Source organism: Salvia hispanica, chromosome 3, assembly GCF_023119035.1.
Source record: "Salvia hispanica cultivar TCC Black 2014 chromosome 3, UniMelb_Shisp_WGS_1.0, whole genome shotgun sequence".
Lineage (NCBI taxonomy): Eukaryota > Viridiplantae > Streptophyta > Magnoliopsida > Lamiales > Lamiaceae > Salvia > Salvia hispanica.
In genome coordinates, this window is record NC_062967.1 from 52,110,355 (window position 1) to 52,168,254 (window position 57,900).

Below are 57,900 nucleotides of genomic sequence, written 5' to 3' on the forward strand. Positions count from 1 at the left end.
TTTCTCAGCGACATAATTTTTAAGAAATATTAAGAAAAGTGGGTGAAAAAAGTTAATAAAATATGGATCTTATATGTACATATTAGTTTTAAATGGAATGTGAGTTAAATAAGTTAATGAACGTTTTTATTATTTATAGTAAAAATGAACTGAAACTCTTATTTACAACGGATCAAAATGAAAAACGAAAGTAAGAAGGAAAATCCAAAAATCAGACTCCTCCAAAGCTGTATTCAAATTTAGCTGTATTCCAATTTTCTCTCTCTTTCCACACAAACAGAGCACCTGTTTCTCTCACACACACTTGGAATATTATTTTTTCCGACATTAATTTAGAGAGAGAATTTAATTGTCAGTGTACGTGAGTTTTTATAACAAAGGTCCACCCAAATCTGTACTCTCTCTTCCACAGAGACACACTCACACACACACACCTATTTTTTCCACCAAAATCAATCCTTTATTACACACACACACACTACTGCCTCATCCGCACACAACAGAGTGACACACGCTCTCACTCTCTCTCTATCAATTCAAGACTCAATCGGTCCTATCCAGCTAAATTGCAGTTCAGCATTAGCTTGTAAAGATGTTTAATTAATCAATTCTTTTATATCATCACTAACCTTTTGGTTTTCATGACTTTCCAGAATATTGTATGTTAGTTTTCCATCTTTTTCAATTGATTCGCTCTCTATTCTTCTTTCTCCAATTGGGTTTTTTTTATGTGTGCTTTTCCGATTGTGGTTATTATTTGGCAAGACTCGATTTTGAGCCCAAAATCCCTCCTTTTTCCACAGACATTGCTCGCCAAGGATTGGATTAGGTGCATCTGATTGAGAGTTTGGGCTCAGAAAAGCAAGAATCTGCAGCTGCATTAAGGCATTTGGAGCTAAATCGCCAGGGGTTTTAATTGTGATTTTTGCACAGATTTTGATTTTGGGGAAAAAAGGAAAATTGCTGGCGGTTTGGAGAAATCCCAGCTGTTTTCCCCGCCACAGGGGATTAAATATCTGAAGTGGCTTTAAAAAAGTTGGGATTTTTGTTTGTGGGAATGGCGATGAACACAGGAGGAAGGCTTGTTGCTGGTTCTCACAATAGAAATGAGTTTGTACTGATTAATGCTGATGAAATTGGGAGAGTGAGTATATGGATAAACCCTCATTTTGTTTTTTTGTTGTTATTGTTTCATATCCGTTTATGCCCATTCCCTTCTTTGTGCTTCTTGAGATTCTTGTTAAGATTGAAGTGTGTGTTTGTGTGGATTTTGTTTGTGAAATTAGGGATTGGGACTAGAGATTATCTTTTAATTTCAAATGTTTAGATGTTTGCATTGAGATAGATGTATCTTTGAGGGTTGTTGGAGTTTACATTTTTTTCCTTACTTATTTGCAATTATATTGCTGTGTGCTACTTCTCCTATAGAAACAATAAGAATATGAGTTTCAGATTATGTTATGAGTTTCAGATTATGTTGTGTTTCTTTCAGCCTGCCACTATGATGCTATTTGTTTTTATTTTAGAGTGATGGTCATCCAAATTTCTTTCATTATATGAGTATTTTGTTATACTGCAAAATCGAAGAATGAGACCCTGATAGTTTATCGAATGCTGACTAATCTTAGAGGAGAATGCAGAAACCTGATAGTTTATCGAATGCTGACTAATCTTAGAGGAGAATGCAGAAAAAAAGGAAATAAATTGGTCATAAATGATAGAATAACTAGTAACCGTAAGAAAATTTAGGAACTTCAACTGAAAAAATGTTTGAGTGGGAGTTCCACTGTGCAGTAATTGGCCTTAGGAGCTATATACTTTGCAAGTTGCTAGTTGAGGAATGTTTCCATGATGGGTTCTTGTGCTGTATAGAGGTCAAGGGAAGCCATTTATGTTGCTCTACTAAGGATGAGAGACTAATTGAATTACATTGATTTTATAGATTAAGGCTGTTCACGAACTAAGTGGGCAAACATGCCAAATTTGTGCGGATGAACTGGAGATAATAAATGAGGAACCTTTTGTTGCATGCAATGAATGCGCTTTCCCCGTTTGTAGAATTTGCTATGAGTATGAGAGGAAAGAGGGCACACAGGCCTGTCCTCAATGCAAGACCAGATATAAGCGCATCAAAGGTGAGTATATCGAGGTTCATTTTACTGCAAATGTTTGTTGTTTAGCAGCTGAAACCTTGCTAATTTTGTTAATGTCTAATTTTCTAATGCATTTGTGCCATAGGTTTTGCTAGAGTCGAGGGTGATGAGGATGAAGATGGTATTGATGATTTGGAAAACGAATTTGATTATGTAAAGAGTGAGCCTGTGGGCTTTACCCAAAATGGTGGTGCGGTAGGATCCGTCTATGGTGGTTTATCTGGATCAGCCACTATGCCAGGACATGATTCATCTCAGGGTATCGATATCCCACTTTTGACAAATGGTGAAGAGGTAATGGGTAATCAAGACTAGACCATCTCTCTCTCTTATGTCTTGTGAGTATCTGTCTATTGAATTAGTTTGTCCTTAATGTCTTCTTACTATGTTTAGTGTGCCGAGATTGCACATGATCAGAGTGCTATAATAGTACCCCTGTTTGCCAGTAACGTGAATGGAATTCATGCAACTCCTCCTGGTACAACAGCACCTCGTAAGTCAATTCTTTTGATTTAATTTCTGCAGTTTGAAGCTTATTTAGTTTGTGCTGGATTATTCATTTATTATTTCTGATTTAGCAGTGCATCCCCGTCCTATGGTCCCCGAAAAAGATCTTGCGGTATATGGCTATGGAAGTGTTGCGTGGAAGGATCGTATGGAGGAATGGAGGAGAAGGCAAAATGAAAAACTTCAAGTGGTGAAACATCAAGGGACCAATGACGATGACTTTGATGGGGGTGATTTTGGTGCAGATTTGCCTATGTGAGTACCGAGTCGTAGCTGTGATTTCATGGAAGTGGCTTGTCTCTCCTTTGCTTACTGTCATAATCTTTAACATGCATCTTTCTTTGATTATTTATGAGATTATAAGTATAACTAAGCACTACTTGTATTTTCACGCATTGAAGTGTGAGATTAATGGTGATTACATTTGTATCTTCTTATAATGAACTCCATTTAGGATGGATGAAGGGAGGCAGCCACTTTCGAGGAAACTGCCCATTGCTTCAAGCAGGATAAATCCATACCGGATGGTAATTATTCTGCGTCTTGCGGTTCTTGCCTTGTTTTTTCACTATAGGATTCTCCATCCCGTTCCTGGCGCATATAGCTTGTGGATGACATCAGTAATCTGTGAGATATGGTTTGCTACATCATGGATACTTGATCAGTTCCCCAAGTGGTATCCCATTGAGCGAGAAACGTACCTTGATCGACTATCTCTTAGGTAAGCACCATCTCTCTCTCCCTCGCTTGCACATAATGCATTCATCTTTCGCTTCTTGTTTTTAGCATATACTCTTATTATTAAAGTAGTAATTTCAACTTGAAACCATTAACGTTATATAGGTATGAAAAAGAAGGAAAGCCCTCGGAATTAGCAGACGTCGACGTCTTTGTCAGCACAGTAGATCCCATGAAAGAACCTCCTTTAATCACGGCAAACACAGTTCTCTCCATCCTTGCTTCGGATTATCCAGTTGACAAAGTATCATGCTACGTGTCAGACGATGGTGCTGCCATGCTTACTTTTGAAGCACTTTCCGAGACATCTGAGTTTGCTCGAAAATGGGTTCCCTTCAGCAAGAAATTCAATATTGAACCGCGTGCCCCTGAATGGTATTTCTCTCAGAAGATAGACTATTTGAAGAATAAAGTCCATCCTTCGTTTGTTAGAGAAAGGCGTGCAATGAAGGTTAGTATTATCTATATTACACGACTTGTTGAGATGCACAAAAAAAAAGGAAGGAAAAAAAATGCCGCTGTTCTCTTTGTGCATGGGTTCACCGATGCATATCTTTGTCTTGTGCAGAGAGAATATGAGGAGTTCAAAGTTCGGATTAACCGTTTGGTGGCCATGGCTGAGAAGGTTCCTGATGATGGTTGGACTATGCAGGATGGGACACCCTGGCCGGGCAATAATGTCCGGGACCATCCTGGTATGATTCAGGTTGGTGATATTCTCGAGTCACAACAACTAATCTCCTTGGATTTTATTATATTATAGTACAAGTGGTAGTTGGCTCGAAGCTGAGGGCACGTGATCTAAAATTTAGTACTGTAGTAGACCAACTGAGTGAGATCTCGGCGGGGTTATGATGTTATTTCTTCTTGTGACAAGCAAAATTGTGATGCATATATATGTATATGTTGCATGTAGGTGCAACAGAGTCATACCTTGTAGCTAACTCTTTCTTACTACTATTATTCTTTAATTTCTTACATCGATTTTGATTATTACTTGCTTTCTCAACAGGTATTCCTTGGTCATGAAGGCCTTCATGATAATGAAGGGAATGTGCTTCCTCGTCTGGTATATGTTTCACGTGAGAAGAGACCCGGCTTTGAGCATCACAAGAAAGCTGGTGCTATGAATTCACTGGTGAATACCTATTGCGCATATTTATATAAATTCAGAACTTGAAAAGGAAGAAAAAAGGTTTAATTTGTTACTGAACTTAATACTCTGTGAATTATATTATACAGATACGGGTTTCAGCAGTTCTGTCGAATGCTCCTTATCTTCTAAATGTGGACTGCGATCACTACATTAACAATAGCAAGGCGTTGAGAGAAGCTATGTGTTTCCTGATGGATCCCACCTCCGGAAAGAAAGTATGCTATGTGCAGTTTCCACAAAGATTTGACGGGATCGATCGCCATGACAGATATTCCAATCGCAATGTCGTGTTTTTTGATGTATGTATGCCTCACTTAGTGCTGTATTACTTCACTTACCATCGTGCAGGATATAATTCAATGCTATGCAGATCAATATGAAAGGATTGGATGGTCTTCAAGGACCTATATACGTTGGAACCGGGTGTGTCTTCAGAAGGCAAGCGTTATATGGATTCGATGCTCCTACTAAAAAGAAGGCACCTAGCAAGACGTGTAACTGCTGGCCCAAGTGGTGTTGTTTGTGCTGTGGTTCGAGGAAGAGCAAGAAGGGGAAATCGAGGAAAGCGAAGAGAGGTAAGAAGTCGAAGCACAAAGAGGCATCGAAACAAGTACATGCTCTTGAAACCATCGAAGAAGGAATTGAAGGTAGAATTTTTTCGTTGTAGCTTTAATCAGTTAGGAAATAGTACTTTCTGCTAACATAGATACTGTTGATTCCGAGTAGAAATAAATACTATTGATCGACCTTTCATCTCCCAAGAGAAACTTGAGAAGAAGTTTGGTCAATCACCTGTTTTTGTGGCTTCAACGCTTCTTGAAAACGGTGGGATGCCGAATTCCATTAGTTCAACATCTCTCTTGAAGGAAGCTATCCATGTTATCAGCTGCGGTTATGAAGATAAAACGGAATGGGGAAAAGAGGTATGTAGTGTAGTGTTCGTTATGTGTGCAGCCTTCGTTTTTCTAAATTTTCATACTTCTTCCAACTAGGTGGGCTGGATATACGGGTCAGTCACCGAAGATATCTTGACGGGGTTCAAGATGCATTGCCATGGCTGGCGTTCCGTTTACTGTATGCCAAAGAGGCCTGCATTCAAGGGATCTGCTCCTATCAACCTTTCGGATCGTCTTCACCAGGTTCTTCGATGGGCTCTTGGTTCAGTTGAGATTTTCCTAAGCAAACACTGCCCGATTTGGTATGGATATGGCGGAGGATTGAAGTGGTTGGAACGATTTTCGTACATAAATTCCGTTGTGTATCCGTGGACTTCTATTCCTTTGCTCGTTTACTGCACATTGCCAGCTATCTGCCTTCTTACCGGGAAATTCATCGTCCCTGAGGTATGTCATTTTTTGCCGTCTTTCTTGGTATTGTTCGTTTTACTAATGGTGGTTCGAATTTTACAGATCAGTAACTATGCCGGCATCATATTCATTGCCCTTTTCATCACCATTGCTGTGACCGGTATCCTCGAAATGCAATGGGGAGGTGTTGGCCTCGACGATTGGTGGAGAAACGAGCAGTTCTGGGTGATCGGAGGCGTTTCCTCCCATCTCTTCGCCCTCTTTCAAGGGCTCCTCAAGGTCTTGGCCGGCGTGAGCACGAACTTCACCGTCACCTCGAAAGGAGGCGACGAAGACGGAGGATTCGCGGAGCTCTACCTCTTCAAGTGGACGTCGCTGCTGATCCCGCCCACGACTCTCCTGATCATCAACATCGTCGGCGTCGTAGTGGGAGTCGCGGACGCCGTCAACAACGGGTATGACTCGTGGGGCCCGCTCTTCGGCCGTCTCTTCTTCGCCATATGGGTCATCATGCACCTCTATCCCTTCCTCAAAGGGTTGATGGGGAAGCAAGAGGGCGTCCCGACCGTGATCATCATATGGTCAATCCTGCTCTCGTCGATACTAACCCTCGTGTGGGTCCGGATAAACCCGTTTGTCTCGAGGGATGGCCCTGTCCTTGAGATCTGCGGGCTCAACTGTGACGACTGAGGGCCGTGGTGCCCAGCCCTCGACTCTTTGCAAGACGCAAGGACAGCTCTTCGTTGCTGAGAATCGATGTTTCCTTGTGCAGCCAGACGCATATCCTGGTACGTTTTTTGCCCCATCCCGATCGGTTTCCGATGTACCTGAGGTAGAATAAGGAGCGTACTCTCTTGCTCAGTGAGTTTTAGATTGTATAGATGTTAAGAAGTAGCAAATGATTGATTGATAGATACTTGTTTCTATGGTTTCATTCATTCTTTTGTGTTTTGTTCATCTGAGTAATGGCCCTTAAAGGGTTGTAGATGTAACTGACAAAATAGGATTATTTATGGATAAATATTATTCTTATTTTTTTATGTGGTTAAAAATATTTGTAAAGATTTGTATTGTCCAATTACATATTTATATGGCTAAATGTTGCATCTGTGTGTTTATATCTGCACATTAATACTTCTTATAGGTCTAGTTTTGCACAACTCTACTCTTTTGGTGTAAAATGAAGAACTGCAACACTCCTTTCCTAATAAAAAAAACCCTTTGTAGAATGTAACATATTTTCCCAAATCACAAGGATTTTTTTGTTGTCTCATTTGTTTTTTTCTTTTGTTTTTCAGATTCTGGTCTTTTGAATTTAATTAGAGAATGTGCGCATATCAATTTTATGGTGCATTAGATTTCAAAAGGGATAATAACTGCTTAAATTACAAGTTTTGGTCAAGTTTTAGAAATTGAAATATTAAATCACGAAATTTTAATTTTTCTCAATTGTACACAAAATAGTCTTTTAACAATATTCAAAACGACAATGTTATAATAAAATAAGGAGAAAAATGAGAAAATAAATGAAAGTAGCAAAATGTCATCGTATAACGATATTTAAAATGACAATGATCTAATTAAATAGGGAGAGAAAAGAGAAAATAAATGATATAAAAGAAAATTTCTCTGAATTGTTCACAAAATAGTCTTTTGACAATATTCAAAACGACAATGTTATGTAAAATAAGGAGAAAAATGAGAAAATAAAGGAAAGTAGCAACATATCATCGTATAACGATATTTAAAATGACAATGATCGAATTTAATACAAAAGAGAAAAGAGAAAATAAATGATATAAAAGAAATAAAATACTTATTTGAGAAAAAAAATTTGGACCATTTCTCGATTTATGCGTGTCATCCTTGCGCAGGGGCCATGCTAATCTTCTCTGTATCGTTCCAATTTTATCGGATGTCCCCGAAGGGACACTAGAAGATTAGTTCGTTTGCATATATATAGTGTGAGAAGCTTTCGTAAAGTTTCGATGTGGGACGAAACTTGAAATTCCATTAAATAATTTAATATATTATGGGCCTTACTTGTGGTAGAATCGCGGCCCAGTAATTTCAACCGACCAAAGAGTCCACGTCCAAATTTGGCTTCTAGTTCTTACTAGTTACTTTCCAATTAATATTGTTGTTTATGTTAATATAATCATTTATAGTTAATATTGTTGTTTTATTTCAGTTGAGCATTTTTGGTATGAGCGTGGGTAATTTGAGAAAACCAAAATTCCAAGTGAACAAGACATTTGTGATACTCCTATTATCGTTGGTAACAGAGAAAGATATCTACAGGCAAAGTCCATCATCAAGAAACCTAGCAAGATTTGATCCATCTTTATCAGAGAATTTTTTGGTTAAATGTATCAAAGATATCTCATTGTTAAGTGCAAAGGCATATTATCAATATCTTTCTATCATGTGTTATATTTAGAACAGGAATACAAAAATGTACAGACATAAATGTATCATTCACATGCCATTGTTCAGTCGATTAGATTCACAACAACATTCAGTTTCATCATCTTCAAAGGTTTACAATTCGAAAGCGTGGCATGAACTCTACGTTTGTCGCACACTTCTAGGATCGAAACACAGTAGACCACAATATGTAGTTTTTCTTATCCTCTACTTTGTACAAATGCTTGTTCATTCGACCACCCATCTCCATGTTCTTATAACTGCAAAATCAGTAGGCTGTTGCCTACACAAGTCTGGTGAGCGGAATCCGTTCTCCTGGTCGAGCAACTCTTTCAATTGACGAGATTGGCATGATCCTTTGTGGCATTGTCATTCCTCCAGAAACGATTATTTCTGCAGTATTTACAAAAGATACAAGGAAATTATTTAACACCAAATTTGAAATGGCAAAAGATATTCTGTAAGCAGCATGTGCAGAAAACACTTAACCGATGATTTAACTATTTGCTCATGCAACATTGAAAGCAGTAATCAGAATTCAAACCCAAGTATGGTATCATACCTATCCCTTCACGAATAGACAAATTGGGCCTAATAATCTCGCTGGAACTAACCAAGAATATATCACCAATGTACAAGTGATTTGTAGGGACAAAAACACTGCATAATTCTTCATCTCCGTCATCTCTCTGTTGAAGAAGACAAAATAAACATGTAAACATGGTTTCCATTTATCCTAAGTAAAGCATTTTCAAAATAACTCTCGCTTTATTTTATCTAAATTGCTAAACACCTGTTACTTCTTATTAGGAGAACACATATGACAATTTTGAAGTTCAGATTATTACACCAGAAAACTGGTTACTTATTGAAACATCAACTGCTCGATCTGTTTACATATATCCTCAATAAGAACACATTACTACCTGTAGGACGACTGAGGAAGTGATAAAGCCAAATGCATATTCACCCACACGTGGATGGCGTATAATTGCCACTTCCTTAAATGCAGTAGTATTTTGGTCTGCAATGAACATGAAGTATAAAACTCAAACAGCAGTAAACATGAACATAAACAGTATGAGACAGCCATCAGTTAAGTACAAAGCCCATGAAAGTTCCGTTAGCATTGCACGGTATGTTGTGAAATAGCAAGATTTGCATTTGAGTCACCTAAATTCAGAAAGTAAATAAGTATTTATTTTCTTTACCAGGAGAAATTGCGGAGCTAATCTGCTTGGAAGCTGAGTAAATGTGTCTAACAAATGGCATTCGCTTTATAAACCATTCTCCAAGCCATATCACTGAAGCCCCCAGCCATGATGAAACAAATACACCAACAAGGAATACAAAAAGTAATGATGTCACAAATCCAAGTCCTGCACACAAGAAAACTAATTGAGAAGCCTGTCCAAGAAAACTAAGAAAAAGGTTGTGTAAAACATTAGTAAAGTAACAAATAAAAGCACACTGATGTAAAAATTGATCTGAAATACCATATTTATGGAGAAATCTATCATCCTGAAACAGTAAGATAGCAATATATCTGATAGACTTCATACGTGAAACAAGAAGAGGAAATTGAACAACTTGATAAATTCCCAGTTGCTCGAGTTACATAAGTGTAACAAGAAACTGAGTAGAGTATTTGGAAACACAGAAACGGATACCTAGACCTACTTCCTTTCCGAAGTTAGGGACACCTTATTTAATTCAACAGGGTGCAAACTGTTAGCCTTTTCAGTTGGCTTGATAATGCTATAAAAAAAATCTAAATCGTCATATCCTCCAAGCCAAAAGAGTACACTTACCAAATATCTCAATGCCCAGCTGTTCATATAGAGGACTGAAGAAACCATCAACAAATTGAACGAACCACCAAGTCACAAAAAATGTAACAGCAGCTGGGAATAGAACTATGCTGCAAAAACAGTTCATCACAACGTTAAGCTTGACCTGACAAATTCAGATAAATTATGCATTTCTGGAGCAAGCTAACAGGCAAAAAAGTACCATCCGGTCATAAACTTTTTTGAAACCCAGCTTTGAAGAACAAAACAGCAAGCCTGGATAACAAAAAGTATAAGCCCTTAAAACATCAATTGAAAAAATTAACAATCTGCCTGCAGAAGAACATTTATAATTCTGACATAAGTCACATAACACAATCAACAATCCCCATATCCAACACTGAGTTCCTCTATGCCCAATTCAACGAGTCAGAAACATTTTTGGTACAGCTCTCACACTAGAAAAACCTTGCAAAACAAACTATTGAATACAACTGAGCTGGAAATGTAAAGCCATTCACAGGGTAGGGGAAGCCTACATTCCACCACAAGGAATGTCTATGACAAGCTGAGACAGCAAAGACAAAAAAATATGCAGACTAAAACACGTCATTCTCTTTTTGTTTAATGCTGTATTACTAGTACTATTACTACCAGTGATATCAGAAAATTAATTGTTGTTGGTACTGAAACTTCAAGATTATATCAATAAAAAGTCTGCAAATGATTTTAAAATTAGCAATTGTTCTTAATATCAGGAAGGCCAAAAAAGATAATCACAGCGGCCAGTCCAAATCGTATTGTTGAGGTACAACACCTAAAACAAATTACGTATATTCATGGCGCTTGCGACTGGAAGATTATTATAGATCAATTCCAACTATCATTGATTCAATCGGAATTTCAAATAAATTATCAAAATTAATAGATTATCACGCAAATTCTGTTATATGTTAAACCAACGCTTCAATTTGGAAATCTTTAACAACTATCACTACTTCACATATCGGCATCCTCAATTATCAAATTCTTATTCAAATCAGCTCAAATGTGTGATAAACCCAGCTAAAAACACTACTGCAGTAGTAACTCAGCCAGAAATAGAATGTCAGCTCGCATTTCAATAAATAAACGCACATTTCTATAAATAGAGAGTAAAACGAGCTCTAACACACACACACACACACACTAACACTACGAGTGGAAGAATCGGGAGAAGTAGAAGAAGATTTTAACGGATCTTCGGGATCTGGCCCTTCTTCATCTTCGCCAACGCTTTGACTCAGCGGCACCGACGTAGCGTCCTTCTCCTCTGCCATTGTAGCCAACAATAGGCACGAGCCGATATCGCAGGAGTTCTTGCAATCGGGAAATTAGGGATTTCAGTATTAGCAGTTGATAAAATTTGGGAATTTTGATGGATCGGAAAAATGGAGGAGAAAAAAAAAAGCGTGGTGTTGAGTGTTATTGAAGAGGTACGACTACTGAAGCGTGATGTACTGGCGAATGGCGATGACTAAATAGTCAACTCCATTATTGGTTTTGTTATTTCATGGGGTCAATACAAAACTATCTGAGCCAAAAATCATTTTTTTTTACGCGCAATTTTGTACATTAAATATTTTCCCTCAAAATAATTTCTCTATCATTTTCTTTAGTAGTATATTAATTAAAGGGCTAAGATAGAGATCAAACGGGTTTAATTTTGGACTTATTCGTGGAGCTCTCTATTAATCAAATTTGATCTTAATTTAATTGAATGGATAATTCATTTTTATCAGTGTGTAGATTAATATTGAACCTTCAATTCAATATCAAATTGAGCAACCTTTTATTTAATTATATATCGTGTTTTATGATGAATTAATGCCTTTCATTAATAATTTAACTTGCTGTTGGTTGATGTAATTAATTTATTTACTAAAATTGAATTTGAACTTACTACTTACTGTTACTAGAGTTTACATTATTACATACAATAAAATATTTGTCTTAGAAATCTTTAAGGAATATCATCAACCTGACATCAATTAGAAATTTAGAACCAAATTTTATTCAATAACAAAGAAATAAATAATTAATAATATACGCTCATTATTATATATAACTTGTAATAAAGAATTTATCGTTGATGTAATTTATTCTATATTATACTTATACCACACATCAATGTTATTTGTTATCCCGCGGCAGGAGTACTCCGTCCGTCTCTGAAAATTTGTCACTTATTTCTATTTTTATTCGTCCCTAAAAATTTGTCACCTTTCACTTTTACCATTTTATATAGTAGATTCCGCATTCCACTTACTCATTCGCACTCACATTTTATTATAAAACTAATATATAAAATTAAAACTTATATTTCACTAACTTTTTCGATCCACTTTCAATATTATATTTCTTAAAACCTGTGTCGGGTCAAATGATGACAAATTATAAGGGACAGAGGGAAGGGAGTATTTATTTCTTTCTTTCTTCAAAAAATTCTGAATATTAATTTAAGTGATTATGATGCATAATTGAATATTGATATTAGTAATATATACTACTACTTGCTTGGAATCCTCAATTTCCATAAAAATTTATGTCAATGAGGTTTTGCTCGTTATTTAGAATATGTAGGCAAACCATTCCAATTATGTTTAAATTACATTGATTTTATTTTTTCTCACACCAACACTGTAGTTTGAGGAAAGATATTTTCTTAAAAATACAATAAAGACCACCAACTATTCGTATATTCTAAAATCACCCCTCAACCTTTTGCATCCCTTACAACTTTGCCCATACAATAATTCGAAGTTTCGTGGCATCATTTACGTTCTTGGTAACTATCGGACGATCCAAAATCAATGGCGTAACTTTCTAGTTTAATGGTTTTTGAGGCTTACTCTCATTAGCTAAACAATCTTTAGGTATGCCTATAAGACCACAAACTTTCTAGTTTAATTCAATCAACGTTCTCGTCAATGTACAACCCTGAAAAGAACTATTTTTTTATTAGTCCGTCCCTGAAAAATATGAAGTTTATAGTTTTGAAATAGTTAAACAATATATTATCTTTATACATCATTTTATTTACAATGTATACCATTACACTACACAACTAATAATGTGGAACTCACTCACACTACTTACACTACATTTTATCTCTATCTCTTTTACTATTTACCATATACATTAAATTTGTGCCTGGCCAAATATTCATACTTTTCAATGACGGATAGAGTATAACCTTTTCTTATAAGTTAGGGATTTGATTCTCATAAGCTAATGGAGTACTTGAATTCAAAGATTTATTAAACTAAGACAATCTCCGATAGTACTCCTAAATCAATTTCATTACTATTTTTAGATTTACTTAAAAAAAATCTAAATCACTTTTTCAAATTTTATGAGTAAAAAGAGCTATAATATGAAGAATATTCTTTTAAGTCTAGTGACTGATTAAAGTGAAATCACTATTTGACGTGACATTTACACTAGAGTGAATTTGAATTTAATGTAAATGCTTATATATGTTCTAAACCTCTCGTGAATTTGAGAGCTGAGTTCGATTTCTTGACCATACAATACTTGATTTTTTAACGTTTTCTTGTCCTAATTTCTTTATATTTCTCTTCATTTTGTGTTATGTCATTTGGCACCCCCAATGTAAAATCTATGGGTCCGCCACTGGATGTAGTTCACCCACTTCATCTTCCCCACGGGGGCAGGCTTAGACGGTTCACCGCTTTCCTCCTCCCCCTACCCTTCCCCTTCCCCTTCGGTGGGGGAATGATTCTCCTTGGGGCGGGATAGATGCATTTCCGACAACTCGTACTCGTATGTGATTAAGTTTAGATAGATCCTTGGAACAACGTTGGATTCGCCCGAATCTAATGGGGTACCGACCATGCTCGGCCGATGAAGTTCGTCATCGCAGTGTAGGTCATTACCCCGTCCGTAGCAAAATTGGTAGTAGGCGTTTGCTGCCTTGGGCAAAAAGGCAAGCAATTTCAACGTGCAAAACTGCAGTTAACCTCAGGTCGGGTTTCTTGAACTTAGCCTTTGTCGTCAGCACCTCCACGGAGTCTTTGATCTTCGCTGTGCACGCCACGATATCGATTAGCAGTGATGCCGCTGTCGCCACCAAGACTACGTCGAGGAACTCGGGGTCGTGCCAAAGCCCGATCTTCAGCATGGCCTTAGGCGTCTCGGCCGCGGCCTTCACGTCCAAGATGTGTATCTCGCTCAACAAGGAGGACTTTATCGTCCGAAGTACGATCGCAACATCTGTTAGGGCTAAGCCGCATTCGGAGATGATCTCGGTGCATAAGGCTTGGATCTTCGTCCAAAAATCCAACTGCGTCTGTACGTCCGAGATGAGGTAGACGTTGAGTGCATCAATCTTGTACGCGTATTCCCGGGTAACCGACCCTATCTCGAGGTACTGGTTCCATGGGTGCCAGTGCTAGATCTTCTTGTGCCTAGGCTCCCACCACGCGAAATTGACTTACACGAGCAATTAATTATTCACAATCGAGTTAACAATAACACAAACGATATTGTCAAGCGGGCACTGTTAGAGTTTGTATACTAGAAATCACCTTTCGAGTGATTGAATACTGTTAAAACTCTTATTTTATTTTCCAAATGAATAAACAGATTATTTTTGTCATAATGTTGTTATGTTTTACATTTAATGGATGTTTATTACATATTTAAATGTATAAGTAACTTAACGAAGTCTAACTCTTTGTTTTAGTAGACCGGTTGTGAGCGTCGTTCACTTTAAGGTAACACGGTCAGTTCTGAACAAAGAAAAAGAAGAATTTCACAACCTAGATAGGCCTAGACTACCTATCGTGAAAGGTTGCAATGTCAGTCCGATTATTTCTAAGCCTTACTGAAATAAGATGATGTTGGTGTGGTATAGCACTGAATTGGATCTAACTTGAGACATGTCTTTATGCTATCTACTGAAAGACGAGGTCTTGTAAATTATTGTTTCTTAATCAATGTACGTTAGCATTGAGCATACGGTATTGATTATGCACTACTTTGACTTACCAAATGGTACGGGTTTTTCGCAACCTAATAAGCCTGGTATATTGGGTAGTGGTGATTAATATCTAGCGGTGCTAGGATTGCTATTATGTTGAATTGTACGCGAGGTGAGTTTCATTTGATAACATCCTCAAGAGGAGCTTGAAATAAGGTTTTATTAATCGGAACCTAGCTAGTTGGAATTTGATTACTCTATGAATAATAAATAAGAATTTCTTGTTGAGTCCACTCTTGGAATAAATAAGATATTAATTAATTAAGTCCATAGCAGACAATAATTAATTAATGGATGTTTCTATCTTAAGCGCGGGAAATAAATATCAAGTAATGGAAACCCGGAGTACTTATAATTTCGGATTTGGATGGGGAGTGCAATATTACTTCTAGTGGCTGCTGCTCGTAATATTCCAATTATAAGTTTATATTAAATTGGGTTTAATTTAATTAGTAAAAAACTAATTGGAGGAGCCCATATCCAAAACCTGCCATAGATCCCTGTCTGGGCCCAATATGTGACTTATTATAAATAGGAGAATAAATGAGACAGAAAAGAGATATTATTTTCTTCCAAAAATTTCGACCCCCTCTCTACTTAGATTAGGGGCGATTTTTCCTCTTCTTCGAGGGATTGGTTTTCTGTCTTCTTTATTTAAGTCCTAGTATACTGGTGAGATCAGCCCACCCTGATATCAGTTTACAGTCCGGGAACCAGACAGAAGATCCATGGTTTAGTACTAAAGATCTTCACGTGGAGAAGGCGTTAGCTATCTTCGATTTTTTGGAGAATCATCAAGGTAAAATAGCTAAACCGTAGAAAAACATGTTTTAGGTTTTGATTAATTTAAAGCATGATTTATTTGAGTTATGAGCATGATACATGTGATAATTGCGCGAATAAAATTTGTCTAAATAATCTGCTAAATAGATCAGGATTATTATGTAATCGATTTATGTGAACGCTTCCGCTGCCAACCCCTTCAAGCACATGGGAACGAATCAAATTTTTCGCACTATCTCTAAATAGATTACTCACCGACGAGTCCTCCGTGCATTTGGACGTGAGTACACTTTTGAAATCTTCGAGTGCCTCTAGATTATTGGCGTGTTATTCTTGGAAATAAACATGACCAAAAGCTAATACAAAGAGAAACAAATAATCACATCAATAACTCTTATTAGATCAACTCAATCTCCAACAAGAAAACATTAAATTTCATTAAAAATCTATTACCTTCTAGATAACATGCAAGTTTATCAATGTTGTTAGCGGTGTGTAGATGGGATCTTCGCTTGCCGTAACGAGGAGGATGAAAATGCATATAGCAACGGCGGTGCAGCCGACGACCAAGATGGTGATCAGACGCGCGCACTCCACTTTGAATGTGACGTCATCTGGATTCCAGGACACCACTATCACAATGAATGTCAGCATGAACACTGAAAATCCATCATCGTATCTCGCCTTATCACTGAAAGTTTATGATTATTCTGACCAATTTCCTTAAAAATATAGTATTTCCCACAACCTTTAAAAGTGGTTTAAAAATCACCAATTTTTTGAATTGTGCAAATTTACCACACTAAATTTTCCGGCATAATTTTTTGCCAACGTGGAATTCCAAAAAACCTACGTGTAATAGTCTGAGCTACATTCCATCTTGCAGGTAATATTGTTGGGAGAACTTTTTATAAATGTAAATGAGATATTTTTATAGGATGAACAAAAAAGAAAGTACCCTTATTTTTATGGACGGATGGAGTATCAGTTAGTTCAAGAAATATTGTTTCATTAACAATATAAGCACAATGTCAATATTAATTGGATACAATATCATTTTGTCACTATTATAAATCATTTTGTTAAACTGGTATAAATCATTTTGTTTCATTATGAAATATTGCATGTATTTTTCTATTTATATTAAACTGGTATAAACCAAAACATATTAAATATGTTAAAGAGCAAATGCATTTGAATAAGTAGTTAGTTTAGGTGCTAAAGTAGATGGTCTTTTTAATTTTCATTAAATTTTTCTTTACCTTTAATCAGTGGCGGAGCCAGACTTTTAACGATGGAGGCCCCAAACAATTACTCCCTCCGTCCACAAAAAATAGGCACATTTATGGACCAGAGTTTTAATGAGAAAATGGTAAAGTAAGAGAAATAATGTATAAAAATGTGGATAGAGTAAGAGAGATAAGAGAAAAAGAGGTAAAGTATGAGAGGAAAATTTTCCATTTTTATAAATGGTACTATATTTTGTGGACATTCCACAACGTCAAAATGGAACTTTTTTCTTGAATGGAGGGAGCATTTAAATTTATTGAGTATGTTCAATATTCGGAAACCACTCGAACATAAGCTATAGAAAAATTTGTGCGTGAGAAATAGATAATAAAAAAAATATGAATATATTTTTTAGGGCATTGCATTGATATTAATTTTAATAATATTATAGTGCAACATTATATATTTACATGTTTATAGAATTATGTTTATTCTTAGAGGAAATATCATTTTTTATGAATATAAATTTAAATTATTTATGCAAAATTACTAGAGAGAAAATCAAAAAATACTATAAATGAATATGATAAAATCATTACTACCGTAAACAATTATCTACTTTTTTTTAGAAAATCTCAAAAAACACATACTTCAGTTAAGAGAATGAAGGCAACAACAGGATTCGAATTTGGTACCACGCAAATGAAAGGCTGGAACTCACGCCAACTGAGCTAACAACTGATATTATTTATTTGGCATACATATAATATATATAATAAATGTTCAAACGGCTGGGGGCCCTTGGGCCCCCCGGCCCCACCGTAGCTCCGCCACTACCTTTAATACTCTGTCTTGTACAGTATTGAATTATGTACTTAACTCTATTTTCATTAAGTAATGTTTTAGACTTTAGGGAAATTAAAAGCTCTTTTTAATCTTATTATAAGTAGGACAATGTGAAAAGTTTTGCGAGGTAAGTGGGACAACCGGATAAGTGTAGGCCCTACTTGGTAGGATGGAATGGAATGAGGAGAGAATGAAATGAAGATGGGAATGGAATGACAATTCCATTCCATTCTTGTGCTTGGTAAGCACAAGGAATGCAAAAGGAATGGAATTGTTATTCCTTGACTGATTTCATTCCTATGTTTGATATCTACAAATTAATATAGAAATTGAATAGAATGAAATATGAATAATTAATATGTTGATTCTAATAGAAAAAAACACTACACACATTTCACACACAACACGCACTCCACACACTACACATATTTCACACACTTTACACACTACACATACTACACACATTTCACACACTACACACACTACATACATTTCAAACACTACACACAGTTCACAAACTACAAACACTACTCACATTTAACACATTTCAAGCATCCAATTTTTGAATTTGTGTACTGTGTGTAATGTGTGAAATGTGTGTAGTGTGTGTTTTGTGTGAAATGTGTGAAGTGTGTGATAATGTGTGTATTGCGTGAAGTGTGTGTAGTGTGTGAAATGTGTGAAGTGTGTGAAATGTGTGTAGTGTGTGCAGTGTGTGAACTTTGTGTAGTGTGTGAAGTGCGTGTGGTGTGTGAAATGTGTGTAGTGCGTGTAGTGTGTGAAATGCGTGAAATGCGTGAAGTGCGTGTAGTGTGTGAAATGTGCGTAGTGTGTGAAGTGTGTGAAATGTGCGTAGTGTGTGAAGTGTGTGAAAATGTGTGTAGTGTGTAAAGTGTGCGAAATGTGTGAAGTGTGTGTAGTGTGTGAAATGTGTGAAATGTGTGTGTGGATTTTTCAATTATTAAAAAAAATTTAATTTTAATTTTATTGTAAAATTGTGATGATATTAAATTTAAATGTAATATAAAATAATATTTATATAATTTTGTTAAATTTTAAAATAAGAAGAAAGGAAAATGGAATGGTCATTCCTTAGTTAAGTGGATGGAACGAGTATTCACATGTGAAATGGAATGGCCATTACAAAAGGAATGGTGATTCCTAACAAAAATATTTACCAAGTAAAGAAATAGAATAGAGGTAGGAATGTCATTTCATTCCTCCATTTCATTCCAATCGTACTAAGAAGGCGGACTAAGTGTTTAGAATGATCCTAATTATATTTTGGACTATAAATAGATGATATTCGGTAGCTATAAATTCACTCTGTATTATTTTCGATGGCTTGCTTCACTCAATTTCCAGTGAAACTTTGTCTACGGTTTTAGAATACATTAGTATGAGTTTGGAATCCACTGAGTTCAATAAGAATTAGTTTGGAATTCGATTAATTTTGAACGATTAGTTGATTTCATATAAATTGGTGTTTAGTGTGAATCAATTCTAATTTGAATTTTTCTTTCACACACTTTAGCATATTAGTCTATTTCTTGAGCATGATTTTTTTTTTGTCTAGAAGAGCAATAAATCTGGAAAATTGAAGGTTTAATTTTATACTAATATGTATTGAATGAGGCCCTGTTAGCTTAATTTATAATCATGTTTAATTTATTTAGTAGGCCCACGTAACCGAACTAATTTTAGGCACAAATTTTAATAATTTTGTATATTTTCAGTTCTTTAATTCAGTTTTAGTGTATTATTCTTTATTAGTACGTTTTAATTTAGTTGTAATCTAAGGATTTTAGTGATATTTTAAAAAAATAATGACCACAAATGATATTAGTACAATGTCAAAGGATTAATTCTCTATATACTCATATATCAGTAGTACTCCCTCCGTCCCAGATAATCCGTACCAATTTTTCATTTCGGTCTGTCCCACATAATTTGTCCCACTTCACTTTTATCATTTTTGGTAGTGGACCTCATATTCCACTAACTCATTCTTACTCACATTTTATTATAAAATTAATATATAAAGGTAGGACCCACATTCCACTAACTTTTTCAACCCACTTTTCATTACAATTCTTAAAACCCGTGCCCGGTCAAAGTGACCCGAATTATCCGGGACGGAGGGAGTATTAATTAATCAAATTATTCTACAATTTACTAAAAATTTGCACTACATTGAAATAAAATTATAAGCTTGCTATGAAAGCCAAAATACTACTTGTAGTATAAATATTGGATAGAGTTACAAGCTTGGTATGAAAGCCAACTAATCAGAAAATTTAAATTACATGCCGTTTTTGATGTAACGCTCCACATTCCCTGCTACCAATCCATCGTCAATTTGGCGGGAAAATCTCCAAATATCCCAATTTGACAGGGAAATTCCATATTCTCACACTAATAAAACCTCCCTTTTTTGTATCTACTCACCAATTGTTAGTGAAAAAGCGGATTTGCGAAACGATGTATATGGTGAAGAGGAACGGGAGGCAGGAGGCTGTGCGCTTCGACAAGATCACTACGAGCCTGAAGAAGCTTAGCTATGGCCTCAACTGTGATCCGGTTTTGGTGTCGCAGAAAGTGTGCGCGGGGGTGTACAAGGGCATCACCACTAGTCAGCTTGCCGAGTTAGCTGCGGAGACGGCTGCTGCTCTCACCACGAATCACCCTGATTATGCTTCTGTATGTTCTATTGCTAATTTGATCATAACGGTTTCCGTTCGTTGTGATCTGTTTTTTGAGTTCCGCTTCGCTGATCTTAAGTAACTGCTGTTTATATTGGATTGATGTTTCATTAGTCATTTCTGCTGATTGCTAATTCGATCGTAACGATTTCCGTTCGTTGTGATTTGTTTTTTGATTTCCGCCTCGCTGATCTCACTTAACTGCTGTTTATGTTGGATTGATGTTTCATTAGTCATTTCTGGAGCTGCTGATTGCTAATTTGATTGTAACGATTTCCGGTCTTTGTGATTTGCTTTTTTGATTTACGCTTTGCTGATCTTACTTAATTAATTGTTGTTTATGTTGGATTGATGTTTCATTAGTCATTTCTGGAGCTGCTGGTTGTTTCAATGCATACCTGATTAAGTAGTTCATGTTTAATTTACACATGCTGATATTTTATGGATGTTTTGTTTGATCTAGCACCTTCATTTGGAAAATATTGAATTGTTTATACCAATTTTTGTTTGTATATTCTGCACATTATTTTAATCTGAATTTACTTGCTCTGGTGTCTACAATTGTATCTTGTGTTTGCATGCTTGGATATGGAATTTTCATATTCTGAGAGATTGATTAACTAAATGAGTATTTGTGCATGCTTGGGTATGTGAATAATCATTTCGAAGACAAATACATTCATCTCTATGTACATTTGAAGGAATGTGATTTATATTGTACATCTGGTCAAGTACTTTTTTAATCTTGGAAATAATATGAATTGTTGTGCAATATGCAGTTGGCTGCAAGAGTTGCGGTTACAAATCTTCACAAGAACACTAATACGTCATTTTCTGAGACGTAGGTTAACTCTGCTGCTATAGTTGAATTATTAACAAATCTATTGGGTTGGTAACACTATGCATAACTGTTGCAGTGTTCAAGACATGTACAATCACGTCAATGAGAGGTCTGGGCTAGAGTCCCCTTTGATCGCTGATGATGTGTATGAGATTATAATGAAGGTATCTGTTCTTCCAGCATTTGCATTTTAAGTTATGTTATTTTTTTTTTGTATACATTATTGGTATGAACAGGATATAATTAAAAGATGCAGCAAAAAGTAACTTCCACTTAATTGATCAGTAGAAGACATTTTCCTTTGCAATTTTGCTAGTGTCTTTCTATTTTGTCATTACTTTCATTGTTTTTTCTGGGTTTGTTTGGAGTTTGTGCAAATGACATGGGTCATAAAGTTTGGAGGGTTAAATATATACTACTCCGTATAAGATTATTAAATAATACCTATGCTATTTCTCAATCTTGAAGTACTGACTTATTTTGCAATTTCTTTATTGTATTAACTATCATATTCCTTTTGCAGAACTCTGTTTGTCTTGACAGTGAGATCATATATGACAGAGACTTCGACTATGATTACTTTGGTTTTAAGACGCTTGAAAGGTCTTATCTGTTAAAGAACGAAGGCAAGGTTGTCGAAAGGCCACAGCACATGTTAATGAGGGTTGCTGTTGGCATCCATAAGGATGATATAGATTCTGTTATAAAAACATATCATCTTCTGTCCCAGCGATGGTTCACTCATGCCACTCCCACACTTTTTAATGCTGGAACACCAAGACCACAAGTACGATAGCTGAGATAACTGCCCAGTGATTTATCATTTTATATTACTATGAACGCTAACACTTTTCATGAAAGGAGTTTAGCTGTTACTTGGAAATTTCTTTATGTTTTCTCTACTAAATGTTCAATTTTATGTATTGCTTACAGTTAAGCAGCTGTTTCTTGATATGCATGAAAGATGACAGTATCGAGGGTATATATGATACCCTCAAGGAATGTGCTGTCATTAGCAAATCAGCTGGAGGAATTGGTGTGTCTGTCCATATTATCCGTGCTACCGGAAGTTATATACGTGGAACAAATGGAACATCCAATGGCATTGTCCCAATGCTTCGAGTTTTCAATGACACTGCCAGATGTGTGGATCAGGGTGGTGGCAGGAGGAAAGGTATACACATTTCTTCTTATGTTGTAATTGTGTAGTTTGCATTTTTATTGCATTTTGATGTTCGTCTTTCTGTGAATGATGTGGATAGGTTCTTTTGCTGTATATTTGGAGCCATGACACTCTGACATCTTTGAGTTTCTTGATTTGAGGAAAAACCATGGGAAGGTACTAGTTTGGTGCTGTTATGAAATTACATTTTATTTTTCTTTATTATTTATATGGCTGAAGTTAAGATTTGTAGATATTTTAGTTCTCTAGTTACTGCCCTATATTATATCAACTCTTCTTTATTTATTTTTTTCAGGAGGAGCATCGGGCAAGAGATTTGTTCTATGGTCTTTGGGTACCTGATCTCTTTATGCAAAGAGTTGAATCTGAAGGCCAGTGGTCATTGTTTTGTCCGAATGAGTCTCCTGGATTAGCTGATTGCTGGGGTGAAGAATTTGAAGCTTTGTACACTAAATATGAGAGAGAGGTAAACAAGACTTATATGAGATTAACATTTTTTTTGGCTTTGAATGAATGATTATTTCCGAAGTATTGTTTGTTTTGGACTCAGGGAAAGGCCAAGAAAGTTGTCCAGGCACGGAGTTTATGGTTTGAAATCTTGAAATCTCAGATTGAAACTGGAACTCCTTTTATGCTTTATAAAGTAGTGAATTGACAAGTCTCATTATTCAGATTTTACTTATGTGCTTTACTTGAACATCAATTCATCTGAATCTTCACCTTTTATTTGCAGGACACTTGTAATAGAAAGAGCAACCAGCAGAATCTGGGTACCATAAAATCATCTAACTTGTGTACTGAGATTATCGAGTATACGAGTCCCACTGAAACTGCTGTATGCAATCTTGCATCAATTGCTCTACCACGATATGTTAGAGAGAAGGTTTCTTTGGTTTAATATGAATTTATGTTTCACATGTAGTATGCCTACTTGGATATTTCTTAATTAGTTTCTCTATTTTCTTAAGGGTGTGCCTTTGGAGTCCCAACCAACAAAGCTTGTTGGCAGCATAGGATCTAAAAACCGATATTTTGACTTCGACAAACTGGCTGAGGTGTGTTAATTTTAGTTGCTGGTTAATCAGTTCAGCTTTGCTGATGTTCACGTAACTGTGGTGTTCTTTTAAATCTTTACCTGCTGCTTTATTTCTGCAGATTACTGAGCTTGTTACGACAAACCTTAACAAGATAATTGATGTGAATTATTATCCAGTTGAAACTGCTAAAAGGTCCAACATGCGTCACAGGCCAATAGGAATTGGTGTACAAGGTCTTGCTGATGCCTTCATCTTGCTTGGCATGGCATTTGAATCTCCAGAGGTATAAAGCTGATATTCTCTTTGACATGCTTTGCTGGAACTTCGCTAAGTTAGTCACTTCGATTACTGAGTGCAGGCTCAGCAGTTGAACAAGGATATATTTGAAACCATATACTATCATGCATTAAAGGCATCTTGTGAACTCGCTCAGAGAGAAGGCCCATACGAAACATATAGTGGCAGTCCTGTTAGCAAGGTATATTAGTAGTATTATTTTTGTGGCATGCTGATGCAGCCATGTATATGAACTTTTTATGAAGTCTCAATTACTGGTATCTCATGGTGCTCTGGAACAACTGATGACATCTTGCGCATATTTTGGGCATCCTTGTTCCTTGTTGCTGGTCATATGTGGGCGTCATTGTTTAGACCTGGCTGTATCTTTCAGGGAATCATCCAGCCAGATATGTGGGGAGTGAAGCCGTCTGATAGATGGGATTGGGGTGCTCTTCGGGCTAAGATTGCAGAACATGGGATTCGGAACTCACTTCTCGTAGCACCCATGCCAACTGCTTCAACAAGCCAGATTCTTGGGAACAATGAGTGCTTTGAACCATACACATCTAACATTTACAGCCGTAGAGTTCTAAGGTTTGGCTCATCAACACATTTTATTCAGCTTCCCTCATCTGCATTTTGTTCCATGATACTGATATTACCTCTCGACGGTTTTTTCAGTGGCGAGTTTGTTGTTGTGAATAAGCATCTTCTCCATGATTTGACTGAGATGGGGCTTTGGTCTCCTAATGTCAAGAACAGGATTATTCACGAGGACGGCTCTGTTCAAAACATCCCCGAGGTTCCTGAAGATCTTAAACGGATTTACAAGTATGCATTACACACAATTCAGAGATAGAAACCATTCCTTTGTTTTTATTTGTCACACTCTAATTTGTTTTGCATCTTCTCAGAACAGTATGGGAGATCAAACAACGGATATTGGTTGATATGGCTGTCGACCGTGGATGCTTCATAGACCAGAGTCAGAGCCTAAACATCCATATGGACCAACTTAGTTTCGAAAAGCTTACTTCTCTCCACTTCCATACCTGGACTAGGGTAAGCTAAATGGAAATAATACTACCCTGTCTAGCATATGTTTATTGTTGTGACTTTATTTTATCCTTTTTCGTGAAGGGTTTGAAGACGGGCTTGTACTATCTAAGAACGCATGCAGCAGCCGATGCCATCAAATTCACCGTTGACACTACCATGATAAAGGTAGGTGCTCTCCTCTCTACACAAGGAATGATTCCATCAAACCCCATTTCACTTCCCAATCGTTGCGCAGGATGATAAGGCTAAGGCAGCAGCAGCTGATGACGACAATTCTAAGATGGCGCAGATTGTATGCTCTTTAGCCAACCGCGATGAATGCCTGGCTTGTGGAAGTTGATAGCTTACATAACATAAGTGGGATTGTATTCCGTAGTTTCTTGTGATGCTTTGAACGGTTTGTGTTGTGTTCTCCATATTGCTGGGGATACCGATATCATGTATGTTCAAGGTTCCAGATTTCACTGAAAGGTTACATTCTCATCATATTTCTTGTAGTTCTAGTCACTTCCTAACTATTAATAGGCGCAGCGGCGGATCCAGGTGGGGTCGAGCGGGGTCAGCCGACCCCACCGCCGGCCAACTAAGACAGGGGGAGCTCCATGAGTTCCGGTCTTTGAAGTTGCCGCTGACCCCACGGTGTGCCGGAGCGGGAATGAGAGCAGTCACGAATCTTTGTGTCATGTGTGTGTTAGACAAAAAATTTATAGACAGAGAGGAGTAATTTGAATATTTGAGAAGAGGAATTGAAAAAATTGAGTTGCAGAGATTGAGAAGGGGGAAGAAGACGATGAAAAGTACAATACTCATCGTGGGACCCAGCTTTTTGTTTGTTACGAATATAGGACTTTTATCTCTTCTGTTAAATGCATATTATAATATTCAAAATTACCAAAATAGTTTTACTAATATTTATAATTCACTCAAATTAACTTTTTTATATGTAACGAATTAACTGAGATGGCCTCTAGAATCAAATTAATACCTAGAAATTTAATTACTACTATTTTTTCATATAATGGATTGATAATTATTTATACGTATCTATCTTATTTATTAAAATGAATAAAAACACATGATTTCATAATATTAAAAGGTCGTGTTTGATAATTCTATAAAATTTTAATTAGTTATAAAAGACAACATATTATTTTTGTCTAATTTAAACAAATCTCAAATATCAATTTTAAATGTCGATAGATTTGTCCGTCTTACTACTCTTTATTCAGAAGATTTCTTATCGAGTTTATAATTTTGTATTAACAATGAAGTAGAAAAAGGATGCAATGTTATTTAAGGCGAGTTGCTATTTCTAATCCATGTATCAAGACAAAGTATTAGGCATGAAAGAAAAGTTTAGACACTGATAATATTTGCGGATCTGATTAATTTAGTAAGATTTATGAAGACGACAATAAAGGAGAAAGCAACGAAAAAGGATGTCATCAGAGTTGAGAAATATTAAAAATATTTTTTACTACATCCGACCCCACGAATTTCATTTTCTGGATCCGCCATTGAATCCACCAAATTATCATCTGCTTTTGTAGAGTGCTACTACAAACTAATTTCACTCTTGCATGTCCGAATCATGTTTTTACCAATTTAAAACATAAAATCTAGTAGGAATAAAATATGAATTTCATTTTTATAAAATAGGGCAGCACTATTCATCAATCTCTTCGTTTGTGGATGTTGATTTTGCTACCGGTTCATTTAAAATGATTCCTATTTTCAGTTTTAAAATAACTATGATGAGTAATTGGACTCCTAGCTTTTTTTTGAATTTTTGACATAAATAAAATGCAGATTTTAGCAAAGTGGACTATATTAATCCATCAGCCAAGCAGTTTCTTAACGTTAAAGGGTTTTTGAAATAAAAAATAAGTCTGAATATATTTTATTAAAAACGTTGAAATTGAAGGCAAAAAATTTAATTAAATCCATTAATTCTCGAGAGCTGTGTTCTTGTAATTAGCGTGGTCTTGAGCGCACCCAATCCCGACTCCCTATAACATTGGCGTGGAGCGCATTGACCAAGGTTGTTTCATGTTAATCATTATAATTAAAATTGAAAAAATTGTCAATTTTTGTTTAGTCTAGTAGTAGTACAAGTAGTATATTAAATCAGTATAAAAGTAATGGATTTTGAATTTATTTACGTAGAATATTTTTTAGAAAAATCATACTCCACCTACATGAAAATCCTAATTATACTACTCTAATTCGAATTAAATACGATTTGAAATACTATGATATTGGATAAATTCAAATGTTTAAATGATAATTTCTCTCGAATTTCTACGCAACAGACATTTTAATGATCTACTAATAAACAACGTAGAAAAGGTACTTAGATTATCTTCGATGATATACTAAAACTTACAATTTTAGATGTAATTAGTTTCAATAGTACTTAAAAATCAATTTTATTTTTGATTTTTAAGAAAAAAATCTATTTTTAAGTTTACATTAAAATCATATTTGACGTGATATTTACACTGGAGGCTCAGATTGATTTTTGACATAAAAAACGGCGAAGCGCACCTGATCTGTGGCGGACGGAGCAGGAGAGAGGCCGGGGAGACTGGGGCCCGGAGCTCCGGTCGGCGGCGACGGAGGGCTCGACAGCAGCAGCGATGGAGCCAGAGATGTCGGCTTCGACGAGCCGCAACTGGTACCGAAGCCGGCGGGGAAGCAAGCGGAGCCGGCGGCGGCGGTGATGAGATTGACAATAGAATTGATTCTTCTCTTAATGTTGTATACAAAGAAGTCTTTCAAAATGTATGAATTACTTATGTTTAGAGAGATGTTTTTAACGTTTTTGTTAAGATGATGTTTGAATTCTCTGTGTTGTTCGAATTTATAAGTACTCCCTTCGTCCCGCTTTAGGAGTCCCGGTTGAGATAAATTAATAAAAAATACCTACAAAGTGTTAAAAGTGGATCCCAACATCCACTACAACTAATAAAAAAGTGTTAAAAATGGGTCCCAACATCCACTATAACATTTATTTATTGGACACTCAATTAAAAGTGGGTCTCAACATCCACTACAATATTTATTTATTACACACTCAAAACACTTTTTTCTTAAAACATGTGCCCGACTCAACCGGGACTCCTAAAGCGGGATGGAGGGAGTATTTAATTTACTTTAGTGTTTAGTAATTATCAGTCTTTTGTTCGTATATCTTATTCTATTTCTATTTCTTTCCATTATATCTTTTCATTATAGGAGATCGATAGATTAATAGATGTAGTAGCAAAAGTATGATTTCGAAATGTTAATAATCATATTTATACAATATTTCAATAGTTTTTATTAATGAATATCAAAAAATTCAACAATATTTTATTTTTAGAAAAACATACTATATTTTATTTTTTCTGAAAATAATTTGGCACGTGCATAGCACGGGTGGTAAAACTAGTTTTTAAAAAAAGGGTTACTCACTAAATTTTTCACAGATTTCGTAATTTAATGGTGTGACTCCATTTTATAAAGAGAATAAAATAGTTTTATTTTTATTTCAATATTAAAAAAAAGTTACTTACATAAGTTTTTGCCAATAATCCCATAAAATCCGTCGGGATATATCGATGGACTATTGAGTGATAAAGTTACCATGTGACATCGTTTTTTATTTTTATAATAATTATGTGTTTTTTTTTTGGATTTTAATTATGTGTTTTTTTTATTTTTTTAGAATTTTAATTATGTATATTTTTTTATTTTTTTTAGGATTTTAAATTGTAATTCTTTTTAGTGCGTTTTGATTAATTGAATTTGTTGGAAAAAATAAAAAATGAAATTGAATGAATAGTTAAAGGATGAGATGGTTAAGATGGAGGGATGCTAGTGTTGTCTCTTGGTTATGAAATAAGTGAAAAGTACAATGAAGTTCATGAATAGTGAAGGTATGAGACGGTTAAGAGGCGGATAAGAGATAGAGATAGAGATAGAGATGGCCTAATGACACTTTTATATGAAATTTTAATCCAACTAATATGATAACGATGATATCATAGTCACTAAATTTTATTATTGTTGCTGGGACTATAAGTTTAGTAAATGTAGGATCATCAATCGATACATTATTCGTTTGCAAATTCAAATAATGTTCTTCCTAATAAGTAAACTTAATAATGTAATTAATGAATTTTTTTTAATGTTTTTCTGATGTCATCCTGATTCGTTTTATAAAATTATGCATATCAAATTTTCAATTACATGCCAATAAATAGATAAAAGTACAATAATATATGAACATGGGCTACAATTTTTGCACACGACAGAAGGCCCAATATAAGTACAGCCCAAAATGTGCTGCCACACAATCTCCGCCTACAACAATGAAAGTGAATTTCTGAGAACTAATGTTATCACCCGTGCTATGTACGGGACAAAAAATTTTCAATTAACAAAAATATATTTACAGCTACATAGATTAAAATAATAAAAATAGAGGCAATAATATAAATATATATTCATGTATTAATTAAAAATAGTATTGATAAGATTATAAACAATTAAAGTAATTCTCTCGACTCATTGTAATGAAACATTTCATATTCAACTTACTATTTATTTTTTATGTTTAATTTTTGACCATAGCATAACTTGATATGCAAGGTCAAAGACTAAATACATTTTTAGTATAGAAAAAAGATAAATTTCATATTTCCCGCCATATACATGTATAAAAAGTAAATTATCACTTAAAATAAGTGATAACATTTTACCACTTAAAAATTTATAAGAAATTTAAGGATTCTTCTTCCTCTTCTAAACCTAGGTTTACTTTTTCCCGTAATTTGAAAATGCAGTTTCTTCCACTACTTATCAAATACGCCTCATTTCTCTCGCAAATAACTAATTTATTTCCGCTAAATTTAATTAATTTTGATAATCACAGTGCATATTTGATTATGTAGAAATGAATATTTTATATATATATAAAAAAAATCAATCATGCCTCCGTCAAATATTTGAAGATTCTTTTGATTAAGCTTGTTAGTATTTTAGTTTGTCGTAACCGATTATATAGATTATTTATTTTTATTTTGTATAATTTCTATTTTAAATTTAATGTAAAATAATAATTCAGTTAATGAGAGTATTTTATTATATGTTTTACATTTTTTTTATTCATCAAATTATTTTAATAGCTGAAATTATAATTTCAAAATCATGACATGTTTTCAAACACAGTAATCATATTTTTCATAAATCATATTCCATATAATCATTTCTATGCGGAATTACAAAACACAGAAATCATAATCCTAGAAATCACAATTCTAGAACTCAAAATTCTAGTAATCATTTTCCTTTAAAACTTTACTTTCCTTGCAAACAAACATACCCTTTTTAGGATGCATAGTCAAATGCCAAATGCTTATTATTAGGGAGTGCAAAATAATTATTTTACCAATTTACATCTTCGACACAAATTATCTACATTTATAAACTAACAATACGCCGTATCTAAATTGAGCATGCTTTGTTTCATTTATAATTTATGAGAACTGAATACTCGGAGATATACATTTTCAAACTATAGAAATTTAAATACATCTCATTTTTCCAGAAAGTAAATAGTAAGTATAATCCAATTTTACATGACCCATGATGTATATTAAAATCTTATATCACTATAATAGATAAAATATAGTATAATCCATTTAAGGTATACTTAGTAAATATTTTTATAGTATTTAAACTAATCAAACATAATTCATGTATTTAGCAATCTTTCATCTTTAAGAAAAATGACACATAAAATTCCATCTCCAAAAACATACCTATTATAAATTACGTTATTAAATACTTAAGTATAATTAAATTTGTAAATTGCACTGATAGAATATTAAAACATTACAAAAATATATCTATTCTTTTTATTAATAATTTGAAAAAATAAATTTAGTTGATTTCAGTTCATTCCAAATTTCCAATGTCTTTATTCCAAGTATTTTATGTTTATATTTAGTTATGGGTCTCACTCAACAAAATTCTTGAAATCAAAAGAATCAATTTATGAATTATGATTCTTAATTTTATTACGTCAATACAACAAATATAAAATGAAGTTTGTATTTAACTACATGTATAAAATTACGTATGTATTTGACGACATATCTAGAATAATAGTACTATATGAATTGTTTGATAAATCCCCATAGTAGCTAACACCATATAGTGCATACAATTACACATACACGTTTATAAAAAAAAAATATTGGTTCACATAGATAGTAGTACAAACGTAACATAACAAATTAATATTAAAAAAAACTACTAATATAAAGAATATTGATTAGGATGTTAACCCACCAGCTAACTAATAGCCTTATTTGAATTTTGGCCCATCAACTATAAATTAAATTAAGCCCAAGTCCACTCAATATGAATAGAAAACCCCTCGATCGTCTTCTTCCTCTTGAATTAGCCTTACCCTATATTCCAAGATCATGCAGATTCCATTGATGGTGTGTGTATATATATGAGTGTTTGCCCTGTAGATCTGCCCTTTTTTGGTCCCAATAGATGGTTTTCCCGCTCAAAAGTATGTCATATGGTAGTCCAAAAAACTGCTTCTTTATAGATTTAAGTCTTTTCTGACGACACTAGAGATCAACGCGGCTCTGTTTCAAAGCTTGAAATCTTTCATCCATCTCAAGAATGTGCATGCCCGTCTCTTTCGATACAACCTTCATCAGGACCGATTTATTATCAACATGCTTCTAAAATCGGCTTTTCATTTCAACCGCCCCGACTATGCCGTAACGCTATTCTGCGAGACGGAGCCCAATTTCCATTTATACCACACCATGATTCGTGGGCTTGTTTCAAGAGATCATTTTGACAACGCCATTAAATACTTTCACGTGATGTACCGCGAGGGATACTGGGCAAACAGTTTCATATTCACTTTTGTTTTGAAATGTTGCTGGAAGAATGAGGACATTAAACTTGGTATAAATGTTCATTCTTTGATTGTGAAACAGGGTTGTGAGTTTGATTCGCAGGCGAGTACTGGATTAGTAGGATTGTATTCAAAATTGGAGCGTCTGGTTGATGCACGGAAGGTGTTCGATGAAATGCCTGAGAAGAATGTTGTTTCGTGGGCTGTGGTTATGAACGGATATGTTAACGTTGGGAGGTTCAAGGAGGCTATTGACCTTTTTAGGGAGTCGCTGGAGCGGGTTTGAAGCCGGATAGCTATACACTTGTTAGAGCATTATCTGCTTGCAGTCAACTAGGAGATTTGGTGGTTGGAGAGTGGATTCATAAATATGTGGTGGATAGTGGGATGGGGCTGAATGTGTTTGTGAATACTGCGTTGGTGGATATGTTTGTCAAGTGTGGAAATATGGAGAAAGCGCGTGCCATATTTGATGGGATGTACGAGAGAGATGTTGTTACTTGGTGCACTATGGTGCAGGGTTACGCAGCCTATGGTTTTCCAATGGAGGCTTTGGAAGTATTTGGTATGATGATGAGAGAGAATTTAGGGTCGGATCACTATGTCATTGTCGGGGTCCTCTCTGCTTGCGCTAGGCTCGGGGCTTTGGAGCTCGGGAAACGGGCTTGCAGCATGATGGATAGGAACGTGTTTCTGTGCAATCTTGTTGTAGGGACTGCCTTGATTGACATGTATGCAAAATGTGGTGAAATGGCTCTAGCTAGGGAGGTTTTTGAAGGAATGAAAACCAAGGATCTTGTCGTTTTCAATGTCATCATTTCTGGTCTGGCTATGACTGGCCATACTAAAACGGCATTTAGTTGCTTTGGTTTGGTTCATAAATGTGGATGGAATGGTGACGGGAACACGTTTCTTGGTCTACTCTGTGGATGTGCTCATGCCGAACTTGTTGATGATGGGAATCGTTTCTTCAATGGAATGAGTGACTTATACTCTTTGGATCCTACTATTGAGCACTATGGAAGCATGGTAGATCTTCTTGCTCGTGCTGGTTTATTAAACGAAGATCATGATATGATCTTGAGTATGCTAATGAATGCCAACGCCATAGTATGGGGAACTCTGTTGGTTGGATATCAGATGCACACGAATACTCGATTGGTTGAGCATGTATTGCAGCATTTAATCAAATTGGAGCCGTGGAACTCAGGGAACTACGTCCTTTTATCAAATATTTACTCAGCTAATAAGAAATGGGATGAATCAGAGAGTATTAGATCAGTCATGCAAGAGCAAGGGATTCAGAAAGTGCGCGGCTGTAGTTGGATAGAGGTGGACAACATTGTGCACGAGTTCCTCGTGTCGTGTTCGTGTTTGTGTTTGGGATTTTCTTAACGGGTCGTGTTTGTGTTTGTTGTTATCGTGTTCGTGTCGTTATTGCGTGTCGTTATCGTGTTGACACGATAACGACCCGACACGCACGATTTTCCCTACTCCCCAAAAGCCCTCATACTAATGGAGTTGGGAAAGTCCATTTATATGCTTGCAACTCTTGTTCATTCTCCGATGTAGGAAATGGTTTGCTTTACCACAATTACTCACGTCGTCTTCAACCGTGAATGAATTTCTGAAAATTTGAGTCTTTCAATGACGACAATGGAGTCCAGCTTCTTCTATAAACCACCGTGTTTTCATGATAAAAAAAAAAGGAATGAATTACTTTTTGTAAATTTAAACCATTGTTCTCACTAATATCTTCTTCCCCCCGAGTTTATTTACTTATGAAGCCCATTTACATCCCCAATTAAAATTCAAAACCGTCGTTCTCACTTCTGTCTTCTTCCCCAAATATGCTGCATTTGCAGTATGGTTGGAGGTATTTTTAGCAGCAAAAATGAGATTTGCAATATTGTTGGAGATGCCCTAAGAGTAATCTATTTATGTAATAATCTGCTGAGGTAATCTATTTCTCCGTCTCCACCTACGGTTAATCTGGAGTGGTACGATTTCATACTGCCTTTGTTTTTGTTTGATTCGGTTGATTTCGGAATTTTCAATTGCATGTTTCTATTTTACGGTTTTAATTTTGATAACTGGATTGGTTATGCTGTTAGTGGCATCCTCTATATTTGCATTCTAGGCTTATTTGGTGTTGGATTTAAGATTATCATTCACGATGAACTGGTGATATGTTATATCTGTGCTAAAATCATTCTAAATAGATTATCGTTTAAAATATAACTTACCTCAGCATTGTTTACAGAAATATACACAGCCCAAAATCTGCTACCACACACCATCCCCGTCTACAACAGTGAAAGTGAATTTCTGAAAATTTGAGTCTTTCAGGGCGACACTGGAGATCAACGCGGCTCTGTTTCGAAGCTTGAAATCTTTCATCCAACTCAAGAATGTACACGCCCGTCTCTTTCGATTCAACCTTCATCAGGACCGATTTATTCTTAACATGCTTCTGAAATCGGCTTTTCATTTCAACCGCCCCGACTATGCCGCAGCGCTATTCAGCGGGACGTAGCCCAATTTTCATTTATACCACACCATGATTCGTGGGCTTGTTTCAAGAGATCATTTTGACGATGCCATTAAACACTTTCACGTGATATACCGCGAGGGATATTGGGCCAACAATTTCATATTCACTTTTGTTCTGAAATGTTACTTGAATGGTATGAACGTTCATTCTTTGATTGTGAAACAGGGTTGTGAGTTGATCCACAGACGAGTACTGGATTAGTTGGATTGTATTCAAAATTGGAGCGTCTGGTTGATGCGCGAAAGGTGTTCGATGAAATGCCTGAAAGAAATGTGGTTTCGTGGGCTGCGGTTATGAACGGGTATGTTAGCGTTGGGAGGTTCAAGGAGGCTATTGAGTTGTTTAGGGAGTCGCTGGAGGTGGTTTTGAAGCTGGGTAGCTATACACTTAGAGCATTATCTGCTTGTAGTCAGCTAGGAGATTTGGTGGTTGGAGAGTGGATTCATAAATATGTGGTGGATAGTGGGATGGGGCCGAATGTGTTTGTGAATACTGCATTGGTGGATATGTTTGTCAAGTGTGGAAATATGGAGAAAGCGCGTGCCATATTTGATGGGATGCATGAGAGAGATGTTGTTACTTGGGGCACTATGGTGCAGGGTTACGCAGCCTATGGTTTTCCAAAGGAGGCTTTGGATGTATTTCGTATGATGCTAAGAGAGAATATAGGGCCAGACCACTATGTCATTGTCGGGGTGCTCTCTGCTTGCGCTAGGCTTGGGGCTTTAGAGCTCGGGAAACGGGTTTGCAGCATGATGGATAGGAATGTGTTTCTGTGCAATCCTGTTGTGGGGACTGCCTTGATTGACATGTATGCCAAATGTGGTGAAATGGCTCTAGCTTTTGAGGTTTTTGAAGGAATGAAAACCAAGGATCTTGTCGTTTTCAATGCTATCATTTCTGGTTTTGCTATGACTGGCCATACTAAAACAACATTTAGTTGTTTTGGTTTGGTTCAGAAATGTGGATGGAATGGTGACGGGAACACGTTTCTCGGTCTACTGTGTGGATGTTCTCATGCTGGACTTGTTGATGATGGGTATCGTTTCTTCAATGGTATGAGTGACTTATATTATTTGGATCCTACAATTGAGCATTATGGAAGCATGGTTGATCTTCTTTCTCGAGCTGGTTTATTAAACGAAGCTCATGATATGATCTCAAGTATGCCAATGAATGCCAATGCCATAGTTTGGGGAGCTCTGTTGGCTGGATGTCAGATGTACAAGAATACTCGATTGGCTGAGCATGTATTGCAACATTTAATCAAATTGGAGCCGTGGAACTCGGGGAACTACGTCCTTTTATCAAATATTTACTCGGCTAATAAGAAATGGGACGAATTAGAGAGTATTAGGGCAGTTATGCAAGAGCAAGGGATTAAGAAAGTGCGCGGTTGTAGTTGGATAGAGGTGGACAGTACGAGTTCCTCGTTAGAGACACATCCCATTCTGTGTCAGATGGGATAAACTCTTTGAGCTGGCTAGGGAGCTAAGAGCAGTTGGTTTTGTGCCTAGCACAGAATGTGTGTTGTTCGATGTAAAAGAGGAGGAGAAAGAGCAGTTCTTGGGCTGTCACATGGAGAAGTTGGTTCTTGCATTTGGCCTTATTGCAACGAAACCAAATTGTGTCATCCGGATAGTTAAAAACCTCCGTGTATGTGGCGATTGCCATGCATTCATCAAGCTCGTGTCAAAGATTATAGGGAGGGAAGTTATTGTTCGTGATACTAACCGGTTCCATCATTTTGTGAACAGGTGGTGCTCGTGCAGAGATTATTGGTGAATCGTTACATCAGTCTAAACACAGTGTAAGATAAAGAGGAAGCTTGTGTACCGAAGTTTGGTGGATTGATGAAGAGCAGAGGGTCTTAGCTATATACTACTCCATATGCGATGATTTAGGCATGGCAAGGTCTTGAGATGTGAAACACCAATAATGTAGCCACAGAAGCTATTTGATTGAGGAGTACTGATCTAGCCAGGACCAGGTCATTTCGTTTCTACTGCTGACTCGATTTATTTTCAAACACAAGAATTACCCGCAAGTGTACGGGGCTAGTGTAGTAATAAACAAGTACGAGTATCGTATCCACGAAGACAAATTGTGTAACTCAAGTACCACGAACCGATTTTGACTACTATCTAGAAAATCCGGAAAGGTTGGTTTTGATTTTTGAAAAATGATAAAAACATAAACAAGATAAAAGCACACAACCCAAAAACAAGTTTCAAATAAGAGAACGAGGTAGAGCTTTGGATCCAACTACAATGAACACGATGTGAACAACTCAACAACTTCGATTACCCATTTGAAGTCTCTAGGATTACTAGGAAAGCCGCTAGTCTAGACTAAGCCCTCTCTCGAGTGCACTTAACCAGTTGATTAACCATTAATATTGAAGTCTCCTTCTAATATGTCACAATTAACTCCTAAAAACAAAAGGCTCAAGTCCTCACTCTAGAATTCCTTCTCTTGAATGAAAATTATCTAGGTGTTGTTCATTCTTTTATTAATCCTAATTAGGTATCTCTCGATTACTCAAACTAGGTCAACAAACCCAATTGGTAGCTAAGCAATTGAATTGAAAAAGCACAAGAATGAAACAAAGAAATCACAAGAGCAAAGGTAATCAAAAGTCCATGAATTAATCAAAAGCATCCATTGTAGTCTTCACCAAAACTCTACAAATGATTTAGCTACTCATATTCGAAGCAAATTCACAAGAGAAATCCATAGAAATTGAATTGAACATAGTAAAACTAATAGAGATACTCCCAAGGATGAATTGAATGGGCAAATCGTCTTCGTCTTCAAACTTGTTGATGAATCGGACTTCTTGTCGCTTCAATCTACTCTCCCAAGGTGGAAACTGCTTCTGGGCGTGTGAAAAGTGTGCTGGAGTCGAACCCTAGGTCCTATTTATACCCGGGGCGAAAAATAGAAGTCAAACTGCAGTCGAGCAAATCGCCCGGCCGGGCGATTTCTAAGCAACAAAACGCCCGACCGGGCGTTCTTCTTGAATCGCTAAGTAGCGCAAAACGCCCGGGGACAGAGGATTCGCCCGGTCTGAGAGGCAAAACGCCCGGCCCGGGCGTTTTCAGAGGGAAAAACGCCCGGGGACAGAGGATTCGCCCGGCCTGGGTGGCAAAACGCCCGGTTAGTTCTGTGAAAACGCCCGGTTAGTTCTTTTGGCTGCCATTTCGTCCGTTTCCACCTGTTTTGACTACAAAAACTCGACAAACTTATCAGAGCACTCTAACTAAGGAATCATGGATGAAAACTCAAGTAATATGCTACAATATACTCAATTAAGCACTGTAAACTATCCAAAACACTTGCTAAACTACGAGTTTATCAACTGCTTTATGGTTTTCATTGTAGTTGTGAATATTTAGTTTCGACTTTTGTCTACTATTCAAATGTTTGTGTTTTCGGTCAAAGTCAAAGTACTCTATTTTGTGCCTGAATTTTCTTTAGGTATGACATAATTTGTAAGCAAGTAGTAAGAAACTGCTCAAATTGTGTTTTGTAAAATGAACAGATTTTGGAAGGCATCAAAATACTAAAGTAGATATCAGTAAGACTGAAGAGTTGAGTCCAATGCAAAGGTGAGGAATACTGTGTTGCATTTTTCATCTTATGCTTGATTTCTCTTCTTTTTTTAGATTATGATTATTGGCTCCTAAATCTTTTTCTTTTCCCTTTTTGTGTTTTATGCAGCGATCAGTTCAAATACAACAAATACAATAGTTCAAGGTAATAGTGAACAAACTGTTTGACTATGTGTTCTGCAATTACATTTCTCCTTCTGTGTGATAGTATAATTTTTTTAAGGTGTAACTGCTTTTAAAGTCACCAACTTTTCATGAATTCCAGTTTTTCCCACGAACTTTAAAAAGTTCGTGTAATGTCACGAACTTTATTGTCGGTTGTCATTTTCCCATGTCAGGTTTTTTTGTCTAATTCAAACTGTTTGTTTCCTATTAAGACAATGTCCAAATTCTTTTATCTTACTATCGTTGTCTTCGTCTTTGAACTAGCTTTGTGTGGGTACCTTGTACGCCTCAATCGGAACTCGGATGAAGAAGTTATGGTCATTTGATGAAGAAGCATATGACCTTATTGCAACGAAACCAAATTGTGTTATCCGGATAGTTAAAACCTCCGTGTATGTGGCGATTGCCATGCATTCATCAAGCTCGTGTCGAAGATTGCAGGGAGGGAAATTATTGTTCGTGATACTAACCGTTTCCATCATTTTGTCAATGGGTGGTGCTCGTGCAGAGATTATTGGTGACTCGTATCAACTAGCATTATATCAGTCAAAGCACCATGTTAGCAAAAGAGGAAACATGGGTATTGAAGTTGGGATTGATGAAAAGCAAAGGGTCTTCCATATCTCTATTATGTGATGTTATAGGCATGGCAAGTACTTAGAGATCTGAACCAAAAATTCAGCCTCAGACACAGACAGTCACCACGACGTCCACGACCAGGTTATTTCATTTCTTTTGCTTTATGGTTTTGTTCTTAGTTAATTGTGAACCTTTAGTTTTTTCCATGATTTTAAATGCTTGTGTTTGGTCCTGAATTCTTGTGGGATTATTATAAGCAAGTAGGTAGTATTTTTCTTCCAAGGAAGAAAACAATTTTCTTACTTGTGCTCAAATTGTCTTGACTCTTATGTAAAATTAACAGATTTTGGAAGGCATCATTCAAAGTAGATAGCAGCCAGACATGAGTTGAGTCCAATTCAAAGGTGAGGAAAACTGTGTTGTATTTTCGTCTTATGCTTTTGTTATTTGACACACTAGTCTAGTAGTATGGTGGTATTTGGTTTAAAAATGTTCTCCACATCTGAAGAAAATCAAATTGAAGTTGCAAATACTAAACCTATATATTCTAGTTGTGATTCAAGGCTTGTGAAAGAGCCATCTTGGAAAAAAGTTTGAATTTCAAAACTAAGTAGAGCGCGCCTGGCTTTGGCACTTTGTGCTCGACTTTGGTACTCGGGTGCTTGATTTCTCTTCTTTTTTTAGACTCTGATTATTGGCTCGTAAATCTTTTCTTTTCCCTTTTTTGTGTTTTATGCAGTCAGCAAATGTTGATCAGTTCATATGCAGCAGTTCAAGGTAATAGTGAAAAAACTACTGTATTTGATTGTGTGTTTTGTAACAATATAATTTCTCCTTGTATTTTTTTTATCTGTACGAGTATTTTTTTTTTAAACTATAAATGTAGCCTTTATACTACTATGTTATAAGGAGGTGATTACTACTAATTAGATAGTGCAAATATTTTCTCTCTCTCGTATATTTCCTCACTTTTCCAATTCAGCATTCAAGATGCATTATTTGCTCTGATTTAATTGGGTTCAACCAAATTAAACCAAAGTCATATAAGGAGTTTATGTTTATTTGTTAATTGGAAAAACAATAATAAATGTGAAAATTAAAAGGATCAGGGATAACAAAGAAATGATAATAAAATGACTGGAGTAGTGAATACAAGAAAGAATCCAAATCAATGTATAAAATCAAAGGTACATCCAAAATCTCAACAAACAACTAAATGTAAACAAAAACCAAGGATCTTGTCGTTTTCAATGCCATCATTTCTGGTCTAGCTATGACTGGCCATACTAAAACAGCATTTAGTTGCTTTGGTTTGGTTCGGAAATGTGGATGGAATGGTGACGGGAACACGTTTCTCGGTCTACTCTGTGGATGTGTTCATGCCGGACTTGTTGATGATGGGCATCGTTTCTTCAAGGGAACGAGTGACTTATACTCTTTGTATCCTACTATTGAGCATTATGGAAGCATGGTCGATCTTCTTGCTCGTGCTGGTTTATTAAACGATGCTCATGATATGATCTTGAGTATGCCAATGAATGCCAACGCCATAGTATGGGGAGCTCTGTTGGCTGGATGTCAGATGCACAAGAATACTCAACTGGCTGAGCATGTATTGCAGCATTTAATCAAATTGGAGCCGTGGAACTCGGGGAATTATGTCCTTTTATCAAATATTTACTCGGCTAATAAGAAATGGGATGAATCAGAGAGTATTAGGGCAGTCATGCAAGAGCAAGGGATTCAGAAAGTGCGCGGCTGTAGTTGGATAGAGGTGGACAGTATTGTGCACGAGTTCCTCGTTGGAGACACATCCCATGCTATGTCAGATGGGATATATGGTAAACTCTCTGAGCTGGCTGGGCAGCTAAGAGCAGTTGGTTTTGTGCCCAGCACGGAATATGTGTTGTTCGATGTAGAAGAGGAGGAGAAGAGCAGTTCTTGGGCTGTCACAGTGAGAAGTTGGCTCTTGCATATGGCCTAATTGCTACGGAAAAAAAATTGTGTTATCCGGATAGTTAAAAACCTCCGTGTATGTGGCGATTGCCATGCATTCATCAAGCTCGTGTGGAAGACTACTGGGGGGGGAATTATTGTTTGTGATACTAACCGTTTCCATCATTTTGTCAATGGGTGGTGCTCGTGCAGAGATTATTGGTGAATCATATCAACTAGCATTATATCAGTCAAAGCACCATGTTAGCAAAAGAGGAAACATGGGTATTGAAGTTGGGATTGATGAAAAGCAAAGGGTCTTCCATATCTCTATGTGATGTTATAGGCATGGCAAGGACTCAGAGATCTGAACCAAAAGTGCAGCCTCAGGCACAGACAGTCACCACGAGGTCCACGACCAGGTTATTTCATTTCTTCTACTTTATGGTTTTGGTCTTAGTTAGTTGCGAATCTTTAGTTTTGTCTATTATTTCAAATGCTTGTGTTTGGTCCTGAATTCTTCAATAGGTGTGAGATTATTATAAGCTAGTAGGTAGTATTTTTCTTCCAAGGAAGAAAACAATTTTCTTACTTGTGCTCAAATTGTCTTATGTAAAATTAACAGATTTTGGAAGGCATCATTCAAAGTAGATATCAGCAAGACTCATGAGTTGACTCCAGTTTAAAGGTGAGGAAAACTGTGTTGCGTTTTCGTCTTATGTTTTTGTTAGTTGAGTCCAGTTCAAAGGTGATTACTACTAAATTGAAGTTGCAAATATTAAACCTGTAGATTCTGGTTGTGCTTCAAGGCTTGTGAATGAGCCATCTAGAAATAAAATTTGAATTTCAAAACTAAGTAGAGCGCTCCTAGCTTTGGCACTCTGTGCTCGACTTTGGCACTCGGGTGATTTCTCTTCCTTTTTTAGACTCTGATTATTGGCTCCTAAATCTTTTCTTTTCCCTTTTTTGTGTATTATGCAGTCAACAAACTATTGAGCAGTGCAGCAGTTCAAGGTAGCAGTGAATAAAACTGTTTGATTATGTGTTTTGCAACAAAATCATTTCTCCTTATATTTTTTTTTATCTCTATGAGTATTTTTTTAAAACTATAAGTGTAGTCTTTATACTACTATGTTATAAGGAGGTGATTAGTACTAATTAGATAGTGCAAATATTTTCTATCTCTCGTATATTTCTTCACTTTTCCAATTTAGCATTCAAGATGCATTATTTGCTCTGATTTAATTGGACTCAACCAAATTCAACCAAAGCCATATGAGGAGTTTATGTTTATTTGTTAATTGGAATCACAAAACATTAATAAATGTGAAAATTAAAAGGATAATGGATAATGAAGAAATGATAATAAAATGACTGGAGTAGTGAATACAAGAAAGAATCCAAATCAATGTATAAAATCAAAGGTACATCCAAAATCTCTACAAGCAACTAAATGTGAACAAATATATAAAATAGCATAATACATAAATGTGGGCTGAAATTCAAGCATAGGAAAAGGCCCAAGTAGAGTAATCTAAGCCCAGACCAAAAACATCAAAGCCCAGCCCAAAATAGCGCTGCCACTGACCATCTGCGCCACACCCACTGGATTTGCTCCACTCTGTCATGTCAATTTCCAATTTCATTATCAATCCACCAAATTATGTTAACATTCATTATGATTGGAAATAATTATCATCTGCTTTTGTAGAGTGCTACTACAAACATAATTTCACTCTTGCATGTCCGAACCATGTTTTTACCAATTTATAACATACAGGTCACTTTAATCGGGCACGGGTTTTAAGAATTATAATGAAAAGTGGGTTGAAAAAGTTAGTGGAATATGAGTCCTACCTTTATATATTAGTTTTATAATAAAATGTGAGTAGGAATGAGTTAGTGGAATGTGGGGTCCACTACCAAAAATGGTAAAAAATGAAGTAGGACAAATCATGTGGGACGGACTAAAATGGAAAACTGAGACAAATTATCTGGAAATGAGGAGTAAAAACTAGGCATTAAAATACATCATATTTTCAGTTTTAAAATAACTATGATGAGTAATTGGACTCCTAGCCTTTTTTTAATTTTTGTCATAAATAAAATGCAGATTTTAGCAAAGTGGACTACATTAATCCATCAGATATTTGATTAAGTGGGACTTAAGGCATTGTTTTTAACGTTAATGAGTTTTTGAAATAAAATAAGTGAAAATATTTTATTAAAAACGTTGAAATTGAAGGCAAAATCATACTACTATTAATCAAATTCATTAATTCTCGAGAGTTGTGTTCTTGTAATTAGCGTGGTCTTGAGCGCACCCAATCCCGACTCCCTATAACATTGGCGTGGTCGCGTGGAGCGCATTGACCAATGTTGTTACGTGTTAAAATTATAGAGTAATTAAAATTAAAAAATTGTCAAATTTATTTTAGTCAAGTAGTAGTACTACTAGGTATTTTACTAAATCAGTAGAAGAGTAATGAATTTTGAATTTATTTAGAACATTTTTTACAAATCATACTACTACTGACATGAATATATTCACTCCGTTCTAAATAATTCGTCTCATTTTGATCGGCCACGAATTTTAAGAAATATAATGAAAAGTGAGTTGAAAAAGTTAGTCGAATGTGAATCTTATTTTTATATATTAATTTTATAATGAAATATGATAGAAATGAGATAGTGAAATATGTGGTTCACTATAAAAAATGATAAAAAAATTAAATGGGACAAACTATATGAGATAAATTGAAATAAAAAAAATGGGATAAATTATCTGAATGGAAGGAGTAAATTCACCCGACGTGGTTGTGCCGTATAATACTTGAAAATCATTATAATACTACTCTAATTCAAGCTAAATATGATTTGAAATACTATTATATTGGATATTCAAATGTTAAGATTATAATTTCCCTCGACTCTCTACGCAACAGACATTTTAATGATTTACTAATAAACAATGTATTAGATCATATGGTATACTAAAACTTAAAATATACAGGTAATTAGTTTCTAGTTTTTAAAAATTAATCACATTTTTTGTTTTTAAGAAAAAAGATATATGTATTCATTTTTAAGTTTACACTAAAATCAAATTTTACCTGACATTTAAAAAAATATAGTTTGAGTTTAATATAAATGATCGTACATAGATTGATTTGTAACATAAAAAAAAGCGAAACGCACCTGATCTGTGGCGGACGGAGCAGGAGAGAGGCCGGGGAGACTGGGGCCCGGAGCTCCGGTCGGCGGCGACGGAGGGCTCGACAGCAGCGGCGATGGAGCCGGAGATGTCGGCTTCGACGGAGCCGCAGCCAGAACCAAAGCTGGCGGGGAAGCAAGGGGAGCCGGCGTAGCTGCCGGCGGCGGAGTGGTGGTGGCCGGAGGCGGCGTCGCGGTGGGAGGAGTGGGAGTTGGGGGAGCAGGAGTGGTCGGAGTGGGCGGAGCAGGAGAATTCGTCGGAGATTGGCCGTTGACGGCGGCGGCGGCAATGCAGATCACGGCGGCGAACAATAGCAGGTTGGAAGCCATTTTGGAGGAAAATGCGCCTGCTAATGTGCGCAGTGGTGAGTGAAGGTTAAGAACTTGAGACGAGGAGGCTAGTGAAGGAGGGTGTGTATATATATTGGAGGTGAGTGTGCGCAAGCCCATTGAATTTATTCGATGATGATGAGGAAGAAAATGATGTCGAAGGGGAAGAAGGGGAGAGAAATAATACAATGAGGGATCGTGCTTCAGCTTCACCTACACATGATCAAGAGGGTCGTGTATACATACAGCTTAGGGATGGAGAGTAAGTGGTTAGCTAATTTTATACATTTTTTATAATTTTTTGAAGTTACTAAACCTATAGTGATTTGCAGTTTGATCCCTTCGAGAGTTGTGGCAAACGTATTACACGATTGTTTTCAGAATATAGTACTCCCACATGCGTTCTATCAAAGTAAACTTACTGACGAAGACGTTAAAACATATTGGCTGGAATTTCAGGTAATTGTATAAACCATTAGCATAAAGAATGGCTGAAAAGGTTCTAACTTTTTTCTTTTCTTTTTTATTATTTTACAGAACCATGCTAACACCGAGCAATATAATCAAGACCTCGTCAAAGTTGCTTTTGGTAAAAGATGCAGGGGCAAATATGGTGATCATATAAACAAATTGAAAGATAAGAAAAAAAAACCACCTTATTTCACTGAAGCTTTATGGGAGGCTTACTCTAATGCATGGAAGGATCCTAACCATGTCAAGGTTGCCAAGAAATGCTCAGAAAACCGCAAACAAGGGTATGAAAAGGCCCCGCCCACACATGCTAATGGATCTGTTTCATTTGAAGTGACCGTGGAAAGAATGGTAAATATTGCTTTTTTCTGATTTAACTTGTTTACAATTTGTAATTATTGTTAACTTTTTGAATATTCTTTGCAGACCAAAGAGAACAATGGGATATGTCCTGGATTTATAGAAGCCTATAAAAGAACTCACACGCTAAAAGGCAAAGATTCAGAAGAAGGAGTGTTGTGTTCGCAGCGCGCCATTGAAACAATGGTAGTTTCATATTCATATTAATTTACATACTAATTATTTGTCTACAACTTAAATGAAGAAAATGGAAACTGCCTTGCATCTATGGTACATGCTTCTATGGTTGATTCTATGCAATTTTTGAAAAACCAAGGCAGTTGTGAAGGGGGTTTACCATCTGTTGAAATCGTATTTGCTCAATCAACTTTGGTATTGGTTGTGATTCTTGACATATGCGAATCTGCACATACTTGATGATTTTGCATTTTGTTGTACCATAGCATCTACTCATGACATTGTAAGAGGCTGTCCCAAAATTTATAATATATTAACTGATTTGAGAACAAGAATATGCCTTTGGAAGTATTCAGCTAGAATATTTGGACTTGTTAATAGTTGGTAAGTTTATGATGCTATAGTCTAATGCTACTGCTTGGAATATGTTGAAGTTTATATTATCACGCTAGAGATTATATTTTGAAGATCTCAGCCCCATTGGCTTTCTAGTTTCATTGGCTTTCTAGTTTCCACCCCTTATTTTTTTTTATTGTCATTTCACTCTTACTTATGGAATGAAGATATACTCGATTATATTTGGTTGTTTTAGTTTTAGTTGGCTACCATTTTCTGCAACTTAGAAGCTTTCTTTCCCAGTAAAGCAAAGGAATAAAATTAGTAGCACACTCTATCCTATTAGTACTATATATAGGTGGCCATCAACCTACACAGTAAGCTTGTTGGTTTTGCACACAAATTTAATGGCTTTGATGAACTTTTGATGGCTGCCCTTTTCTGCAAGTTTGAAGCATTTCTTCCCCATAAAAAGAGAGGATCTTCTCTCTTTCACCTTATTTCATTTTCTTGTTCCTCTACTTTGTTTGCTAATTTAGAATACTTACTACTATGTCTTTGCTTGTTTAAAGGAGAGAGTTAGTTCGAGGGCAGCTGAATTACGGGCCAACGAGATAGAAGTTCCAGATTTAGATGTCATTTACTTTGAGCTGTTTGGGAAGCTAAACAAGAGAAAACAAATTTCTGGAGCCGGACAAGCAACAAGAATCTATTTCCCTAATGCTGGCAGTTCGTCCATTGGTGGCTCAGTTGGAATTAGCGCGGAAGAGGTCCAGCGACAAATACAAGCAATGCGAGAACAAGTCACTATCGAGGTGCGCGAGGACTTGGGGAAAAAATATGATGCGTCGCTCGAGGACTTGGAGAAAAAATATGCGGCGAAAGATGCTGAGAGAGAAAGGGAAAATGCGGCGAAACATGCCGAGTTAGTGAGACAAAATGAGGAGATGCGCTCGGATTTTGAGAGAAAAAATGAGACGGTGTTACAACAAATGATGAACCTTAGTGAACAAGTTAAGCAAATGAGAAGTGAAAAATAGGTTTAGTCTCATAAATTAAAGTGCAAGACACTATTATTACTTTTATGAAACTTGCTGAGTTTTTGTTACTTTTTATTTCATTTTATTATGTTTTATTTTATAAATTATCCAGGAAATAATTTGTAAAAAAAATAATATTAGTATTTATAATAAAATACTGATTGCTAGCACAAAAGTGCTAGCAAAAATTCCAAGCTCAAACCCACAAATTTGCTAGCACAATGATGGTCCGCAAATTTTCTAGCACAATGGAGGCACTCACAACTTTTCTAGCACAATAGAGTCACTCGCAAATTTGCGAGCACAATGTAGCAAGGCCGGACTTCGCCTTATTTCTAGCACAATGGTGCTCGCAAACGAACATGTGCTCGCAAAAGTCGTCACAAGTTTGCGACTAGCGGTATATCTAGCACACGAGGTGCTCGAAAAGTGCTAGCAAAATGAGCTGTTGCTAGCACAATTGTAAGCTGTTTGCGAGCATAATGGTGCTAGCAAATGAGCGCATTTTTTTTAGTGTTTGTTTGTTGTTATTTTCCAAAAATCGTCTATTGTGGGGGTAAACCCTACCATGATCTATATATCTTAGTTGACAATTTGGATTTGGCCATCTTGCTAGAAATCAACCAAAGCTAATAATAGCTTATGGCAACCTAGTATTGATGAGAGTGATGTACTATTATGGGTTGAATAAGTATGCATGATTGGCACTATACAAATCTTGAACTTTCATTCAACAAAGTGTGCTTAGTGTTTTCGGCTATATATCAATAATTTTATTATACTTAAATACTCCAAGGAGAGAATATAGTACTACTATATATCCAATTTTAGCAATATATACATCTTAGTATTTTGTTTGGTTTTGAATACATGATGCTTTTCCTTAACAAAATCAAGAAGCCAAAGTCTTCCCAATCAACTAGCCAACTGAAAATTAAGTACTTGTATCATTGTAAGACCAAGTCAATGAAATGAACCCATTGTTTTGATTGTATTTTGGCATTGGCAGTCAAATTGCCATTTTATACATTCTTTCTTATTTTAATTTGGTGCCACTACCCCACTTGCTCATTCAATTGTTAATGTCAATATTCTAAATTCAAATACCGTCAACTAACAATTTATTAAAGATTTGTGGCTCTAAACCCTAATTAGAAAGATTTTTGTATGTAGAAAGGGCGAATTTGATTTGGTGAAAGTTTAAAATATCAAACAAGTTGCAATGTAGCATGGGGAGAAGGAAAGTCTACTTGTGATGTACCTACATCCCATGCTTGCCCAACATATAGATTAAAAATAAAGTCAAATATTTTTTTGGGGTTTTATTAAATGTCAAACAATTTGAAGGAAGATTAATGCATTTTGCGTAAAAAGCCAACGTTTTGAACTAGCTTTCATGTAAATGGGTTTGAACTTTGAACAATTTTTTAAAATCACTTTAACTTCAAAAATTCTCCACAAGCTTTGTTCCTTTTTAGGGCAATCCCTTCATTTATGGCGAATTATATTCCTCGTGGTTTTGGGTATTCAATTTTGACTTTGACAACCAAATTTTTATCCATTAAAATGATTAAATAAACTACAAAGTGTGTGTTTGATGTTACACAGGAATTATGTGGGTCCTAAATTTGCCATTTTAGCTAGTATGTGCTTGTTACTTCAAAAATTTGAACACTTATTTCAAAAGTTATAGTCCTCTATAATTTAATGAAACATATAAACTAACAAAGTTTCAAGGGGAAAAAAGTTATACTAGGAGTGCTTCTCAACTGAAAATCAATGATCTACCATAAAGGATTATACTTTTCAAATTCAAAACTATCGAATCAATCAACTACATAGGTAATACTTCCATTAATAAAAGCATTAGGTTTTGACTACAAATTATGGTTTTAAGACAATTAAGACTCTTGCTCTATCCGCCCCAATACATATGAGATATTTCTTTTGAACACAGATTTTTAAAAGTGAAAAAGAAGTAGAGAAAAAGTACTACGAAAGAGGAGAAAGTAAGAAAGAGATAAAGTGTTGCTTTTTGCACTAAAAGAAAATATCTCACTTATAGTGGGACGATATAAAAAGGAATACGTCTCACTATGAGACGGAAGGAGTATAAACAGGGGCGGATCTATTCATTCCTTAGGAGGGGCATTTGCCTCACCTCATATTTTCTCCTCTATATAAATATTGTCTATCATATAATTTATTTCTTTTAATTTTTCAGTAAATAATCCTCTTCCAAGTTTTTAAATTTTCTTTGTAGATAATTATTTGCCCCGTCCTTACAAATTTCTGGCTCCGCCCATGAGTATAAACTAAAACTCAATTTTAAGTACTAATAAATTATACTACTCCGCTAGTACTCTCGGAAGGAAGACATATATCTTTTGAATATCTATTAGTAACTTTTACTACTAGTATTTTATCCAAGCATTTATAGCTTAGAACATATTCATACTGTTGCTAAAAGTTGACAATTTTTTATAGGACACGAGATTCAGCATAAACACACCTAAAATTAATACACTTGAGTCAAAATTTATTAGATTTGGGTCATTATAAGAGTATCCATCCGGACTGAGTTTAGCTAACCAATTTAAAAATAATAATAATATTTTATTCTTTAAGAAAATTTTAAACTTTAATTTTATTCTTTAAGTTCACATAAATCAAGTTTTGATCGTGTAGTCAAATTTAATTGTGTAACATTAGGTTTTAATCGTGTAAATCAATTTCATATTTTTATCGTGGCGTGTAAATTTAAATTATATTGTGTTATTAACATATTTGTGTCGTGTGTAGATCATGTTCGGATTTAAAAATAGTAGATTAGGGTTCGTGTTTTAGTTGAAATTTTTCTTGAAGGGACAGATATGGGTTAAAGCTTTATTAGTTTGATTATTATTCAATTGACCTGATTATTACCTAATTCACATGCTTTAACAGCCCTAATATTAGGCTAATATAATTGATAAGTTAACTCACCAAAGTGTAAATGACAATATTCTCATCTCGGTTAAAACTATAAACGGAATTGCATTACTATATTGTGAAATACAATAAAATTAATATCGAAATATGTAGGAAATAAAAATATTGAAATGCAAATTATGGATCTAGAAGTGTTGTAAAGTTAGTGCTTGAGTTCAACTCACCAAGCATGTTAAAAACTGACGAGTTAGATCACTCGCAATAGAATATCAAAATACATTTATCATTTTTTTTACTCCTCTATTCAGCGGTATTTGAGTCATTTTATTTATTTTTACTCATTTTAAAAAAATAATAATTTATTCATCTCATCTTAAGTGATTGATTGTTTTTTGACATGTGTTTAGAGAAAATTATACAAAATAGTTAAAATTGAGAAAAAGTGAAATAAGTAAGAGAATAATGTAGATACGTACGACTTTCTTCTATATTATTTTCTCTCTCTTACTTTACTTTCTCTCTATTTTAACTATTTATTATCAGTTTCACAAAACAATAGCCAAAAAGAAATCAGTCACTCAAACTGAGATGGAAGGAGTAATAAATAGTTAAAGTGGAGAAAAAGAAAAGTATAGAATAGAGAATAATGTAGATAATTGTCACTTATTTTACTCTCTCCAATTTAACTATTTATTATTATTTTTTTTAAAATAAATGCAGAAAATAAAATTACACAATTATCGCATTAAGGAGGGATAAGACGTAACAATTTCATATTGAGTTTAGATCGGTAGTAAAATAACCATTCAAACAATGCGTGTATATACCAGAATTCACTCATCTAATTCAGCAATTTACAACGAAAATCTATGATGGCTATCTATTAGTAATTCATGGCTATGATTATTCGATCCTGTCTATTAACAAAAATCAATTCGTCTTAATAACTAAGCAATATTTTTTCTTTAACGAAACTTATTACTATTAGCCACTACTTGGATAGTCTTACACACTATCGTACGAAACTCAGTTGCTTACTTTTATATGTCAGGTAAATATTATATATCCTCATTAAATATTTTAATGCATTACATTGTACTTCCTGTGTACGAGAGTCACACTTTTTCTATGTTGATCCGTTCCATAATAAATTAATAATAGTTACATTTTATTTTTACAATGGTAAATAGGTACAACAATCCATTAACTCATTTCACTCACGTTTTATTATAAAATCAATATAAAAAAATAGATTTCATATTTTATTAACTTTTTCAATTCATTATTCTTTATATTTCTTAAAATTCATATCCACTTTTTCAGTCCACTATTCTTTATATTTCTTAAATTCTATATTAGTGATTTTACTTTCCATATCAAACACAATTCCATATCAAATACAAGTTAACCAATCATATAACAAAAATCGGACCAACCAAAGAACATTCTAAGATTGCTATTCCATAACTAAATCATGAAGAATGGATATAGACTATCAAATCCTACCAAACTCTGTCAAGGCAATCAAACCAGCCCTTAGTTTATAAAATTGAATTCTACTACTTAATTCTAGATAAATAATATTATAATAACTAGTTACAATTACCGCTTCCAACTTAAACAAATTCACAACTTAAATCATATAATAATAATAAGTCTTAGATGATTATTGATTAGCCTAAAATAATTAGTACTACAATAGTACTTTCCTCATTCTTAAAATAAAAAATTCTTAATTTTTTGGTCAGTTTTTTAATATAGAAACATTCAGGTTTAGCAAACGTCTTTCTATCTCTCTCTCATAACAATTAAAGCACGTAGTATTTCAAAGTATCAGTAATTAATTGCTAATTAATTACCAATTCCAAATTAAGACCAATTTTCAACCAAAGGTTAGAAGATCTTGTGATTAATATAATGTCAAGTGTAATATATTTTAAATTTAAATAATTATTAATTAAATTAAAAGGGTATTTAGTATTTCAAAGTATCAGTAATTAATTGCTAACTAATTACCAATTCCAAATTAAGACCAATTTTCAACCATTAGGTTAGAAGATCTTGTGATTAATATAATATCAAGTGTAATATATTTTAAATTTAAATAATTATTAAATGTCCAATCTCAATAAAAATGTGTTGATATTTTCTTGTCCTTGTATTGATATTCTAATGTCATATTGTTGATATTTGTAATACACAATGTTGATATAAAAAAACACCCACGAAAATTATCATATGATAACATAATGACAATATTACTCTTTTGTTGATATTTTGTCTACTATTTATTGAGATTTGTGAGCTTTAATCTCATTCATTCATTTTAAAATCCAAGGATGGAGATTTAGTCTTGATTTTGGATTAGGATGCTATAACCATTAGAATAGTACCCTTTCAAACATAATTTTAAAAATGTGGATAGTATTTTTTTTTAGAAAAAAATGAAAACGCGTTTTAGAGTAAAGTTTGACTGAAGTCAACGTTGACAAAAAAGTTGATGGGATTGAGATAATGATAATCCCAGCACCGTCATCGTGTACGACTGAAATACGTCCACGTCATCATAAGTTGCACGCTATCTTGCCACACCAAATTAATTGCCACCGCAAATCTACGAACTTTTTTCAAACATAGGATAGGTTCACTAGTTGTCAATATTATTCTTATTCTACAAAATTTAATACTTCCTCCGTATATACAGTCCATATATATGTGTAGCAATATTTTTCTCATTCTTTTTTACTTTACCATAATATAACCTCCACCTTCACAATTTAACTATTAGTTTTATAAATAAAATATGAGCAGAATAAATCGGTGGAATGTAGAGTCTACTTAATATTATGGTAAAAATAAAATATAACTCTTACTCCCTCCGTCCCACATAATTTTACCCAGTATTTCATTTTGCGCCGTCCTACATAATTTTACCCATTTCACTTTTACCATTTTTGGTAGTGGACCCCATATTCCACCAACTCATTCCTACTCACATTTTATTATAAAACGAATACTTTAAAAGTAGGACCTACATCCCACCAACTATTTCAATTCACTTTCCATTATACTTCTTAAAATCTGTGCTGAGTCAAAGTGTGTAAAATTATATGGGACGCAGGGAGTATTATAGAACTAAAATGATAAAACAAAACTCTTATTGTAGGATAGAGGAAGCAATTCACAGTATATCCTCACAATACAGGATAGAGGTAGATTATACACACGTATTTCACTAATTTGTTGACTAAATTGACGGATAAAGAAGGAATGAAGCTCTATATATTTGATATTTTTTTCTCAATCTCTTATTAAACATTTCATCAGACAACGACCTAAAACATGGAGTAATAGATTTCGCTTCGACACTCTCCACAACGTTCAACGCTAATATCTTTTGAACCAATTAAAAAAAAAATTTGCTCTCTCAAAATTCTATCTTCTTTATAAAAAAAACATGAGCAAAAATTAAAGAAATTTGAAAAAAGTCAAAATACGGACAAATTTTTTGGCTATAATATAATCCACGTAAGAAACGATCCATAATCTGTCAAATAAAATACCGACAAAGATTGCAGTGACAATGAAAACATAAACGGAACATTCGGATTATGATTGAACGAATAACTATGTGTTGATTAAATTGGAAATTTGCATATGTTGTGAATTTATAAAATAATTGCACCATTTGTTGTTGAAACATCGTTTCTCAATCCAAATATGAATAATTCATAGAATAAGTGTATTTTATAAAGTTAGAAATTACTATTTTATTCGTCCCATAAAAATTATGTACACTTTCTATTTTTGTTCGTCCCATAAAAATATATGCATTTCCATTTTTAAAAAGTTATCTAAATTTCTCATATACATCAAGTTATAGTACTAAGAACACCATTAAACTGTTTAAAATATAAAAAGTTGATGTATATTAATGAAGAATAAATTGTGATAAATGTTATAAATGGAGGAAGGAAGTACAAACTTAATTAATTTGCAAAGGAGGATTCCGGTGACATGATGCAAGTAGGCTATTTAGCTAGCTTCTAATAAAAAGATAAGATCCTAATTCAAACTGAAAACTTTATTAGAGGCATAGATTTCATGGTTGACCTTAATAAAAGTAAACCGTTAGCCTTTTGTAGATATTAGTCCAACTTCTTTTTACGCCAGTAGATTTATTTAATTAGTAGGTTAAGCAACATTATTATTAATTTAAATATATTGCCGTGCAAGTCTGAGACATAATCTACGTGGCAACATGCAAGAGTTACTTATGATAATTCAGTTTAAGAAAATATATTTATTTAAAAATAAATTGGGAATATATACATATAGGACTGTGGCTCATATAGATCATGTTCATTCTGAATAATCAGCAAGCATGCATGGGAATATTTAGAAAAATAATCACTAAATGAATATTTTGAATTTGAAACAAACAATAGTGATTCAATTTTGACTATCTATTATTTGCATGGTTGAGAAACAAACTTCGTAATTTAGTATATTAACTTTATGCCAACAACCATTAATTAATGTTTATTAGGTTTCTAATTTTGACTCCAAAAATCATATTCAATGGTATTCGCATCTTGAATGTTTGAATGGTCTTATCGGCATTGAATTAGTAAAAATGTAAAATGTCTAAACATAGCATATAAAAACATAACATATCATGTATAAGTAATAAACTTAGATGCAATAATTCCATTAAAATCATAAGAGTAATAAAAACATACATTTGTTTAGAATAAAAGGCATAATAACTAGAAAATTTATTGTGATCAACTCTAAATTACTGAAATGAAACTAGTACATAAATTCTATTCAAAATGTATATACTCCATATAAAAACATAACATATCATGTATAAGTAATAAACTTAGATGCAATAATTCCATTAAAATCATAAGAGTAATAAAAACATACATTTGTTTAGAATAAAAGGCATAATAACTAGAAAATTTATTGTGACAACTCTAAATTTCTGAAATGAAACTAGTACTACATAAATTCTATTCAAAATGTATATACTCCATATAAAAATATATTTGTCTTAACACTCCTCTCGTTCCGCATTAACATAGTCATATTTATTAGGCCATTCCAACATAATGATCGCTTTTATTTTTAATAAAAAGTAACATATTTATTAACATTTTAATTTAAATACTAAAAAGAAACACCTCTATAAAAAAAATGAAGTACAGTAACATTTTAAGAAGTCATACGCTCTATAATTCATTAATTAATCCATCCAACAACCAATTGCATTAAGAAAAAAAATTCCAATTTTAGGAGATACACATCTCCAAAAATTGAGTAAAACATTAAACATGTTTTGGACCACCATTTTTCAAAACTAATCTACTATTTAGTTAACTAATTAATCAAGTCATCCAATACAAATAGATTAGTGTAATATGAAGTCCGCTTTTTATATTAATTTTATAATGAGTTAATGGAACGTGAGATTTATTTATCATTTGTAAAAGTGAAATGTCACTCTTATTGTGTAAACGATGACTCCGACTGAGGGAGTAATTGAAATATCCCCTAACCAATCACGGTCAAATCATTGCTAAAAGTCAGACGGCGGTGGAGATGTCGGCTCCGCCCAATCGCCGCCGACAAAGTGAATTTGTTTTATTGAAACCGTGTATTGTGTAATGGGCTGAGATGAGTTCCTTTCCTATTCACAGATTCCCCTTAACTTGTTATCAAATGTGAATTCCCACCTCACCCTTGACCGGCCACCTTTTTTTTCCTCTTTTAATAATAATTTCTCTGACTTATTATCCTTATTTTAAACACATAAATAGGAGTACTCCATACCAGTATTAATACATCATCCGTCTACGAAAAATAATCTCATTCTATTTTACGTAAATTCACAAAAATTAATCATGTACTACAAATTGTAAGTTACTTTATTTTTTTTATTTTCTATTTTTCTTAAAAAAAATCTTTTTCTCTCTCCTACTTTGCACACGTTGTCTTTTCTATATTATAATTTATCAAATTTAAATTCAAACTCGTATCCTCCGTAAATATGACTATGTTTAATGCAGTAATTCATTAGCTTTGAACTATAATACTTTTCTTTTGGAATGAGCTCACGACCCAATAAATCACTTTTATATTTTGAAAAAAGTTCCAAAAATATTTTTTATTTTATTTTCTATAACCACTATTTTTAAATTTTGCAGTATTAAAAAGAAATGTTTCCTAAACCGGACTAATAGTAATTAAATTAGAAGCCAAGAATCCTTTTTCTCGCCGACTCATTGATTTGACGGCGTTAATTCAACCCCCAATCGATCTTTCTTATAAATAGTGGTCTGCGCAGTGACCTCTGTTAAATGGACTGATTATTCGTCCTCTTTTAAAAAAAAAATAAAAAAAAACAAAAATACTATAGTATTACTACTATCTCGTTACTGTTGTTGTGTTCAACGGTACATATATATACTTATACAATTATACATGATTGAGAGATTGAGGAATTTGAGAATTATTTGAAGGTGGCGAATTCAAGCAAAAGTGGGGGCGAAAATAGGGAGGATTTATTTGACGATGGAATGATTAACAATGCGTTGGATTCGCTGTTGATTTCTTCTGGCTTTAGCAGAGAGACAGAGATGTCAGCCATGGTCTCTGCTCTCTCTCACGTCGTAGCCGGCCGCGGCGGCACTGAGGTGCCGCCAGACGCCGGCGGTGCATGCAAGAGGGCACGTGACGATGCCGAGCCCTCCGAATCTCTCGCTAGATTTTGCAGAGGATACACTGATTTTCCTCTCCGAACTTCCAATTTAGGTAATTATTTGCTTCTTTACCTTACATGCCATTTTTGGATCATTCTTTATTAATGATTTAGCGGGCTATTTGAATCAGTCCACTAAAGCATTTTCTTGAGATCAATAAAACAGTACCTACTCAGTATATAATTTTGAATTGAACTATAAGTTTTCACTTTTATTTTTATAATTGTAATAATTAAATTTATTTTGAGAATTTTATTATATTGTAATTATGTTGAGAAATTTTCATCTTTTATTGAGAATTTTTTATTATAAGCTCACAAGTTCTATGAATGGCACATTAAAATGTGGTCGATTAGTTTTTAGTGCTATTAAATAAAAAGTTGCGCATTGCATTTTGGATAAAAGAAAATTTGATTGACAATGATACAAACCGAACAGGAGAAACAAGCACGAAAGCATCATCAGGCGCGGCGGCAGCAGCAGCAATCTACAGCTACACTCCGACAAATAGAAATTCACAAGAGAATGCATCGTCGTCGACGAGAAGATACAGAGGCGTGCGGCAGCGGCCGTGGGGGAAATGGGCCGCGGAGATCCGCGACCCATTCAAGGCGGCCCGGGTCTGGCTCGGCACGTTCGACTCGGCCGAGGACGCAGCCCGGGCCTACGATGAGGCCGCGCTCCACTTCCGCGGCAGCAAGGCCAAGCTCAACTTCCCCGAAAACGTCAGCCTCGTCCACGCCGAGCCACCGCCGAGGATCGCCGCCGTCTCGACAGCGGCCGACCCCATTGTTCACACCGAGAATCACCAGAATGTGAATCTTGGTGCTGGATATTTTACGCCTTTTTCGGTGGCGGAGGGAAGCCAGAGCAGCGGTGGCGGTGGCGGTGTGCCTGAATTTTCTTGGGATTCCGGCAAACGGTCTTCGTCTGGTTGAGATATTTCTTTTTGGTTTTGTTCTATAGCTAGTGAGATTGGATTTACGACAAGAATGATTTCTTCATAATACTTCTGTATTTCCAAATGTATTACGTCAACCACACAAACAGTATACTCCTTTTCTTGTAACCAAGGTGATCTATTTTTTTTCACTTTGTATCAACAAAGATGACATTTTAAAAATGAAAACTACTATCTCTATTTTATTTATTCTCTCTACACGTGATTCATAAAATGACATAGCATAAAATCTTGTGCTGCAAAGAAAATGATTATTATTCTTGGGTTGGAGGAAAAAGAAAAGTGTAAATTCAGAACCATCTCAATATGTGATTTTGTGCAATGTAATTATGTGATTAAGATTGAAATAAAATAACGCGGAAATGATGGTGTTTCTATTTTAAGAAATATTCCCTCGTATAATAGAAATATGCGTACTTTTTATATTCGTATGTCCTATAAAAATATGAGTATT

At 35.0% G+C, this 57,900-nt stretch overlaps 5 protein-coding genes, 1 non-coding gene and 2 pseudogenes across 8 annotated transcripts; 5 read left to right on the top strand and 3 right to left on the bottom strand.

Moving 5' to 3' along the window:
- The first annotated feature begins 405 nt into the window (after positions 1-405).
- LOC125213195 (cellulose synthase A catalytic subunit 5 [UDP-forming]-like) lies at positions 406-6,923 on the top strand. Of its 2 annotated transcripts, none has more exons than XM_048113591.1 (15): positions 406-586; positions 804-1,144; positions 1,943-2,135; positions 2,239-2,447; positions 2,547-2,646; positions 2,732-2,915; positions 3,115-3,381; positions 3,504-3,849; positions 3,967-4,104; positions 4,411-4,536; positions 4,641-4,853; positions 4,925-5,201; positions 5,281-5,477; positions 5,547-5,897; positions 5,964-6,923. In XM_048113591.1, the coding sequence occupies exons 2-15, from the start codon at positions 1,058-1,060 to the stop codon at positions 6,549-6,551; spliced, it is 3,276 nt and encodes a 1,091-aa protein (XP_047969548.1). In that variant the 5' UTR covers positions 406-586; positions 804-1,057; the 3' UTR covers positions 6,552-6,923. The 2 variants fall into 2 exon arrangements, with proteins under 2 accessions (XP_047969548.1, XP_047969549.1); XM_048113592.1 differs by having other exon boundaries at positions 2,735-2,915.
- A 766-nt stretch (positions 6,924-7,689) lies between these two features.
- LOC125217301 lies at positions 7,690-7,792 on the bottom strand. Its single transcript, XR_007175713.1, has one exon. It is a non-coding gene; the product is annotated as a U6 spliceosomal RNA (small nuclear RNA).
- A 517-nt stretch (positions 7,793-8,309) lies between these two features.
- LOC125215816 (protein LIKE COV 2-like) lies at positions 8,310-11,552 on the bottom strand. 2 transcript variants are annotated; one of them, XM_048117377.1, is made up of 7 exons: positions 11,266-11,552; positions 10,302-10,354; positions 10,100-10,209; positions 9,500-9,667; positions 9,215-9,312; positions 8,851-8,977; positions 8,310-8,681 (listed from the first exon to the last, which is right to left on the bottom strand). In XM_048117377.1, the coding sequence occupies exons 1-7, from the start codon at positions 11,395-11,397 to the stop codon at positions 8,572-8,574; spliced, it is 798 nt and encodes a 265-aa protein (XP_047973334.1). In that variant the 5' UTR covers positions 11,398-11,552; the 3' UTR covers positions 8,310-8,571. The 2 variants fall into 2 exon arrangements, with proteins under 2 accessions (XP_047973334.1, XP_047973335.1); XM_048117378.1 differs by having other exon boundaries at positions 11,272-11,551.
- An 8,910-nt stretch (positions 11,553-20,462) lies between these two features.
- LOC125216095 (ribonucleoside-diphosphate reductase large subunit-like) lies at positions 20,463-25,942 on the top strand. The gene is given in 17 exon segments (XM_048117720.1): positions 20,463-20,681; positions 21,463-21,524; positions 21,601-21,688; positions 22,048-22,311; positions 22,458-22,698; positions 22,787-22,863; positions 23,003-23,173; positions 23,258-23,350; positions 23,441-23,590; positions 23,676-23,762; positions 23,863-24,027; positions 24,103-24,222; positions 24,415-24,617; positions 24,705-24,854; positions 24,938-25,085; positions 25,164-25,248; positions 25,298-25,942. Coding segments are annotated over 17 exon segments (2,448 nt in total). The 3' UTR covers positions 25,423-25,942.
- Positions 25,943-31,558: 5,616 nt separating this feature from the next.
- LOC125210465 lies at positions 31,559-33,940 on the top strand (annotated as a pseudogene).
- A 249-nt stretch (positions 33,941-34,189) lies between these two features.
- LOC125210466 lies at positions 34,190-41,086 on the top strand (annotated as a pseudogene).
- A 1,123-nt stretch (positions 41,087-42,209) lies between these two features.
- Positions 42,210-45,666, bottom strand: LOC125216019 (classical arabinogalactan protein 9-like). The gene is made up of 3 exons (XM_048117621.1): positions 45,572-45,666; positions 44,059-44,616; positions 42,210-42,481 (listed from the first exon to the last, which is right to left on the bottom strand). The coding sequence occupies exons 1-3, from the start codon at positions 45,572-45,574 to the stop codon at positions 42,395-42,397; spliced, it is 648 nt and encodes a 215-aa protein (XP_047973578.1). The 5' UTR covers positions 45,575-45,666; the 3' UTR covers positions 42,210-42,394.
- Positions 45,667-55,984: 10,318 nt separating this feature from the next.
- LOC125215983 (ethylene-responsive transcription factor ABR1-like) lies at positions 55,985-57,577 on the top strand. The gene is made up of 2 exons (XM_048117576.1): positions 55,985-56,537; positions 56,924-57,577. Exons 1-2 carry the CDS (start codon positions 56,303-56,305, stop codon positions 57,421-57,423), a joined length of 735 nt encoding a protein of 244 aa, XP_047973533.1. The 5' UTR covers positions 55,985-56,302; the 3' UTR covers positions 57,424-57,577.
- Positions 57,578-57,900: the final 323 nt, after the last annotated feature.

What these genes read in the sequence shown, in the direction of transcription:
- LOC125213195 (XM_048113591.1), top strand. Translation starts at nt 1,058, where the DNA reads ATGGCGATGAACACAGGAGGAAGGCTTGTTGCTGGTTCTCACAATAGA. An exon ending in AAACGGAATGGGGAAAAGAG is followed by an intron (nt 5,478 to 5,546) that starts GTATGTAGTGTA and finishes TCTTCCAACTAG; the next exon opens with GTGGGCTGGATATACGGGTC. An exon ending in GGAAATTCATCGTCCCTGAG is followed by an intron (nt 5,898 to 5,963) that starts GTATGTCATTTT and finishes CGAATTTTACAG; the next exon opens with ATCAGTAACTATGCCGGCAT.
- LOC125215816 (XM_048117377.1), bottom strand. Translation starts at nt 11,397, where the DNA reads ATGGCAGAGGAGAAGGACGCTACGTCGGTGCCGCTGAGTCAAAGCGTT. An exon ending in AAAAAGTTTATGACCGGATG is followed by an intron (nt 10,210 to 10,301) that starts GTACTTTTTTGC and finishes CTGTTTTTGCAG; the next exon opens with CATAGTTCTATTCCCAGCTG. An exon ending in CTTCCTCAGTCGTCCTACAG is followed by an intron (nt 8,978 to 9,214) that starts GTAGTAATGTGT and finishes CTTCTTCAACAG; the next exon opens with AGAGATGACGGAGATGAAGA.
- LOC125216019 (XM_048117621.1), bottom strand. An exon ending in CTCCGTCCGCCACAGATCAG is followed by an intron (nt 42,482 to 44,058) that starts GTGCGTTTCGCT and finishes TTGACATGACAG; the next exon opens with AGTGGAGCAAATCCAGTGGG.
- LOC125215983 (XM_048117576.1), top strand. Translation starts at nt 56,303, where the DNA reads ATGATTAACAATGCGTTGGATTCGCTGTTGATTTCTTCTGGCTTTAGC. An exon ending in TCTCCGAACTTCCAATTTAG is followed by an intron (nt 56,538 to 56,923) that starts GTAATTATTTGC and finishes CAAACCGAACAG; the next exon opens with GAGAAACAAGCACGAAAGCA.